We start from the raw sequence: 71527 nt of genomic DNA, 5'->3' as shown, positions 1-71527 counted from the left end.
TCCTTACAGAGTGAATCCAGACAAGCGGCGCCGTTTGAAGACGCAGGTGGAGTACATGGTGAAACATGGACTTGCTGTTGCCAGCAGTAGTGCGTGGAGTTCGCCATGCCTCCTGACTATTAAAGCCAATGGAGAGGACCGTTTCTGTACGGACTTCAGGAAGGTGAATGGGGTGACTAGGCCGGATTGTTATCCACTCCCTCGTATGGAGGATTGTGTGGACCGTGTGGGGGCTGCCCAGTTTGTGACAAAGCTGGATTTGCTGAAGGGATACTGGCAGGTACCCTTAACGGCACGAGCCCAGGAAATTTCCGCTTTTGTCACACCCGATGATTTCCTTCAATACACCGTGATGGCTTTTGGGATGCGCAACGCCCCAGCGACGTTTCAACGGCTAATGAATGTTGTTTTGTCAGGTTTATCATTCTGTGAGGCTTATTTGGATGACTTGGTGATTTGTTCTTTTACATGGACTGAGCACGTTGATCACTTAAGGACTGTGTTTGCGCGTCTGAGTGAGGCTAATTTGACAGTTAATCTCTCTAAATGCCAATTCAGCCAAGCGACAGTGACCTATCTTGGAAAAAGGGTGGGGGGAGGTCAAGTGCGCCCCGTTGAGGCTAAAGTAGAGACCATTTTGTCTGTTCCAGTACCCACCACTCGTACTGAGCTACGCCGCTATCTAGCGATGGTTGGTTACTACAGGGGGTTTTGTAAAAACTTTTCCTCTGTGGCTGCTCCTTTAACAGACCTACTTAGCCCTAAAGTAGCTTTTATATGGTCTGATCAGTGTCAATCTGCTTTTGAGCAAACTAAACATTTGCTAGTTAATGCTCCCGTGTTGTCTGCCCCTCGTTTTGATGTACCATTTAAGTTGGCTGTTGACGCATGTGACTCTGGCGTCGGAGCTGTCCTTCTTCAGGATGGTACTGATGGGGTAGAACATCCGGTTTCTTATTTTTCAAAGAAACTTGACAAGTATCAGAGATGGTATTCCACCATTGAAAAGGAGGCATTAGCGTTGGTTCTGGCATTAGAACATTTTGAGGTGTATGTTGGAGGTTCTAGCGGATTTGTGGTCGTTTTTACGGACCATAATCCGTTAGTTTTTCTGGATCGCATGCGTAATAAAAACCGCCGTTTGATGAATTGGTCTCTGCGACTCCAAGCATTTAACATCTCTATCCAGCATATTCGTGGTAAAGACAACGTGGTGGCCGATGCACTCTCCCGACTTTAGTCCTGTTTTTTTTCTGAATGGGTTGAGTTTTTTTTTTACTTCAATCCCCATTCAGAGTCTTTGGGTGGGGGTGTTATGTGCTTCGGGCACATTATGATTTTTGTCTACTTTTTTTTTGTTGTTTTTTAATAGACCTTGATTAAATGAGTTTCGTAAATATATTTTGGAGTTTGGATAATTTCTTTTTGGATATTTAATTACGTTAATTTGTGGGGCTGTTGGTCCGCCTATAAATAGGCTGGCTTTCAGCATGTAGAGAGCCTCCCCTCCATTCCCGCCTGGGCTCCGCCTTTCCGCACGCTAGACCAGCCGCTGTGGGCCGCAGCTGAGGCTTCCAGCCTGCCATGTGGTACCTTTTGTTTGTTTTTTCCGTTGTGTGTTTGGCCTGGTGGGACCGGTTGTCCTGTTTTCGATTTTTCTTTTGCATTAGGTTCTTTTGTTTCTAGTCCGGTACTAGTAGGGGCTTCGACGGCCCTGTATAGGGTTGGCCCCCTGCTGTACCGTTTTGTTCTGTTTGACCGGCTCACCAGGTCCAACTTTCTGTTACTACTTTTGGGGTTTTGTTTCTTTATTTTTTGGGACACGGGATTTGAGGGCTCGAACTTCATTTTCTCCTCAGGAAATCAGAAGATGCTGACCCGAGAAAATCAAAGTTAAGAGAATTTATAAATAAAAACATTTTGGTTGAACCCTCATCTGTTGTCTCGTGTCCTCAGATATGTTGTGCCCTTGGTGGACGTAACAGCACGCATGGCTCACTTAATTACTTTGAAAATAAATGTCAAAAGGATGACTTGGTTGCAGATGAAGTGAAAAGAGCTGAAGAAACAGCTTTATGCTCGAGTCGTCCATGTTTTGAAACTGATATCTACAAAGTTTAGATTATTTGATGCACAAGAGTGCAATATCCTGATGTGCTTCAGAGAAGGCAACAGTTTATGAGAGATAATGTTAAATGATATTTTAGTTAATTGCCAAAAATGTATCAGCAGTTTACCTTAATGATATCATTAAGGTGGTTTTATGTAAAACACTGTTTACATAAAATAAACAGTAGTTATTTTATGTCATTAAACCAACATGTTTTCATACAGGTGGTGGTTTTTATTCACCACCTCCTGTGTCTTATTTGCAAAATGTGCATAAAATACTGAAACATTAGACAGAAAAAGATTAGTGTTTTCCAACAAAATACTGTTTGTCTGAGATGAGCCTTAAATGAAAGAAAGAACTTCAACGTGCCCTTCAGCTGTAACTCCACAACATCAGTGCACTGAGGCTTCAGACGGAGAGTGTTGAAGCCTAAAATGTCGTACTCTCTCCATTCCGTTTGCACTGATAACCAGCTGCGGTTGACTGAAAGACAATGCCTAGAGGACTGTGCAAACAGCTGCTCCTGTGACACAGAGAATGACAAACACAACATGCCAGATTCTGCATTAGCGAAGATGCAGATGCCACGCCAAAATGGCACAGTCATCGTGCACACTTCGGCAAAGTGATTATTGTCCAATGTCTCATATGACTTGAAAACAGAATGAAAAGGTCATGAAATCGCGCCTGGGGGGCACAGTTACGTACAAGCACAGAACAATACTGAAGAATGTAGAGATGATCATGTTGAGAAACGTGAATTCTCTATTCTCTGCATTTTCGCAACCTTAAAACAAATATAACAGATATTTCTGTACATGTTATAAAGTGACGTAGCCGTGCAGATGTGGGCTGAAAGGCCAACTGGCAATGAAGAAGCCATTCCTCTAAAAGCAACATAAAGAAACAGGTTGCAGTTTGTAAAAGCACTCAAGTGATTTGCCATAATAATGTGTCACATTTCGAATTGCAGAGTTCGAATTGAAGCAGTAATGTTGAGCATAAATCTTACTTATAAAGTCACCTAAGAATAGCAAAATTAAAGGTCTAAATTTGCCTTTATGAAGCAGTTCCATAAAGAACTTGTGGACATAGGTGAAAAAGAACAAGGAGACCTACAAAGCTGACTCACCTGCAAAAGGTCTGTCAAAAATGGGTCAAATGAGGAGCATACCAACAATATTGACCACATCCAGTTAAGCTGATCATGCCATTCTACCAAATACTAAGTAAATATATAAACTGCAGAACTTAAAGAAAGAAAAACGGTTAAACACATCATATCTTAACTGACCTAAGTCAGCAAAAATGTAGTCATATTTAACTTCAAACATTTATGTAACTTTTAGTGTCTTTATATGTAGCTGTACTATAAGCCAGAGCTCCTACAGACTTATTCCCAAACAAAGTTTATTTTGCTACCCTCTGATTTCAGAACTGAAGAGGACACCAACTCCACATTTCCACAGAGCGGATAAGCCATACCTGTTCTGGGACACAGCTGACTTGATCTGCCCTGAAAAGGATGAAGCTCAGATGAAGGCTAAGACTCGCAAGCTTTGATCATAATAGTGCAGGTCAGACCTGCGAGCAAATCAAACTTGGAGTCTCACAGCAGGAGGGGATATGAGCTAAGCAATATAGCTCTAAACCAAGTGGGTTGTGTTTGAAGAACACACGGTTGCTTGTTAGAAGAATTTGGGATTGCATGTTGATTCCCTTTGATTTAATGGTGATTCCTTAGAAGTGTAAGATGAAAGATTAGTATACAGAAACTGTGTTGTAATTGCTGTCACATGCACAAATTGAGCTCACGGATTGATCCGTTGCAGGAAAAAGACATCATTCTGCAACAGTGATGCAATAGTTAGGTTTCTCTGGGACCGAGTCCAAACCTGGTCAATGTGGCTACCGGCCAAACCATCCTCTGCAAGAACAGATACATTTCTTCTTTCCTAAGTCTGGAAGAGCAAATTTATTCTGCTGTTGCAGCACTAGTTTAGGAGTTCTCTCAGATTGCTTTTTTTTTTTTTTTTCTTTAATATTTGACCAGGACTGTTTCTTGTGTGGTGTCCAACAACTATTACATTTAAAAGCTTACAAGGAAAGGGGCCCATGAAGACTTCCCAAGAGTTTTTATGAAGTATAGAATTGCCAGAAAGCATTTTTTTAAATTATTTTTCTCACCATCTTGAGAACAATGACGAAGTTTGAAACAGTGGCACATGTGTATAATAAAATGTACATCTCTGAATTATAATTGTTATGCCCCAAAGTTTTATTACATGTACAAAACTATGTAGTAGCAACATATGTTACGAAAAAATACAAGCAGGCACATTTAAATCCTAAACAGTTGATACTTAAGACAGCTTAAATCAGCCATCAGTCTGACAACAAAAGAGTGAATCTTTTCAGATTTGCTGTAATACTGGTTGCTTCAGGAGTGCTTGAGTGAAAATAATTTAAAACGTAGTCCATAATTTAAACAAATGTAAACTCATAAGAACAAGAGGGGAAAGAGTGAAAATAAATATACAATAATTAAGGAAAAACCCACGTTGAACAATTTAGGCCCTTTGTATGCCACCTGTAATTACCCGATTATGGTTTCAGATATTTTCCCAAGTTATCTGCTGTAAGCACAGCGTATATTTATGTGCATTTGTTTAACCCATTATCATTTCATCCTGACATCCTTAGAGTGGCATATCCTGCTATCTCGCATTTCAGGTGCTGCCGTAGAAATTGCATTTCCCTTTTGCTATGTTAAGGAACCATTATACAAACAGTGGCTGGATGATAAAGAGAACATAAAATGACTCAACAGCTACAATCTTTCTGTTTTTATTATATCGAAATGTTTACTGTTAGAAACCTGTTTTTAAAGCAATTATCAAAATGCATTAATGTTATAATCTGCAGGTCAGATGGGGTTTATTACATAAGTCTCTCATGATAACCTGCATCAGATCAAATACAATACACAGACGGATATCTTCTTCACAGGAAGGTGGGTTGGTACACTCTTACCTAGCAGCTAGAACGATTCTTTGTACTTTATTGTTATATGTTACCTGGAGGTCTGAGAAGATGATGCTGCTGATTCTATTTTAGGCCTCTGCACATAAACAGTGGTGGCTGGGAGGAGTGAGGAGACAAATAGCTGGCTGAACATAAAACAGCTTGGTTTCACACTTGGTCAGCATCCATCAACTCAGTTTAACAAGCCTTTGCCACCTAATAAGGACAGATGACGTTGTGCTTCCTCTGCACGTTACTATTAGAATTCCCTGATATGACTTCAAAGGGAAAGAAAATACAGCCAGCGGTGCAAAGCTGTGTCGGCAGGCAGAGAAAGTGAATAAACGTGGGGATAGGATAGGTTGCCTGCCTGCAATGACAGAGCAGTCCGAGAATAGAAAATGGCAGCACAAGGTGATGAAGGACGGAACAGTGGAAGGAGAGGCAGCAGAAAAGAGAGCATGAAAACGAAATGCATAGACAGTAGTAGAGAACAGGACTGAGTCATCATTATGGTAATAGAGAGACACAGCGAACGCAGCAGCTGAACTACGCTGACTCACTCAGATGCGCTTTCAGTCGCACATGAAATGTCGTAGTGTACTCCAGGGAGAACTCCAGCAGTCCAAGGTTAGGGATTTAACTTTGAGGCTGACCCTCCATTTTCACGCCAAAATAGATCTTGTCAACAACGTTGGGGCAAGAATTGAGTGAAGACCTGTGATTTATTTGAAATGCCGTGGGTGTTTTTGTCACTGTTTCTGCTGCAGGAGTACAGCTTAGTCTCATGCAATAAATCAACAATTTAAATGTAAATTGCTCTCCAGTTGACATTTATTTATTGCGCTCAAAAATGTTAGTCAGGTCTCAAAATTTTGAAGATAAAGTGGAAGTCCAGTTTGAACTCTTTGAGAGGTAAGTCCAAGTCAAGTTTTACGTTTTTCAGAGCAAGTCCAGGTCAACTCTAAAGTCCTTTACAGCTAACCCCAAATAAAATTCTTTGTGGGGTAAGTCCAAGTCAAGTCTAAGGTCTTTAAGGGGCAAACTGAACAAAGTCTAGTCTTTTAAAGGCAACTCCAAGTCAAAGTCTTTGACGGGACACTCCCAAGCCTCAAGTCAATATCTCTAGATGCAAAAGCATCTAAAAACTTCATTTGTAAACTGCAACTAAGTGAACATCACTGCTACTGTCTGTGTATTATATCACACTGCATATGCTAATCTGTAAAGCTTAATGAGTATGAGACACTGTGTCACTGATGCACTGATGAAAAGTTGAATTATTTCATCAGAGTTTTATTTATTCCACACCATCATCCATCTGATTTATTCCTGAATCAGACAAACACATGCAAACTGAGATCAGGCTTGTCATGGAGTCTGTTGCAATTCTGCATTTCTTTCAAAATACACCTTAAACATAAGTTAAACTTGGAAGCAGGGGTGTAGCTTAGATGTGCTCATCTGTGCTGCATTTCTACAATATTTCCACATGCTCAGATGATGAACCATCAGCACTCTTCTAATGAGCGGCTAATGAGTGTGAAACCGAGTGTGGAGTGCCAGATGCAGTGGCCCTTTAACCTAATAACTCTTAATTGTGGTGCATACTGTGAATTACTGCATCACATAAACTGAGGATAAGTATCAATAAGAAGCCTTAAGGACTTTTCCATCCTCTGCTTTCAATTAGCATACCTGATTTCACAACTGTGGAATAATGTGAGACCAAGACCCTGGAGTGAATATTCATGACATTTATTAGGTAGAATAGAAATTCATCCTTGTACTTATTATGCCCACCTGGCATTGAACAAGTGTAGTCACATCCCCAGTCTTATGTCTCAGGGTAATTCTCCAAGTTAGGGCCATGTTTTATAATTTACTAATCAAACAGGCTAGCAGCCTCAGGAAAAGCTGGGTGTCATTGAAGGCATTATGTTTCAGTTTTGACATTTCATTGTTGCCATCATCAAACATGTACATGTTACAGAAAACTGTATTTTCTATAATTTTACAAAAATTATTATCAGAAGTTGCATTTTTCATAGACAAAATGTAACATGAAAGATGCCTATTTCACCAAGTGAAGTCAATGTACTTGAGCACTAAAGTAAGTAAGTAATGTGGAACGGATGCTGACAAAAACTGTCAAACATTTCACTAAGTATGGAATTAGTCTGATGTGTAAAGTCAAAAAGCTCCAGCATAAAGGTCGCTATACTTAGGATAATTCATACACCATCCCTCAGTTCAAACAACTGAAACTAATTACCAACAGTTTGGATGAATAAATATGACCATTGTAGTGTTGTCTCATGTAGCTGCAATGTTATAAATTGACATATCACTTTCAAAGCTAATAGTTAAAACCTACACAGTAGTTAATTTAAAAGATTGACTAAACGTGACCAATCAGAAGATTTTGTATGCCTGGAACATTCGAGTTCATCAACTTGCTCTGTCATGTTTTTGCACGTAGACGTTGTCAGTTCTGAGATTGTTTTTCACTGCTTGAGAAAATGGAGAGATGGTTTGAGAAAGTGTGAAAGGGGTTTACGTGTAAATCTCACTGCCATTCTGTTAGAAATGTCAGCTCTGTTTCTAACACTCAGATGGACACAAGATGTGTGAATTCCTGAATCTTGCCTAAAGAGTGACTGAGCAATGAGTCATCGTGAAATAACAAAGTTTGAAAATGCCGATAAATAAGCCTGACAATTCAATAAAGAAGTTAAGCTTCTTTTAAAATTCACAGAATGTTTATGGATTTGCTAAATATATAGTTTGCAGAGTTTAGTGGTTTTTAAAATTTTATATTGGTTCATCTCTATCAAATTTGGATAGGACATTCATAAATATTCCCCTTGCTATTTACTTTGACAGTCACAGGCTTACCCACCAGTCTTCAGGGAAGACGATTCTGATGGTCTTTTTGTTATTTTATGATGAAATTGTTGCTAGTGGTTGTCACTTCCAGGAAGACACTGCTGCATGAGAGAGTACTAGTGTGTGCTTGACCAGCCAAGGTGCAACAGTGTGTTGCCAAAAACTTCATATACTTACTCCAAGGAATATTTTGACACAAAATCATCTTGAAGGTGCATAAGGCTTTTATCACAACCAAGGGATGCAAAATCCCCCAAGGCTGGAAGAAGTCCAATATTCAAATGTCCTTTGATTGCTATGCAACATAGAATAGTATTCCCTTGAAGCATTTTCATGCACACTGGCCTCAGGTTGGGAGCCACTTTTCCAGGGCTTCAAAGTTGTAGTTCACTGTTGTGTGTGACTTTAAGCGAAACACAGGATATCTCAACCACCATCTGCTGGTATTGTAAAAAAAGAAAAAAAAAATGAAACGGACGTAAAACCAACCACAGTAAATCTCCTACTTTTGGGAGCCTGTCTCTGCTCTGACATAACACACATCAAGTGTGTGTTATGAATAAAAGAATAATTTATCTTACATTGCAGGCTAGAGCAATAAAAGAAGCCTAAGACTTGACATCTCTATTTTCAATAACAGAGAGAGCCATCTGTAAGGTGGCTGAATGTCATTCTTCCTCTACAAAAGTGGCTTGGCTCAGTAGTTTTAAAGAAAACTCTGCAGCAAAAATTGTCAAGATAGCTGACAGGTGTTCACTTTATTCTCCAACATTTCTTTCATTGTTTTGTCAAGTTCGGATGATGTGGATAGTCCTGGACAAAATGGGTGAGTACACTGAAAGTGGAACAGAAGGACAGAGATGAACAATTTTCACATTTAAGTACACCAAGAGCCCTTGGAATAAATATTAATCAGAATAATCCATTCAGAAAATGTTAAGCAGAACAGATAGGGAAATATTTAAACCTGGCAAAGTGAGTGAAAATCAGAAGAAGAAGCAACCCCTCATACAAGTGAACACAGATGTTTACATACACTGTAAAACAATACTAGTTATTAGTTAACTTAACAGTCATGTTTTAGATTGTGGGATTGAGCCAAAGTACCCAAAGAGAACCCACGCATGCACATGGAGAACAAACTGTAGGAAAACGTGGAAGCAAGACTCAGAACACCATTTCTACTGAGAAGTAGAAATGAGTCAGCATCCTGTTTTGAGGACGTTTTGCTGCTGGACAGGTTGGTGCACTTCACAGAAAAGTGGCATCATGAGAGAAGAAAATTATGTGTAGTTTCGTAAAAACATTTGAAAATTAGGGCTTATTAAAAATGGGTTATTCACATTAACAACATTCCAGAAAAATATTGATGGAAGTTCATGGGAGAGTTTCAATCTGCTTCAGTAGGACCAGAATGATGTACACAGATGATGACACAGATGTACTGAAAAAGCCTTTCAGGTATCATTCTCATGACAAGTTCACCTGTCCCTGACATGTCATCAAGTTAGGAAAATACTATTCAGACTCGACCAGAGACATTGTAAATTTGATTACTTAATTGCAATGCTTTCATGTGGCAGGATAGGCAAAGAATGGTTTCTCTCTTCTGCCGTCAGGAAATTATCAAGCATGGCTTAGTCATCACCCGTTCTCATTTACACAGACTGCCACAGTAATGGCCCCATTTGGCTTTTACTGCCCTCTCCTAAATGTGCCCAAATCTTTAAATTGATTTGGAATCTTTTTGGTTTGTCGCTGCCTTTCATTATCAGGCTCGGCGGTTCACACAGCTGAGAGATGCGGGCGCATTATCTAAGCAAGCACCCGCTCTTTCATTCCCCACCACCACCATCACCCCTCTGATAATCTACTTATCAGTCACTGATAGTGTGAGCTGGAATTGGCTCAGCTAATGGAAGCTACTCAAATAATGGTCTTTTCTGAACAATAACACTCAACAGTAGGTCGTTCTGACTGGAATAGGTGCAGTGCATGGATTAGCTTAATGGGTTAAATAAAAATGTACAAAAAAGGTTCATCATTCCTAGAAGTTCTTTCACATTGGGGGTTATTTCTATTTTTTGTTTTGTTCTGTGAATTTGTCAAAGTTGATGTGATGAATGCAAAATATTCGGAATATTAGATTCCGGATATTTCAGATTCGGTTCGGTTGAGTACAAGACACTATTCACCTGGAAGGATGACAATTTCAAGTATGTATTTTTTTTTTTTATTCACATAAAATATTTATTTGATAGCTGGTAACTTAATGAGACCACATTTTTCAAATGTAAATCTAGTTTTTTCCAGTATTTAAAATGTTTCAGCATTGTTTGAAAACGTCTTCCTGAAACATTTCTATTTATTTTGCACAGCAATCTCTAGTTGGACTATATTGCTACTGAAAAAGCTACTGCATAAATGTTCACCTCCTCTGCTTCTTAGGGCAGCTCAACAGGAAAAAAACAAAAAACAAAAAAAAAAAACAGTACAATGCACAATGAAGCAATCAATGAAATCCAACATATTTAATATCTTTGTTTTCCGATCCATCAAGGAGATGTGCTTGTGTTTTAGTTATGAATGAATGAGATACAGCATGACCGATTACTCTACTTGTCATAATCAGTTTCTTATTTTATGTCATGTAAATGTAATTTAAATAATATAAATTAAGAATTTTAAATAACATTACAGACCTGCTTACCTCATCACATGATCTACTCTTTAGATTTGCATTTTTATTCAGTGAAAGAAAAAAATGAGTTGGAAAAAAAAGCCTTATTTGTTATAAATGTCTACTGTCAAAAAACACAGCGTGATACCAACTCATTTCCTTTAAATTCTAAACAAACATTTAATTAACTCACTCTACAGAGAATATGTACCACACAACTAATCCATCACTGTGCTTAATCATTATTTACCAAATATTCACAGTTAAACGAAACAGGACATTATTTAGCTGTTTTTGGCTAAATGCACATAATTAATATTGTCTGTCTTAATTACATCAACATTAATATCAACTTTAATTTAAAAATATAATTAATTTCTAATAAATATTCCTCAATTTGTGAATAATTCAGTGTCAAAATAAAGTTTGATCAGTTTCACCCTTTACTGTCATCTTACTGTTGAGACTTGGAAACAAAAGGGTTTGAATTACTATTTGATCAAGAGATTAAAACGGATTAGATGGACACTAACGTGTGCTTGAGCATTTAAAAAATCATTAGCTCTGGATGTGTTTTTCCTGTAGTACATAGTGGTTAAAAATCAACAATAAAACTGGCATAAACATTGTCAAAAGTATAAAATTCAACTTTGTTTAAGGTGCCTACAATTTTATAGGTTTTAATATTTACAATGTTAAAATGTTTTTTTTTTCTTTATTACAACATTTTTATTATGCATGAGTGTAATTGTAATGTCCATATCTGATGGTTTTCTATCTAGTCCTAGTTTAAACATTCTGTTTAAAGGGGATTCAAATTATTTGGTCATTTGTGCTTTGCAGTGTGAACAGAGTGTTTTACTTTGGCATCAATGCCACTTAGTGGAACACACCTTAATATTTTTAATAACCACTGGCTCGTATTTATACAGTTTCAAGATTAGTACTGTCATTGATTACAACTGTATGTTTGTCTTGTTGATAAGCAGAAATGGAGACTATCTGCTATGATCTTTCATCTCAGGTTCAGTTGCCCAAGGGTTAACATTATCAGGGTTTTTACTCATTCATGCATGGGGAGGATTTTGACCTGGTGTACTGGCTGTGCCTTACTGTAGCATCTTCGTTGTACCTAAGATGTGATAAGAGGTTCCATTTTTGGATAATGTAACACGTTTTTCTTTTTTCTTTTGTTAGCTGAGATGCTGGGGTTGAAATGTATCCACAGGTACTACACTCTCTGCCCTCAGCTTTCACATGATATATTGACTAAAAGAAAGACCATAAGAATGTGAAATATGAAAAAATTTGACCCTAAGACATCAAAAAGTTGTCATTACACATGTGATATATTAACAAGACTTAAACCCTGCAGCACCAGGTGAAAGACCTGAGTGGAGTTATCTGCCCCACCTTCTTCAAACCTAACAAAACTGGTGTCAAATGTTTGTGCTGGTTTGAGCAGTAAAAAGTTCTTATTTGTGATTCTATTATGTTAAAGATATTAATTAAAAAAAAGCTTTGAGAGCTCATCATCAATACATTCAATGCAAAAGTAGCGCAAATCTGGATTCATACTACATGAAGATGGTGAGTGAATTATCTACTCCAAAGGAAAGCGGCAAAACCTACCTTTTAATTATAAAAATAGATAGATAGAGATATAAAAGCCACAAATAAAGCTGCCATGATGCTTCAGTTACAATGCAAATCCATATCCAATATTATTTTACTGTTCTTTTACAGTAGAACCACAATCACTAAAGTTTTCAAGGCAAAAGAAACAGTTCCTGATTTGTTAGTTTCTAATAGGAGATTCAGCTCAGAAAATAAAATATATTTTTGTAAGTGAAGGAGAAAGGCTTTCACCTGGATGCAAGGTTAACATAAAAATGCTAAAACTACGTGGTTTTGTGTATGAATAGACTCCATGTTCACAGAAGTCATGCGGCCTAGACTGTTTAATACAAAGTAAGTCAAGGAGTGCCTACTGCTTTTGGAAAACTGTTAACACCTTTTAGATCTTTGACTGAATATGAAAGACATTTCCAACTTGCCAAGAGCTGAAGAACATGCAAGGGGGTCAAGAGTCTATCTGACCCCGAGTCTTAACAGAGGAAGTTTAGATCCAAAGTAAAATTGGAAATGCTCTTAATACCATCAGGTGCATGACCTCTGTCATCCCCGCAGCTTTCCTGCCTTTAACTCATCAAGGGTTTGAGCTGTAAGTAATTACTCCTGCTGATCCTGGCTCTTTGCTGGCATTCAGCTGCAGGATGGGAACTGGAGCAACATTTTCTCTGCAAACTGAGCTCACCTGAAAGGCTCTGAAAGGAACATCACGAGATGCTTTAGTTTCTCTTCTACGCCTGAACTTATTGGGTAAATTTATTTGTGAAGTGGGTTTTGTAATGGTCACCTTGACACAGCCATAATAAGTGGCACATGGACATGGTGTTAATAATGATTCACTTCATATCTGATGTTTTTTGAGATAGCAAAACGATGGCAGCTGTAATTTTGTCACAAATATCCTCCTAAAAACAAGTAAAGTTTTTTTTTTATTATTTTGTTTTATTTTATATTGTGTCACACTGTTGATCGGAAAACAGCCTAAAAACCAAGTTAGAGTAAAATGCTTGCAGGTTGACTGAAGTTGGAGACCCCTGCTCTAGCCCTTGAGTTGACATATGGTATTGAGTTTGAACAAATGACAATTTTTCCTCATAACCCTGTCCTGTGTCTCACCAGTTTTAATACCCTTTGAATTTAATCTAACCAAGTGCTCTGCCCCTGAGAGAAATGTTCACTATAGCAGACCTTCATCAGACAATGCGGTAACAACTTTTAAAGAAACTGTTCCAACGTAATTTCCTGACAGAAGAAACACACCAGAGGCCTTTCCAAAATCCATGTTCCTGTTCAGAGTGTTACGTTATGTCCTCAATGAATGTTGCATTAGACTGTGAAGCCAATTGAAAAAGAAGGTAATTATTCATAAGATGCTTGCTTTAAGTCAGGGCTGCTTATACTTTAAAGCACAGTCCTAGGAAATTAGAGAACAAATGGTCCTATAGAGCTAGAGAAGTCCTACATAATCTGGAAAAATAGTCTACTATTGTGCAAAAAGACCCATTGCCAAGTGAGGTTAGCTTATTTTTCTCCATTAATATGAGTATAGGTATAATCCAAGGTTTCTATTTACTACAGTTACCAAACTTTTTTAGGGAGCCACTTACGCCATCCATACCCTCATTTCTTGGCAATAACTTCATAGAATATTTAAGAAATAAAATCAATCAATCTGCATAGCACATTTCAGCAACATGACAGTTCAAAGTGCTTTACATCATAAAAACACAAAAATAACAAGTCATAAAAAGTTGACGACTGAGAAACTAGTGACATGAATACAATTAAAAATAAAGATTAAATATTTTTCTTAAGCCTTGTGTGAGCTACACTAACTCTTAAGTTCCTCAAATCTATTTCTTCAAATAACTCTTGGAATATTAATACTGTTCTGTAATGAAGAAATATTTTTACCACTTTGTTCTGGGTTTATTATGGGTTTTCTTTATCAGACTTTTAACATCAAACTTACAGAGAGACATGTTCTTAATAACAACCCATTTAAGACCCAGTTTTGCAAAAGCATCTCATGTTTCCTATGTTTCTCCCTTTGCTCTTCATTTTCCCTCTCAAACCCATTTCCCCCATTGTTTTTTGTTGTTGTTTGCTGACACCTCCTTGGTTAATCGAGTCACCTGGTGTAGCTTTTTCAGGGTTATTGAGCAGGACAAATAGAAAGAGAAAGACTGGCATTTCAAATAAAAAGAAGGCAAATAAAACCAGATACAAGAAACACAAACATGACGACACAGTTTTACCCTGACATGGAACATGATCTAACTACGATCAGTTTGTAATGTATCTAATTGACTTGGGATCCGCTGCAAGATTGAATTAGGAAAGTGCCTTGAGACAACATGTGTTGTGAACTAGCTTTGTATAAATAAACTGAATTGAATTATGAAGCTAAATATTAAATAAAGCTGACCATGTGACCATGACCTGCATGTGCCCACATGTTTGCTCATCACTAACTAATTGGTCCTGGTCTATGCCACACAAATTGCCAATCTATCTTTTTCTCTATAAAAATGGGTGAATCAAATGGCTGAATTCCCTCATCAGTTTGTGATTCAGCTCTGCCAATGCCTGAGCACAAACTGTTCATTAGATTGAGTTAGAGAAAGGATTTGTCTAAAAGTTATAGGATAGTCGCTCTCCAGGACTGGGGAACCATGTTTGCTTCATTCCTGGAAGCTCTCAAAATATTCTTCACCACACTTTCTTTCTGAGTTGAATATATTTGAAGCAAAAAAACAAAAACAAAAAAAAAAAAACACAGTATGCTTGAATAATTCATTTTTGGCTGTTTAAATATATATATATATATATTTGTTAATTATGTTTAGTTTTTAAATGACTGTTAAATATCTCCTGATTAATATAACCCAACTACCATCGCAGGTTGAAACCATAGTTCTAGAGGAAATAAATGTATCCATATTTTATTTTATTTATTTTTTGAATGAACAACAGACAACTGCAACATAAATACTTATTTCTTAGAAAATAGAAACTAATTAAAAACCACAAAGATTAAAGTAAACTGTAGGTGTTGGAACATATTTATCTAAACTTCTACAGCTGTCAAATGAAGTGAAGAGATTTCTCACAGCTAGGCCTGGGATCTTATCCAAGCTTTTTTAAAGAAAAACTGCATTTACATCCCTGAACTCTTAAACACAGCACTCGACTATTAAATAACACTCACATGCCGTTTTCCTGTAAAATGAAAAGAGCAAAACCCCTCTGTGTTGCTCAGATGTAGCTTATCTTTCAAACCCGATTGTCATAATCCCGTTGACTGAAGTTGTCCTCACTGAAAGGCTTAAGGATAAACTAGAAGACGAACACATCACAGCGCTCTTCCTCCACCTAAGCTCTCATCAGGCTGCATCACAAGGAGGAAGAGTTAGAGGTCTGTTTTACTGTTGTGAGAGTGCCACCTGCTGATCTGAGACGTGTTTGGCATCCGTCTCATGTCTCCGCTTTAATAGCCCCCATAAGTCAAAGTGAAAAAGATCACAAACTGTTACGGGTAAGCAGCAGCTTCAGCTGGTTTTACCACCGTTTGTCATTGTAATGCCCCAGGTATGCTGACTGCTTCCAAGAGCCTGTTTGTCATCCTAGAGGCGGGGAATTATGATATCAAAGGACAGCTAAATGTAGAGACTATGAACTGACTTGGACTTTATTGCAAGGCAGAAAATGTAGGGATAAATGTCGGACCAGCAGCAGATGTGATTAAACTCTCCAAAGAACACATGGATGTGAAATTATTTGCTTTTTTTAAAATGCTGCCAAGTGATGCAAATAATCTAGAGAATAGCAAAAGCATAGAATCTAGCACTCTTCAAATAGGAAATCAAAGTCCTTTACAGTGAATCATATAAAAATACATTTCAAACTGATGCAATATGAACATGCTTTAAAGAGTCAGTTTAAAACAAAAGATGAAGACCAGTAACACCAGAATCACCTAAGGAGGTTTTAAGAATTATATCTTTAGCTTGGACTACATCTGTCCATGAATAACAGAGGCATTTTAATTTGGTTTTAACTTGTATACAGTAATTTAAATTGATAAGTACTTATTCTCTTATTGGAATAAAACACAAAACAGCAGAATTTAATGACAGCTTTATAATTTATGCTATTATCTTGTCTTATTTCTCATGCAAAGGCACTGCTTTCTTTTGTTTCAGTGACAAGAGAAGAGTTGGTTGCTAGATAATGAACTTTAATGTGTAAAAAGAGAAACTAAATTAACCATTCTTATCAGGCCTTGAGACATTTCTTTGTCTCATTTTTGCATTTTATTCACTTTGTCATACTCCAGTAAAGTCACAAAATCTGTCATTTCCAAATATAATAGGGGACATAACGAATTTATTTTTCTTACGTGATCACAATAGGCTTCAGTTTTGCATTTTAAATAGGAGCAAACCTAGTCAGTGAAGTAGAATGAAAATGAAAAGTGAAAAAGACTTAAAAAGAGCAGCTTTCAATTTTATTTGAAAGAAAAGCTTTGTTTGTTGCCTTGAACTATTTTCCTTTACAGAAGGAAAATAAGCAAAGCTGATGAGGCAGATCCATTCATTTATTAAACTGACATTCAGTCTGTATTGTTCCTCCAGGGCTTGTAGCAATGTTTACTTTGGTTTATGATCAAATGGCTTGTCAGCATAATAGAATAGCTCATCAATAATGTTCCTATATTTGCATCTTTCTTTCCTGCTCTCTTCATACTGTCCCTCCTGTCATTTATAATAGGAGTCTACCTATTTTAGTTTGGTTTGGAGAATGTATATTTTTAAGTTCAGAGCAACACATCACCTCACACTTACCAGACATAACATAATGACCGCTGCACTGACTAATGATGTGAATAATGATTATTATTACTTTGTTACATTGCCTGTTAGTGTGTAGGAGATAAATAGTAAGTATACCTTGTGTTATCAGAGTTGATGAGTTTGAAGCAGGAACATGAGCCAGGGAATGGCTGAACGAGAGTTTGACAAGGGAGAAAGTATGATTGCTAAATGCCTGGGTCAAGGCGTCTCTGAAACTCCAGCTCTTGCAGAGGCTGTATGCTATAGAGTGGTTAGAGTCTATCAAAAGTTTAGGTTAGTTGGTTTGAGACAGATGAATTGCTGTGGCAACCCCGGGAGGGAAAAGCCAAAAGAGAAGAAGAACCGTCTATCAAAAGTACACCAACAGAAGAATGATGGTGAACCATGACAGGGTAATGTGTGGCCAAGGCTCAGATGCAACACAGGCTGGCCCATTTGGTTGGAAAATATAAGCCATTTGGAAAGGTTTATTACATCTGGCATAAATCGTACGCAAGAACCTATCTTGATGAATTAAAAAAATTTTGAAAAAAATACTCAACATTCCCCCACAGTGATGTCAATTATCATAAAAAGGTTTGTGGCAAACCTTCCTGACAAGGGTGGTGTTTTATGAAATTTTAAATCAGGGTCGAAGGAGATCGGCGGCAATAACGAAACCAAAACGCTGTTTCTGCTAGAATTAAATGTGCTCGATTTATTTCCCCACAGATTACAGCAAAATAACATGCATCAAACACTGTTACTGCTAGAACAAATATGCTCGATTTATTCCCCACAGAATACAGTACAAAACACTCTATGACTAAACACGTGATGCTCGATTCATTCAAGTTACCAGCGCTTACCTCGTGAAACTTGGCCGGAGAGCCTTCGGCCTAGAGACAAAGCAGCATCAACGTAGCTGGGCGTTCGAACGCGACCCACAGCAGACTCTGACCAAAACCGCGGGCTTTTTCGTATTTTATCTCTTAAACAAAGGGATGTCTGCGTGCAAAGGGGGAGTGGCCATCTCCATCCTTGCAGGCGAGCCATCCAATCAGAGGTAGCCGCTCTCCGACCATGAGCCAATCATGGGCCGAGAGCGTGAACCAGCAGACCAATCAGAGCCCAACCCAAGTCAACCAGAGCCAAGCACGCCCTGTTCACGTGATCCGTATGAGCACAATAATCTGAGCAGAATAAGTTTTATATCAAATTATAAAGCAAAGAACAAGTTAAAAGATAATAAAAAGAATAATGATTATCAAAGAACATAAAAGATAATAAAAAGATAAAAATACAAAATACCATATCAGGTGGCACAATCAGTAATTTCATTTAGGGACAATTACTTTCCAAACAGGACCCCTAATTAAAAAAATAATATTCTGGAGATATGCATTTTGTTTTATTTAATCAGGTTTTTATTTTTTCACTTCAGCATTTGCTGATTATCCTAAACATTTATGTGTGACAAAAGGACAAAAACTCAAACTACAAAGGACAGATGTCTTAAATGTTGAGAACAAGTTGACATGCGACATCCATTCACTTTGTGTTTTGATGTTGTGAAATATCTTAAACTTGTAAAGGATTTCATGCAATGAAAAGAGTCCTTTTTAGGCTTTTTGGCAAAATGTAAGATGGCCTAATGCCTAAAATGTTAAACTTCATCCACCGCAGGAGTTTTGTGTTTCTCTCCAGGACTTAACAAAATAAGCTTAATTAAAAAAGCAGTTTGTGTGATTTAGATGGATTTCTAATAGCCTTAAGATTTCTTTTTTTTTTTTTTTGCAAGATATTTTGGCATCAAAAAGGGAAGGCAGTTTCGTGCATAAACTGATTTTGGTGTCAGTGGGTGTGAAAGTGTGAAAGCACGATGCTGTGTGGGCTGCAGATATGATGCTTGGCCTCCTCTCATGCACCTAGTGGCTGCTGACTGACTTAAAGTAAGGCGATAATCTGAGAGATTTATCACACGTTGGATTGGAAATGATACGTTGAGAGACCTATGAGAGGCTTGGACAGCAGCCGTAAATTTTGGTTCTTGCATGAAACCACAAACATATTTGTGGAGCTCAATTTCAGGTCTTAAAATTAGCTGTAAAACATGACAGAGTAGACCATGAATTGGGGGTGGAAGGCTATTTTCAACTCAAGTTCTTCAGTCTAATTTGAGAGCTGGCTTGGACTCTGGACTGCACCGTTAGTATTGAAGTACTACTTTAACAAAACATATTGAGTGAATTACAGATTACATAAGATGTTCTTGCGTTCAATGTATTTACATAAGCTTTTCCAATCACTTCAATGGCCATGTGTGGATAAAACCACACACCTAGACATACAGGCTGCTTCTACAAACATTTGTCCACCGTGGTACCAAGAAAAGGTTGCTACAAATGTGCATCTAGTCCAGTTTTGAAATTACTATGGAAAGTTAGCTTACCTGTGTTTACTCAATAGAGTCCAGTACAGAACGGATGCAAAGCAACCACGTCATCAACCCAGCATGCATTGCAGAGGTGAAAAAATGGCGACCACCAGGGGTGAAAAATATAACTAAAGATATACGATCTTTAAAGTAATTGAGTTTTGACATGTCACAAACAGCAATTTTTTTTGTTCTTAGGAAAATTACAACATATTTAGGCCAACAAGTTCAACTAATCATGGATCCCTATAAAATGGTAGTCTGTTAGAAAGGACCAGGCTTCTTGTAAATTTTCTAATTTTATATTTTGGGTTACCAGTTTTGATCCAGTTAGTTAAAACTGTCTAATTGAGGTCCTAACAGCTTAATTTCTTAAGCTGCCTGATGCAGCGGCATTTGGAGTGATTCAATAATCCAGCAGTTTTAAGGAGTGATTGAGCACTCAATCACTCCTTGATTGAGTGTTTTTTTTTAGGCTCAATCACTTAATAGCTTTAGACAAATGTCTAAAGTGGTCTTTCCGATTATGTTAAGCATGCCAACTGTATCTGGTGTCTCCTGTATGTTCAGACATAACATAAACTGGTGAAATTGAAAAAAAAAAAAGAAAAAGAAATGCATGAAATATACCTAAATGACATTTCACATATGTATCTTTTAATTAACACGTACATTTGTCGGGAAGAGTTGTCTGATTTTTATTTCATTTATATGCAGATGGATGCGTTTTCAATTATTTTTGAGTTCCACATGTTAAAAAGATTTTTAATTGCTAAATCCTGTTTCATTATTATGAACTCTAATTTGTATGTATCACTTGAGTTTTGTATTTATATTTTAAAATATATTTTGTAAATCAGTGATTCTTGAGAATAGGGACAAAACAGGTCCTATGGATAAAGCATGAAATTTGAATAAAATATACACAAAATATATTTTTTTCAAATATCTAACTAAACTAACCTGGGTCATGTGAGCACAACAATGTATATTTTTCTTTTTTTTGCTGAATATTTTTTTATTTTAAACATTGTAGTCGGTGGATGATGCCTGTAAAAGCCCTTGTCCAGGAGTAGAACTCAATACATTCTTATAGTTTAAAACAATTAAAGAAATACTAAAATTATATATTATGACAATTAAGTATAAGTAGTCATATAAATAATTATAAAAGTATCGATAAATTGAATTAAAAATAATTTTTAGATATTTTCCAACTCCGTTGAAATTTGTCCTTAGTTTTTGTCAACACCGTCAGAAATGAAAAGAATGTAAAAAAATCAGGCATTATTGGGGGGCACCAGACCTTCTGAGGACCCCATGACGTTGTCTTTTCTCTTCCTTTGCTAGGAGGGCTAGTTAGCTCCGGTTAGCTTAAGTTATTCTTTAGTTTTTTCTTTTGTTTTATTCCTAAGTTGCTTGTCACAACCATGATGTGTCAACTCCATAACTGACAATTTACAAAACTTTGATGAAATTTTGCGAAATAAAAGCTTAATTTTGGTATAATGTAAAGATTTCATGGACCTGACGAGCTACAATATGGCCTCCTTCAGAATAACATCATATAAATTGAGGTAGTTTGGCATTTCGTCAACTCCGTCAGATGTCAACTCCGTCAGAGTTTTTCTGACTCTTTCAGTGAAATTGTTGTCAAATCTCACTTAATTGTGCAACTAATTCATTTTAATGTATCTTACATGAATTGCATTACTTCACATGTACCAAGTTTTTCATTTTACTCACTAGTTTGTCACCACCTTCAGTTCTGTGTCAACTCCGTCATGCACTGTCAACTCCATCAGATGGACTTTTTCTTGTTTTTTGTTTTAAATAATATTTATTTTATTTCTTGAGAAGCATTTGTCTGTAAATTGAGTAAAAATATCACTAATGGGGTATTTTAAAAATCATTTTAGATTTATTTTTGTCAGATGGTGATGACAAAGTTTTGGGTCAGGTCAATTAAAAATGTAATTTTTTTTTTAAAAATTCGCAACTGGGAGCCTGTACCTTAGCATCTTCATATTTTCTAAACATTATTTGTCATATTTGCATACATAAGGTTGAGAAATAATTTAAAAAAAATATGGAAAAATTAAAACCCATTTTGTCCCTATTCTCAAGAATCACTGAAATAACATGTCAGCTGAACTCTGTGTGATCATTTATCTTTACCACAGGCCAAAGCGTAAGAACCTTTTGTAAATAAACACCTGGCTAGTAAATTGCTGGGTAATTAATGTTACATCTGCTGCCATTTTTCATGCTGTTATACTGGCCTTTGGATGGTAATTACTTTGGCCTACGTAAGGATTCACTGCACATCACAGTCACTGGAAAGATTTGAGAAATTATCTAATTAATGTGGCTATACTGCATATTTGATTATAAAATAAACGCATAATAATTAATAGACAGTGCTTTGTGGGTAGAGAAGCCCTTCAAGGAAAGTTTGAAATCCAACTTTTGATTTGTGATATGTAGCATTCAGTTTTCACTTTCATGTTTCTCAGAAGACATTTAGAAAGCTTTCTTGGAATTTAAGCTCACAACACTACTACAGTTATGCAAGCTTTAGGGAGTTTCAGGAACATGTTTGCATTTGAACCTTCTTTTAAATTTATGTGTAAATATAAATATTCATTAGCTTTCATAAAAGTAAAAAAACAAAACAAATCTAATCTAAAAAAAATTAATGTGGTTTCATAAATGAGCTTATGACACTTTTCAGTTAAAAAAAATATAATGGTGTCTTTACTGTGCTACCTATCTCGTGATGTTGCATGATGCTTCCATCTCTAAAGATACAATCCTAGAACGCCTCCAGTTCCATTTAGGCCAGAGTTTTAATGAAAATACTCGAAAACCAAAGTATCTGCAAAATTAAGGCCAGTCTTTAGGCGAAGTAAACAGAGAGGTTATAAAAATGTGTAGAAAAATGAGCCGTCTTTCACAAAATGTCTGTTTCCAACCATTTGTCGATTTGTCCTTCCTATTATAAGTTTTATATCCACTTTTACAACTGGTTGTTTAAAATATGTAGTATTTACAAGGAGGAAGTCATTCACCATAACTTTGATTTGATTTGATAAAGGGTCATAATCACACCATATTTTATATGGATCCGAAATCCTATCAGAACCATAACCATAACTAATTAAACATAATATCTACAAGGTCCAGCAGAAGTGAACTAGTAAGTTGTGTTCAGAAAAATGGGCATGAATAGGCGTGGATTGGACAATGTGTGGACATAAAAGAGAAGAAGCAAAGATGTAAAATAAATGGTGGCAGAGAAAAATAAAAAAACTAGCATATCAAAATAAAACCAGTTTACAAAAACATTGTATTATTAATAAATTCTTGCTTCATTATTTAAAATGCATCAGTCTTATCCTTATAAGACAAATACATTATGCTATTTGTTTAAATAAAGTTGATAGTTCTATTTTGGGATTTACTTGTTATAAGGGGTTGGCTGTTGACTACAGTATGGAAGAGACTTAATGCTGGACTTTCTTCCTACATTCAATTGCATAATATTTTAACTTCGCAATAAAGTGTTAAAAAAAATAACACAGAATTTAAAAACTCCAAAGCTTTTTTTTGTTTTGTTTTGTTTTGTTGCACAATTTAAAATGAAGTTGTGAAAAACACTGTAGCAGGAAAAACGATTGCAACTACTTCTGTATACAATGCGTAAATCATTTTAATTTTTGTTCGTTCATGCTTTTATGTTGAAAGTCCGCATTTGTGACGCCCAGTTAGTTTGGTTAATCACCTGACTTGGTAAAACAAGTTTCGATTTAGTGGCATGTCTCTGTACTATGCAATCTAACAACACTTGTGGAAAGAACTGTTCGTCATTTTAATAACCTGAACCGTCTTCTTCAAGTCATGGCTTTAATCTTTGTAGTTGTGATGCTTTTAGCTGCTTTGCACTACAGCGGTGAGTACATCGGATGCCTTCGGCGTCTCTAGTTAATTAGGCTCATATTGTATGGGTGCCTGGAAAACTTGCTGACAAAACACAAATCCCACCCTGTTAACCAGCTCCTATAAATACATGCAGTTCATTAAGTCGTGCTCCGTTGTGATATGAAGTCTTATTCCACTAAATATTGCCTTGTGGGTAGAAGTATGGAGAGACAAAAATGCCGCAATATAAATAAATGCATTGCTATTTTCTTCATACCTAAAACTTCGAATGCATTTAATGAGTCAGAAAGTAGATGTGTTCAGAATTTTTTTAAAAAATATATTAACAATTTGATAATCTGTACTGTTGTTCTTTTAATTATCTTGTGTTATTTAATTATTGCTTAGTGCACCATAACTACGAATTACCATATGAAATAGTGAAACAATTATGCTCTTTTTACTGATAGAATATTTTAACTGTTTGTTTTAATCAATTATCTATGTGTTTACCTTTTCTAAAATTGATTTAATCTATTTTTAATTATTTACTTTTTTATTATTATGGCACATTTTGTCTTCGATAAGATGGAACCTTGCGCTTTGCGTCTTATTATGGAGACCACATGGTGCTGCAGAAGGCCCCGCAGAAAGCTGTCCTGTGGGGGTACGGCAGTGAGAGGGAGCAGGTCGCGGTCTACCTGACGAGTTCTACTGTTCTACAGAAAGTCTTATCAGACCCTGTGACAAACGGTAAATCCAGCACATTTGTTTCTTGTTTTGTGTGTGTCAACAGGAAAAGCTTATTTTTTTTTATATCTGTGGGGTACAGGCTACAAACTGAGGTCATTCCTCAATTACGCCAATTATCATCAGACGTGAGGGAGGGATTTTCACCGTTTCCCTAATCAGAGTTAAATGAAGCGATCAAATGATTTTGCGAACAACACAGCCAGCAGCCAACTTGAAATTATGATTATTAATTAGGTGGAATTACCAATGTTTTCATGAATGCTTCTTCACTGAAGTGCTACTTTTAAAAACCCACCATGGCATATCGGAACTAATCAAGCTTAATTATGTTAGACACATTTATTGTATGTGATGGTATTACTTACACTTTCAATTAAGACAATCACCTGGAACTGAAAACCAAAGCTTGTGGTTAGGAAACAGTCTATGAAACATAATTTTCTGCTCTATAACTGAGTCTGTCTTGTGTTATAACTGCAGGCATTTGTGGATCCATAGGTTTGGAGCTTAGGTCCAATTTTTTGAAAACAGATATAGGAATAAATAAAAATGAATTAACTCCATTTATCAAATATAGGTAGTGTATGTGATGGTCATTTTGTTTCGAGATCATTATATTTATCATGATTTGATGAAGATGTCAATAAAGGCTGGTACCTACAAATTACTGTGCCTTTTCTGCATTCTTACTACTTCATAGATGGTTGGACCTTGTTTTAATTTCTCCAAAAACAAAGTTATGTTTACAAATTACTTAATGAAACAGATGCCGACTTTTTCTTTCACAATTCATTGTGGAAGTTGGTCTTAACATGAAGTCCACAAAGTGAGTTTTATTACATATCTTTATTTCAAACACACTTATCCATAACATGGAAGTAAAACCTAAAAAAATAACCTCAAGAAAAATAAAAAGCAATGTAGATTAATCAGAAAAGCATTTCATGTAAGCATATCTTCTGGCTTCAGTAATTAGCTTACAATTACAATTATAAGGTGTGGAATGAACTGTGCTGTGTTTTTGTTGCTCGGCTTTTGGTTTTTTTCCCTTTCCAATTGTTTCACATAGTGTGTGCATAGGGTGTTTTCAGCCAGAGACAGTTTCAGATGGGTGAGGTGAAACCACTCCTCACCTTTCCAATGTCACAAATGTTGTCTTTGTTTCCTAACCAGTAGCGTCTGAGACAATTTGCTCACTATTTTCTTCTGTGTTGTCAAGAAGTGGATATACAGGAAGCTAGTTGTCTTGCAATAGGAAGGTTATAGTTTTGATTCCAACTTCCTCCTGTCACATGTTAACAGATTACCCAGAGTTCCCTATGAATCTGGATATCGGTGTGCACGTCTGTTAGTGTGATTGGGTGAATTCACATTAGTGTGAAACGCTTTAGGTAAGTGAGTTTGATTAGAAAACTGCTTTATGAATATAGTCAATTTACCAGATATTTGACTTATTCTTGTATTTTGCCAAGAATCCATTTTCTGTTTACTGCAATAAACGTGACATGGTGTATTCGCAGAAGGCAGACCATTGTCCAGATATAGAAGTTTTGTTTTGGAAAAGGTTTGGTTTTAAAGGCTCTTTTTTTTGTCAGTGAGTTTTAAAATTATTTGCCTTCATAAACAAAAACAGTAAGGCTGTTATGTGTTTTTTTTTTTTTTTTGTGCTGCTCACACAAATGGCCAGGATTCTCCTGCAAAAGAGAATTTTAATCTCAATAAAATTATTGTGGTGAAATAAAGAGTAACAATGATGAAGATTTTTGATGACATTTCTCCTTTAAGCACACGTCTAAATGCATTTTCTAAAGCAGGGGTTTTCAAATGCAGGCCTCGAGGGATGGTGTCCTACAATTTTTAGCTGCGTCTGAGCTTCAACACACCTTAGTCAAGTAATGAGGTCATTAGCAGGACTCTGGAGAACCTGACTGCATAATGAGGAGATAATAAAACCATTTGATTTAGCTTGCATGTGCACAGCTCAGAACACAAATACCACACATCATTGCAATTCCATAGATGTTTTCTTATCACCACATTTATCACTTGTTCTAAATAAAATGAAGATAACTGTACCTTGTGATCCTCAACAGTTCTGCAAGTCATTACTGTAAAAGGACAGAGCAGGTTAACAGCATAGCTCAATCACCCATCATTCAGATTGTGAAATCGCCAATTTTACGAGCTTGTTTTCTGGCTTTGCCAAGCCTGTAGATTCCAAGTCAAAAATGTGTCATCAGTGCAGTGTCGGGGTTTTAACTTTTTTCACAAGCTACATCGTGTGACAAACTAATTTTACCCACCATTGCAAATAATTCAGAATAAAACCCACAGAAAATATTTTGGTTTGATTGCATGTATTGATGATTTCTTTTTCCTCCAACAGGCATTTGGCAAGTCACCCTTGAGCCCGTTGACGCTGGTGGTCCCTACAGCATATACGCTGCAGCTGAAGGTAGCATAAGTAGCCTGAAAGATGTGCTGTTTGGAGACATTTGGCTATGTGGAGGCCAGAGCAACATGTTATTCACAGTGTCCCAGGTAAACTATGTGCAGTAAACACCTGTCTGACTGGATCTGGGACTGAAAGAAAACATTTAACCCTCTTCTTACTAAGTCACTGGAATAGCTGCCAGGTGCTGTTTGCAGTTGGGTGGAAATGGTCAGGTGCTATATATATATATATATATATATATATATATATATATATATATATATATATATATATATATATATATCAGTGCTAGTGCATACTAAGCAGCAGTTTATGTCCACAAAGATAACATTGTGGCTTTAGCACAGTGAACTTTAACTATCCAGCACTAGTTTTCTGCTGGACCAGAGAAAGGAACTGCTTTCATCACGAGTTAAAGGCAGCCTCATTGGTTTACAGCAGCCATATTTAAATTGTCTCAAAAGAAGAGAGGATCAAGCAATAAGTGAATGAAATGCTTATAATTATGTAATTGTGTGACTCTGATTTGACCTTTGAATGGCAGCAAGGCAAACAGGATTTTCACACAGTCAATCTGTCTTGCCGCCTCCTGCATGAGTCTCAGTTGAGAGCTAGAACTTCCTTGGGGGGGAAAAAAACCTTAAAAGTTAGGATAGTTCAATAGAAGATCTGGTCTAAACTTCACAGTTTACTTATTTCATTTTCTTTTTTATTCTCAAATAGATTTTCAATTCATCTGAGGAGCTTGCGCTCTCATCTAAATATCCTCATGTAAGGCCTTTTATGACGGCTTTGAACATGAGTAAAACTGAGCTGATTGATCTCATCCAAGTGGAAATACCCTGGTCTGCTCCCAACAGCAGTAAGACTATTTCTTCCAATAAACTGTTCAATGTTTTAGTTCTGTGTACTGAGCTATATGAGGGGAATGATTGCACAACATACAGTGGCAATGTTTAATGATTTAATCTAATATCGGATGGACAGATTTACTGTGGATTTTCTCTCATCCCAACAGTATCAGAATTACATCTACACCCCACCAATATTTTATAAAATGTTTCTTAGGAGCTTTCACACCAATAACACCGTTTTTGTAACCATCAGCTATTCAGCCAAAGATCAGCGAGGGTGTATGTAGAAATTTGAGTCTGTGTGTAATTTAGACTGCTGTCAGGATTTTTTGAACATCCTTACAGGATGCATTCAACCAGGCATCCAGTTCTTGGTTTTTGTTTGTTTGTTTGTTTGTTTTATGATCATTCCATGCTACTACAGCAGCTCAAACTTGTAGTCAATAGCCACAAATTAATCCAATATTCATTGTATGTAAACTTCTCACCTGAGCTTTACAATATTTCTGACTTACAGGTGTGCTGGCAGAGTTCTCTGGGTTGTGCTGGCTCTTTGGGCGTTACATGTATGAGAAGTTGAATTACCCCATAGGACTGGTGGAATCAAGTTGGGGAGGCACACCAGTAGAAGCCTGGTCGTCCACAAGAGCGCTGAAGCAGTGTGGACTGGTGCCGAGTGAGGACATGTATGAACCTGAAGACGACATAATCCAGCAAACTGAAAAGTATGTCTCCTTATTGTTTAAAACCCTTTAAGCCCTAAGTTTCATATATCCACCTGGATATTTTTGCTTATTTTAATTGTACAAAGTTCTTTAATGTCCGGTGAGTAAATACATTTTCCCATTTCTCCATCACAACTGAAACTTTCAATATCTAACAGTTATTGCAATTTACCATCTATTAAGAGTGTTTCATGAGATTAAGCCAAAGAAAAACATGCTCCCTGCTGCAGCAGGAGTAAAATTACCATAGTAACCCAATATTGGCTGGAAAGTGCAATGTCTCCCCTTTCACAAGCTGTTGGAATTTTTCAGATAGTGCAAAGCTGGCGTGCAAAAAATGTGTCATCTGCAACACCTTTCGGGCGATAAGGGTTAACGATCTCTGCTCTCTGCTTGTTCTAATCCCTCAGTTCTATGCTGAAGAGCACCGTTTTGTGGAATGCAATGATCCATCCATTCCTCAATATGACCATCTACGGAGCCATCTGGTACCAAGGTAGCAAAGCCATGACATATGAAAGGCGTTTTGAGAAATTTATACTCCACAAAAATCCATAAAAATGTTTTCTCCTTTCCAGGTGAGGCGAATGCAGAGTACCATAAGGACAAGTACAACTGCTCATTCCCTACAATGATAAATGACTGGAGGATGGCATTTCACCAAGGCTCGGGGGGGCAGACTGCTCCTGACTTCCCATTTGGATTTGTCCAAGTATGCAGCGCATTTTGCTCTTTAAATTTAAAAAAGAGCCAAACAAGCAGAAGACACAAAGCAATATTTGTATTTCTACAGTTATTTTGCATCAGGTATATTATTTATTTGCATGTACAGCTATCCACGTACAAAGAAAGCGCCACAGATGACGGCTTTCCAGACATTCGCTGGCACCAGACTGCAGACGTGGGATTTGTCCCAAACATTAGGATGAAGAACACCTTTATGGCGGTTGCTTTCGATTTACCAGATAAAACTTCACCATATGGCACGTAAGGATGCAATTTCTAAAAATGCTGTGCACTTAGAATCTGTTCAAAATTTGAATGCACTTGCTTTGGACAGCAGTCGTCCATGTTGGCAGAAATTCATGCAGCTGTGGTCTTCAGGAGCGTAAATCAGCCAAAGTGTGGCCACAGTAGAACAAAGAAGTGTGAGCTACGTTGTCAAATAATATGACAATATTTCAAGTGAGGAGAAAAATGCAGGAGTTTTTTTTAGGACAGAAATAAATGGAGAGAGATTTGTCCAGATTTCTTCTATATTTTACTGTATTGACTATCTTTAGTCTTCTTTGCTCATATTCTGTAGCAGTGTTATGGAAAATAATTTTCTATTTCAGAATCCACCCTAGAGACAAACAAGATGTTGCCCACAGACTAACGCTGGGTGCCAGAGCTGTGGCTTATGGGGAAAAAGGCATCTCTTTTCAGGGACCTTTCCCCAAAGTAATTGTGCCGAGTAAAAGCACAGTCAACGTCACCTATGACCAGGGGATCTTCGTTACACCATCTAAAGACATATTTGAGGTGAGGATCGCAGCAGAATGCAGGTGCTACTCTATACATTAGAATATTATTAAAGTTATTTCAGTTATTCAATTCAAAAAGTGAACTTTGTATATCACGGAAGTCCTTTACATATAATGTATTTCAAGCATTTATTGAGTGGAAGAAAAAAAATTTCAAAAGCAACAAGGACAACTGCAGCAGTCTGTTCAAAAGTTGGAGGTAGATTCTGCCCTCATCCACTCTGTGTGGAGAGCAGCTGGAGTCAGAATGTCAAGTGGTGCCTTTCCTTTAGCATTTTTAAGATGCCGCTCATTGCCCTGCTCATTTCATCGGGGGACGGCATAAGAACTCAAAAAGACAAGAATGTCATCATTTGTGCCCTGAATTAGCTTGATAATACGTAGCTGCAGACTCAAAGATCCCACAACCCTAAATCCTGTCCATTTCGTGTCTGGCACTTACCCAAAGGAATCTGTCCACGTTCTACATTTGGTTCACGGCTGTGCATAAATAATGTAAATTGATTGTAAATGTAGCAGTAAGGGGTCAGAGGTCGGATGACATATGGTGACCGTCATGTTTAGACATTTGGGCATGACATCAAAGAATTCATGAACAGCAAATGGGCTGAGAAACGACTTAATGAGTTTACCATGGCTTTCTTCTGTGTTAATATAGCTGGGAGTGAGAGTTTCTTCTGCTTTTATAGCACTAGTGGGGAAAATTATGACCATTTTACTACCATATATCATTAAGGAGGATGTTACCTCAAATGCTAAAGTTAGTATTTGAGGCGTTGGTTTCTGTCCGGGACTGAATTGTAAGGCGCTTTTTTCCCCCTCTTCTTCTTCTTTGTCAACCATATAAAGTCTTTAATTTGTGAAAATTAAAAAAATGGTACTGGGTGCTCAAAACTGGCTTACCAAAAGCACACAGATGTTTAAAGTATGATTGTCGAATTTCTTGCGTTAAAACACTTCTGGACAAGAGAGAAAAGGTACTAATGTGACTCTTCCAAAGTTTTCCTTTGTATTGAAAGTAAATGTAGCATTTCATTAGAACACCAAGGTCCTAGAGTCTAGAGGAAGAGAAAAGTGGCAAATAATCCAAGTTGTTTGAGATCCAGTGTGCAGTTTCTACAGTCAGTTTAGATTTGGGGAGCCAAGTTTTCTATTGGAGTATTGTAGTTGACATTATTGGACTCAATAATGCAGACAAGCTAAAGTCAACTTTTAAAGCAACCTCAGCAGAAGCACAGGCTGATCGCCTTCACGGCACATTGTTGCAACAATTCACGCAAAATGAACTCTGACCTTGTATTATATTGTACATGGATTTACTTCTCAATAGCCTATGTTGTGAAAACACTTTAAAAAAAAAAAAAGTCTTATGTACTCTACACATACTTTGAAACCAAGCTTTGGGTTTCCATTAGCTGTAAACTAAATAAATTGAACAGAAATATACACTTTAAATTAATGCGGTGTAATAATTATATGCATTTTTTACTTTTAAAATGGTTACTGAAATAACTTACTGGAGTAGCATTTTTTTTCACCATTTTTCTTAAAGTTCTACATTAACTGACCTTGCATAATGTAAAACAATACTACTATACCTTTAGATGTTAACATTGTATTTGACTGGAATGACAAAAAAAAAAATCATGTTATAATTTTTGTTATTTTTAATTGCAGATCTGTTGCTCAGAGAAGAATGCGTCATGTGAATCCGACTCCCTTTGGTCACCAGCTCCCATTATGGTTTGGAATCAGACCACCATCCAGCTGTCTGCCTCTGCATGCCCACCATCTAAAGTTGCTGCTCTTAGATACGGATGGAGCGACTGGCCCTGTGGATTTAAAGCATGTCCTGTTTATGATTCCAGTAAGAATTTACCTGCGCCTCCTTTTATCGCCAATCGATATGCAGGCAATCAAATTTGGTAAAGCACCTAAACTAGAAGGTCAGGGGGGGAAAAATGAAGGGATTTAAATTGATTTTTTTCTCTTTTCTAATTAACAAAATCCACTATTTTTATGAACAATGAAATGACTGGTAAAGGCTTACAATTATGCCCGCAAAGGTGTCTAAGATATGTTAACTCTACTGTTTTTTATGACGACAATATTAAGTACTGTGACAACTTTAGCCAATTTTCTCAGGATAAATGGATCATTTTATGGTCATACACGCATAAGAATGTCTAAACTTTGTTTATGCTGTAATGTGTGTCACCAGGTGATGCAATAAGTCTGATTTCTTGGTGTAACAAGGATTATGTTGTGAAAACCATTGTCTTAATATTTCACCCATTCTGATTTTATATTTTTATGTCAAATTATTTTTTCAGAATCAATTCTCTGTCGTTCTCTTTTTGTATTCACTACAAATCCTCTCAAAACAAAGTACTGTTCATTTATGGGTGATATTTCTACAGAAGTTGAGATTTAAATACGGAGCCTGTAGAAACCACAGACCGGAATAGATGGGAAAGAATGAATGGGTGGATAGAAAACAAGGAGAAAATGCTAAAGGATATTGGACAAACTGCAGATGGATGCATACAAGTTGTAGATGATTTATAAGTCTGGGAACATGTTTTTCCATGTTTTTCCAAGTCATTTTTTCCCCCCAAAAAAACCTGGAAACACCAAAACTATAGTAGATCATGGATTATTATAAAAATTGATAATTTCCTGAAAATGTGTAAAAATCGGATGTGCAGGGTTCCTAGAGGGTCTCGAACATATTTCTTTGATGTATTTTCCATTAAAGTATTGGGGAGGAAACTGTACTTTGACTGCGTTTCATATTGTTTAAATTTTAAATCCCTTTGTTTTTGTCTTTTAAACCATCATTTGATCGACGTTCCCATCTATCCACCCAGCCATGTTTCAGTCAACATTGAGTGTTCATTCATTGTAATGCTTGTGTGTATATTTTGAAAAATGAGGAATTGCACTAATTTGTCTGGAATGTTAAAAATGTGTGGAGATGCTGATCTATCATTTACTTATTTTTATAATGAAGCAAACAAATGTAAAATAAATCCATACTCTTGGGACAAAACACTTAAATGGCATTTTAATTCTATTTACAACTCTTTGTGATTATACACAGCTATGTAACGTTTGCTTCTGTAATCCACGTTGATCGACAAGATTGTACACTTTACAAATGGAACAATATAAAGAATTTCTACAGACATCAACCTTTATACTAACATACAGAAACCAGATATTTGACTCATTTTTTGCGCACAACAGCTCAGCCATGTTTACCATGTAGACACCCTTGGGTATTTCATTGGAGAAATCCTGAAAGATCACACACTAGAAATGTTTGAGTTCAACAAGCCTCGGATTTTTGAAATGGTGAACTGAAGGAAAAAAAAGACGCGAGTTCAGAGAGAACTCTCAGGAGCCAAAATAAGAAGTGGAGGGCTTCATGGTGGGAGAGGTCTGGTGTTGCTGATGCGAGGAACTAGGAGATGGAGGCGATTGTCCTGAAGAAAGAAAAGACTAAACATTAACGGGTGCATTCATTCACAGTCAGCCGGTGGACCACCTGGGCAACGTGAGGGCAAAGTTCATAAGCGACTCCCTGGAATAAGGAAGCCAGAAATCACTTGTCAAAGAGTTCTGAGTTTATTACAAGCCAAACAGTGATAAACCAGCAGATAACTGGTTAGCTCTGGTTATTTGGCGTATTCTGCAAGTTTACTGACGTGTTTATTACTTCTATCTTAAATCAAAGAGTTTGATTTCCAACCTGATCAGGTGATGTGCAAACTATGCCAACCTGGTAAACTGGTTACTACAAATGGTGTGCATTCAATGCCACAAATAAGCAAATACCGAAGAGTATCTTTACTTTAAATGTAGGTTTCACCACAAAGAACTCAGTTTTATGATTCAATGACATTTCATGTTCGCCACAATAATGGGGAAGAAGTGGGTTTGATGTTTACATGTACTAAACAAAAGTTCTGCTTCCCTCATACAACATAATTATGGTCGGTCAATCATTGAGGACAACAATGAACTGGTTATATTTATGTAAGCATCTTCAGATATGCCACAGTTTTAAAATATTTACAAGATATATGTAACAATTTCCAATTGCTTTTATTGATATAAAAAATAATCATGTTGCTGCTACTTTGAATGTTACTACAGTTATGTCAATTTGTTGTTTTTTTTCATACCTGACTGAAGCAGTTCTCCAAGTTACATGAACCACCATAAAAAGGGGCAATCTGCCATACTGCATAGCATTAACATGCTACCGCACCTGTGATGTGCTCCATCTTGAGGCTCCCATCCAGGCCTTGGTGTCTCAGGTAGGCCTCGAAGCTAATCGAGACGTCATCTTCTGATAGGCTGTGAGAGAGCTGGCCATCACCATGACGACACACCTCGAAACGAATCCATCTGTAGCTGGGTGGTGAAAGCAAAATTGCACAGTTAAGAAAAAAGACCATTAAAGACCATACTGCTGAGCTGCAGCTGATTTTCTATTCTGTGGTTGTCTAAACTCTATAAACTTAGCGCAAGTTTGCAACAGTTTTGTTCTTCAATACTACTAATTCAAATCAAATAAAGAAACAAGGTGCAGTTGGACGCAACGTAGGCCATAATATTCAAATGTTTCATGCATTAACAATTTACATTCAAATCACATGTATAGCACATTGGACTAATTCTGCCTTTTATCCCCAAGTCTGATGTAGATTCCTATTGATGAATTTAATAGAGTGGTAAAACATTATCACGAGCGGAAAAAAGTGGAAAAAAAATGTGGGACAATCACAACTGCAGTGGAAATCACCATTGCGGTCTGAAACAATATTACATCACGATATTCAAACATCATGCAGCCACTTCAGTTGCTACCACGTGATCAAAATTCATAAAAGCAGCACTGTAAAAAAGGAGAGTCTTTGACAGGAAGCTTAACAGCGGTTTGTCATGAATGAAAAGATATGAGGGTATATTAAAGCAAATTTTAAAAACACAGCTTTGTTTTAAAACTTCCATTTTCTTTTAACTTCACATGCTTTGTACTTTAAAACTAAATGTTTCTATTGTGTTCTTAGAGGGAAAAATTATTACAGATTGCATGACATTTTTAAATAAGTAAAATTAATGATTAAATAAATAACAAATCACAAAAAGTGGCTTCAAAGTTGTTTTTTTTTGTAATATGTGGAACTACTGCCAGTTGTTTAATCAAAATTAAGCTTACTGCACAAATTTTATTCACCTAGTTCAGCGTTTGTTTTGACTGGTTGTTGCATGACTCTTACTTTACTTTTCACTTTGTGTTAAATTCAAATTTGAAAAATATTCCATAAACAATGTGGCTGAAACAGATCCGAAAACTAAGTGTGTAAGAAGGATTATAGCTTATATGCAACAGGCTAAAAGAACTCACTTGCTACATTTGCGAGCTCCAGGACAGCTCTGGATGAGATTCTGAATAGTTGGATGAGAGAAGCCGAAGAAGTCCGCTCCTGATGGAATTATGGGCGCCACAGCCTGGGAACTAAGAAAGGAAAATGTTAAAGATAATCAGTATTAAGTGTTTTAAGAACAGTCACAAAAAAACTAATTAGGCTCAACAATTTTTGTTTGGCACCTATATCAACCATGTGTTTAGACTGAGACATGATTTTGTTTTTCCATTTTAAGTACCTCAGGAATAATTAGTAGGGCTTTTTGTGGTTAAACATTCTACCTGTTGGACGCGATAGCCTTCAGCAGATTTGAATGGCATGTTAGAGCAGAGGAGGCTACAATGGCATTCTGAGGATCTTCTTCAGGTACAATCTCAAACTAGAGATGGAAGGTAGAAAAAAAAAAAAAAAAGATTAACCCACCATGCAATAAATCTGTTTATGTGTGTTGACCTCAGAAGACTTTATGTCAAATCTGTGATTTTAACATCTGTGTGTTTTCACCTGTGGGCCTGTCCCCCCGTCCTTAATTTGGCAGGTGTAGAGGCACTGCTGCTCAGGGTGTTTCATGCTGGCATAGACACGCGTGCTGCAGAAGCCCACTGGGTATATGGCACACTCATCATAAAACAACGACCTGTCTGTGATTATCTGAAGAGCAGCCAAGAAGATCGGATTCAATAAACAGAGGTTGGTGTTAGCTACAAATATATATTAACTTAATGCTATAGCTATATTATTAAAGAGTCTTCTCAGATGCTAACCTCTCCTAGGCTGTAGACCGTTAAACCTCCGAGTACGATGGGAAACACGGGACGGCCCGACGAGTCCAGCGGAATGGGCTGCACCAGTCTGCGTGACCCGTCTGCCAGCTTCCTCTTCTTGGACATCTTCTTTGGAACTGGAGACACATTTTGTGACATTTACCTATATCCGAACAAGTCACGCGTATATGCTCGCTTTCACGCTTACATTCTTCCTTTCCGTTTTCCTTTCCCCGGTCTTTCCTTTCTTTCTTGGGTTTTTTAAGGAGACCCTCCTCTCCTATTGACACCAGTGACATCGGGTTATGTACCAAAGACGAGCCTGAAGCCCCTGCAGCAGTAGCTGAAGTCAGTGGCGCAGGTGGAACAGAAGGAACGGAGCTGGAACTGGGTGTTGGCAGTAGCTCCCCCTCTGACAGAGTCTGGTACTGCAACAAGGACTTTAATAAGAACCTAGACGACAAGAAAAGTAACCCAATTTACTAACACAGCTTTGGAGATCTGCTTGAAAAAATTAAGTACAAAATCTATATTTATATGTACTTACTTGCGCTCCTCTTTTGCTCTTAGAAACTTCTCTTCTGTGTGAGCAATTTCATCACAGAGTGCAGCATTTTCCTGAGGAATGGAGAGCAGTACAGTCAGGCTGCACGCCAAAATACTCACATTTCTCATCACCTATACATGCATCTCTGCAGTCAGTGAAAAGAAAGTACATAATAAAAAAAAACATCATCATGTTCAGGTTCTTCAGGCATGAAAGGCGGCTTACCTTTCAGATCTTTATATCAACAGGTGAGTTATTAGTGCAGAAAATGGCTGCATCAAATAAGTGATGCTAAGTTTAGATGCGAAGTCAGGGTTAAACTTTTTAACAACTTTTTCGATATGGCTTTGTATTTATTTTACATGCATTACCAGTGTGCTGTGCACTGCTGTACACTTGACGTTAGATTAAAATTATGTTGGAATATGATAAGAATCAGATCAATTTTAATAATAGAGAAGAGTAATCTTTCACTTGTCACTCAGTGTTTGAGCACTAAAATGACACCATAAAGAAAACCCAGAACTGAACAAAAATGTGCTTTTTTTTTCTCATCACTATTTGTACAAAGTTAGTATATAGCATTTAGCTAAATCCATATTTGTTCTAAGGATGTAGCTCATTGTATTCATGAGAAACAAAACCTTGACAAACATGAGTGCAAAGTTTCCTTACAAATATCATGGTGCGAGCAGCTTTGCGCAGCCTCTGGTACTTCAGTCTGTACTTCTCGTTCTGGTTTTTTCGCTGGCCTCTCTTTATCTTCGGTTTCTGCTCAGAGGAACTTGAGGGAGAGGGAAAAGCAGGCATGGAGGCCCCGGAGCCAGAGCTGGAGGCTCCGCTCTGAGGCACCGGCGCCGGCGAGCTGAGGAAAGCCTGGGCTGTGAGGGCCTGCTGCCGCTCCTCATCGGTCTGCAAGGAGGCAGAGAGAGAGACAGGAAGGTGTTCAGAGTACGTGAAGCTGTGTTGCTTTCAGCTTAGTGGAATGTGGACAGTTAACAGAGGATCTCGCATGAAATGCTATAATGACAAACAAATAACAAAATATGCTCGGACTGTTGAAGCTTTAGATGGAACATTCAAATGTCTCCAAAGGCACAAGTGCCACAATTCGATACATCAAGAAGTCGTTGAATAAATATTTGCATATCTAATAATTTCTATAAAAATGTAAACACATACGTGAAAGAAACACACTTCTCAATAACTATTCAAATGAAATATTTTATTTACCAAAGGTGAAAATAATTCTGCAAATGTGCATTCCTTATATTTCATAATCATCTAATATAATCTGTTCATTTTATGTAATTTTATTTTAGTCTATCATGCCTAAAATCATCATGCCTGATGATTGACCTGAGTCAATCATCAGGTGGGACTCAGACTGCTCAACCTCAGGGTCTGCAGTCTGAGTTGTTTTTCAGGTTAACCAATCAGATGTTTGGGTTCTTTTGAAGTTGTACAGAGGCAGTTTAAATAATTTCACTATGAATTACAGCCTATGATTTGCAAAAAAAAAAAAAAAAAAATCGAATATTTTAATATAATGAATTAATATCTTATCTATGAAATGTAATTGGATTACACTGTAGTTAATACATATTTAAATATTACTGATGCTTTAATTATTTATTTAATGTACAGTCACATTCCATAAATTAGGGTATTATTGGAAAGCATCTCAAGTAAAACACATTATAAAGATTAATTCCACAAAGACTGATGTTTTAAAGATTGTATTCATGTGAATTATGACGGCTTCTTGCTTACCACTCATAAAAAGGTGACATTTAGGATTACAATATTATGTCAGACCAATAAAAATTATTTTTAATGCAGAAATGTTAGTCTAATGACACAGAAATCTGAGTCAACCTACAGGCAGTTTAATATCTGCCTGTAGGTTGTTATTTTGAAAAGCTACTTTTAATCTGACAAACAAGACACATTGGAACCCATATTTACTAAATATGACTAATTTCTTTGTATTTAATTCAAATTATTACTTTAATAAATATTTAACAAACTATTTTTTGGATTGTGGTATGTAAATATTTGTCCAAAAACAAATCTACCAACAAGCTCTGCATACGTCTAACATAGATCTTCTGTATCTACGGTGGCCTCAGTAGTAAACAGTACATCAGAAAATGTCTATGTACATTTTTGTAAATTAAATATTGCTTTTAGGGTTGGTGCAAAACAAACGTCAGTTTCCCAGAAAACTCACCAGTAATGCAAAGACTCCATTTCTGTTTTCAATCCTCTTGAATCTCCTGCTGCCTTTTTGTGTCTGAAACATAGTGTGAGACTGAGGCCGAATGCATTGGGGGAGGAAAATCTATTTAGCCTAAATCTGTCGGTCAGGTTTAGGTAAACTGTATCCTTGTTAGCTAAAGCAGTTTTAAGGATTATGCATGTTGGCTCTAAGCAACCCTTCGACATAATCACAGTTCAAAAATGTTCAAATATGATCAAATATGGTCAACAAAGCAGGATGGGAAAACATGGAGAAATTAAAAGACATTCACACAAACGCAAGGGAGAACTTCAATAGTGTAGGAAAATAAACAGTCCTTACTTCACGATACATGACGGCTTCCAGGCTCGATTTTGCACTGTTGAGAACATAACAATGAAATCACAGGCAGGTTTAGAAATCACTAATAAGAGTGTGACAGAACATCATACAAAATTTACAGTTTTGTTCAAATTAATGCATGCTAACGTCACCGAATATCAAAAGAGGAACTTTTAGTGTTAAAATGCACACGAAAACTTTTCGCATCAAATGAGAACGATTACTGTACTTGGATTGAACAAGTCCCCGGTCAATGATTCTCTGCTTAATCTCCTTTATGTGCATGGGACGGCCAGCTTCCTCCAGTACGATCTTGCACCAGAAAAAGCAAAATTACCGCCACAGAAACCCAAATAAACGGGTAAAGCAGCAGATGCTGGCAGAATTAGGTGTAATAAATTTGCGAGTAATACCTGAGCGGCATCAAGCCATGTGAGATTTGGTTTCTCAGTAATTTCACTGGGTGGTTCACTGCAAACGGATAAACAAACACATAAAACATAACGACGATGACTGAATCAAAATAAGATGACGCACTGAGAAATAGGTAACTGGTGACCAGAATACATTATGTCTACTTATCCTAATTCATTCTGAGCATGTAACTGAGACACAGCTATAAACAAAAACAAATCATAGAAAACACAATGTACAAGAATTTTAAGCCTCTGGAAGGTCCAAACTTCAGCCCCTCTTCAGATTTCCAGAGACAAAGTTAAAATTCAGTGTGCAGTTAAGATCTTGTTCATATAGCTGAGTACAATAAATTATGCGTATACACAACTTGTTTACCATTTATGCTAATGCACAAAAAATACGTTTAGCAACAACTGCAGTATTTTTGAACAGACCTCTCTAGATTCTCTGCTGTTCCAGACAGGCTTGCTATACTGTCCAGAGCAGGAAAAAGAGAGTAGTTTGTCTGCCCATCAGGCTCCATTTCAGATTCAAACGAGTTGAGTGACTCCATTGACCACAGGGCAAATACTCTGCTGGGGAAAATAGAAATATTAGAACAGCCAGTACAGAAACTAAGACTTCGTGTATATGTATGGTCTAGCGTGTGGTAACAACATTAAATACAGGAATCATAATTTGTTTGATTTCCAGCAAACGAATACCTGCAGCAATGCAGCAAAACCTAAGGTGCTCCTTTCTGTTAGGTCCTGTGACAAGCGGAACCTTTGTGTTGTTTACTCTCAGAGTGAGACTGAGACTGAGCGCTAATGCTAATTAGCCGACATGTTAGTGATTCTCTATGTCTTTTTAGCAATTAAGCAACAAGCTTTATTTTTATGAACACACATTTGATTCAGTTTCCATCTAAAAGAAAAAAAAAACTAGACAATGTTGTTATTCCGAGCATTTCATTCGTGAGCACTTTTACAGGATATCCGGGTTTAACCCAAAATGAATTAACAAATTAAAAGTTCCGTCACTGCAAAAATAGAAAGTTTTTCGCACATGAAAATAGTAGTGGTAGTATTACATATAAGCGATTTGCTGGCACTAATAATATGATTAAAATTGAATACATGTAAAGTACCATGAAAATGACCAACTTAAGTCTAATTTTATTTTTGCTGTTAAACTTTCGAAATTGGTTCATAAAGGTGTTATATGTATGTTTTTGTGCATTATTTATTTATTTATTTATTTATTTATTTTGTGTGTGTGTGTGTATTCTGCAATTCTTAACCTAAAACCTCAAGAGGTCAGTTCTGTCAGACTGTATAAAACTAAACTTGTGTTGTTTCAATATTTTTTAAAGCTACCTAAAGTTTCCAGTCCATAAATAAAGATGATTATTTTTATAGTTGTACCATTTTCTATTTTGTGCCAGATCCAGGTGACCAAATATAGTAATTTTCAGAGTTTTGAGTTATACAGAAGCCCACTGGCAATATTCTTCAGATGTAATTCTGGAGAAACAAAATAAATTCTGACAGTGTTGTAAGGATCTGGAAAAGAGTTTGTGTCTGGAAGTTTTGGCACAGTGCAACAATTTTCACCTCAAGTCAAGATGGCAACAGATGTCTCAGGATTTGTCTCAAGATTTGTTTCCATCCTCTCACCCTTTTTATGTACTCAAGCCTGTATAGTCATGGAATGCCAATTTATCATTTCTGGGTTTAAGAGCAGTCACTCAGATACGTGCTATTATTTTTTCTTGGACTTCCTCTTAAGTTGCCAAACAAGCTTTATGACACCAACTCTGAAGATTGCCCTATCCAAACAAAGAAATTAAACATTTCCCAACACAGTTTGTAGACAGGTCAACATTAACCAAATGGTTTAAATAGTTGACTGTGTTACGCAAGCCTGCATTTGTACAAATCCATTTTACAATTTATTTGTAATACAGGAATGTGTAGTGAGAACTTTTAATCCAAAATTGTGAAATCTGGCTTCCCTGAAAGAAGTAAACATTTCAAGTGCTCCAGACAGAAAACAGCAGCTTATCCTACTGCATCAAGTATTGTCAAAATGGACGATATTCAGTTTATTTCACCCACCTAAGCACTAACTTGACCCTCCAAGTGTTTTTTTGCTGCCATGTTATGAAATGCAGATACACTGAATTTTATTTTATTTCAAATATTTTCAGCTGTACTGATTTATATTCCTGTTTGCAAGTGATTCATTTCTACAAGTATAAGGGAATCATTTGTACTGCCCTTGTAAGAGTATGGAAGCATGGCATATAGGACTGATAAAAATAAACAGCATGTATAAAATTACATGGATTCAGAAAGCAGTGTTGGAAAAACATTTGCAGGCAGCTGGGAACTAAAAAAACATGTTTTCTTCATTTCTGGAGAGCGAAGAAGAAATGTCTTCATGTGTCTTATAAAAAAAATAAGCGAGACATATGAACAAAAAATTTTATTGAGTTCAGTGACATAATCTGTATCTTGTTCATAAAAAAAAACACATGTTCTGTTTTATCAAAATGTCAAAGAAAAATTATTCTGGTATTTGATTATTACGTCTAAGTGCATTTGCATGGGAACCCTCACAATGAGCTAAATTGGAAGAATATATAACTCTCAAAACATCCCATAAAAAGAACAACACATGCTAAACATATTTTTCATATTGCACAATAAATCCTTAACACAGTACAGCCTTTATACAGTGGTCATCATAGACTGCTGTTAAGTCATGCAACAGTGTAATCTGTGTTTAACAACTACATGTGTAGTTAGGTTTATTTTTTAGCTACATAAAGTGTGGGTTTCCAGTAAGTCAGCATCCCAGCCAAGAATTTCCTGCAATTATGTTCACCACCCGCTTCTGTCTGAAGTCATATTGGTAGGATTTAGACCCACTGAGGAGGAACATGCTGCCTGCAGGAGCAAAACAAACCAAGAACTCTAGTTTAAAACTATGAAAAACAAAAAAATATTTAAATGCAGTCTTTATGTCCTTGTTGAAAAAGAACTAGTATGCATTTTCTTTAAGATTAGATTTAAGATGACCCACCACCATCACCACTACTATCATGAGAGGTGAAGGCGAAACACATGAATTCTTGGGTTCACAGAGTTTCTCTCAATTTACCATGCAACTTGAACGCAGCGTCAACCTTTCTTGGGATTCCACGCCAGTCTGTTTGGATGATTCTGGGGAAGCCGGGATCCATCTGACTCTTTTGCTCATCATACCTGAAGTGAAAGAACAATGCATTAGAAAGTTTATTGCTCAAAATGTCTGGCTGCACTGCAAGGCAAGCAGCAAAAGTGCAGAATTTATGTAAAACATTTTTTTTATTGGTTCCCTGAGGTCATATTCTGTTTATGTGCAGAGTGTGTCGGAGAGAGATATAGATAGAAATATGAATGCAATAACCTGGCTGCATAAGTGTACAGTCCTTCACTGGAGCACCTTTTCAAAACCTTTGAAAAAGTTTTTCAATTATGTTAGACTGTGAAGATAGGGCTTTCATTGGGTAAATCTACAGTATTTCTTTCATGTATATTTCTAGGCTCTTGCCTGGCAATCTGTGAGTGTTTCCTTCTGTCAGAGAAGTCTTTCTTTGGTTAACTTGTTGAAGTTTATAGAATACATTTCTCTTCAGTTTTCTAGCAAATATTTGGAGGTGTACAATCATATGTCGTTGCTATTTGGAGCTGTTCCACTTTGAAAAAAAAGGAAAAAAAAAAATTTTTATTCATTGAATAAAAAATAAAAAGTTTTTTTTTTTTTTTATCAAAATTTCCCGTACCTCCATCAATGTTGCTGCAGGCCTTTTTTCCAATATCTCTGATCAGTTTCTGTCTTGTCTTGCCATCAAATTAGATGAAAAGTCTAATATTGCTGTCATACTGCCTGTCTTTATACATTGCTGTTGCGTAAAGATGATGCTGCAGAATTTCTATGTTTTTCTCTATTTCTCTATATTTATTTTGTGTGATGAGATGCATTGACCCTTTCTGACCTCTCTGTAAAATGTTTTAGGTTAAGTAGATCCGATGTAGTTGATGGTAGGAATAAATTCAAGAAGGGTTAGGTTTAGATTATTTCACCTTTTCTTTTGTTTGTTTGTACTTCAAGTTGAAATGCAGGGGATCCATAACACAACAAATGTGAAAGGTGTTTAATTTCTTACATTACACTAAACTGGCATTCTAACAGAGAGTTTAAATTGGACACATCCACTGTATTATAATTATAAAATCTCTATTTTTGACAATGAACAAGTGTTAAATTATTTTTATCTGTTGAACATTGTTTTTTTCTATAATACAACTGAGAACAGCTGTCTTACAGACGTCACAAGTGGCAGACTTTCCCAACTAAGCACATATTGTAGCATTTAATTATTGGGAAATATGTTTTCAAATTGTGTCTGATAAGAAGAATATTCCAAATGTAAAACATTTGATTAATTAACCTGTAATAAAACTGTCCGATGAAGAACATGGTTTTCCCATATTCTGGAACATGAACGGCAGCATCAACCCGCCTTACGCTGGACGGGAAACCAAACTCTGAGATGTTGCCAGCTGTGCCTCGTGTCTTTAACTGTTGCACCACCCAGTACTTATGACCTGAAAAAAAACAAACAAAAAAACAACACAGCTGTGTGTATGCACTTCGAAGACACAATGAAAAACACCAACATACCACAGACGCTGCCAAAATCGGCGAGCCTCTTGCATGAACTGCAACACTTAAGTTGCAAAAGGCTGTAATTTGGGCGTAACGCTGCCTTCTCCAGCTGGAAATCCAGCCATGTCATGATGACACGGACTGAGCAAAGCATTGCAGAGGGCCTTTTACTTTACCAGTGAATAGGTATGCCATGCCTTTGGCTGGGATGTCATAAGCTGCATCGACAGGAGAACCTATGTCGGGTAAATATGTGCTGATGTGGCCTTCCCTCAGCCAATTCCAGTAAGTCAGCTTTGTTGTTCTCATCCATAAGAATCTGGATTTATCAACAAAAAAAAAAATAGAGCTACACTTAAAACTTAATCAGCACACTTTTCTGTGGTGTGATGCACAGGGTACCTGTTCTGAAAGAAAACAATCTCATTTTGGATCACAGCAGCCGCATCAAATAAGAACATGGGATCACATTTCTTTGGAACTCTAGGTCGATTTTCAGCTTCTATCTCGGGTTTGCCTGAGTAACAGAGTTAGAAACATTGTGTTTCATTTGCCCAATTTATTATTTTTATTCAGAAAATATTTCATTGAGAATAAAATGTGTTTCTCACCATAAAGCATTTGGATCCCCAGTACATCGTCAGTGGAAAGAGTGTATTGTTTGCTGCTCTGATGTCTGTAACTGGGGAACATGACAGCAGAAGGGTCTCTGGAGTGAGTCAAACCAAGCGAGTGACCAAGTTCATGAGCTGCAACAGCAAACAGGCTGAAACCTGAAATCATAAAAAAAAAAAAAAAATCTGCATTAGCTCAGTTGGAATATCTTCAAATGATGCACTGATCATGCACTCATTTGAGGGTTTAAAAAGATGTATTGCACTGCCAAATTGTTGAGCGCCCATTTATCTGTATTGCAGGTTTGTCTCAAATTGGTTTGTTGACCACAACAAAGAGATTATAGTCACCTGATCTCTATCCAATAGGACACTTTTGGGATGAGGTGGATGAGAAAATTTGCATCATGGATGTGCAGCCAGCAAATCTACAATAGCTGTGTGATGTTGTCATCTCAACATTGACCAAATTCTACCAGTAAACAAGAGAGATAATTTTTAAAGGCAAAAGATGGTTCAACATGGTTCTAACAAAGGGTAGCTAATAGACAGGTCACTAGGTTACTTTATAATATGCTTTGGTCATGCTATTAATCTTTTTGTGATCAGAAGTACAGCATTAAGCCTAATTAAATGGATTTTGTTTTCCGAATACCACAGACCTTGCCCCCCTGTCGTCCATGTTTCATCTTCATCAAAGTGTACATCTCCACCCATCCCCTCTCCAGGCTGAAAGGCATGGGCCAGCACTCCTCCAGGTCCATCGAAGGGTGAGAAGTCTCCATGAGCTACAACAGCATGCAGAAATACTTCTGAATGAATGTCCTATGATTTATATATTTTTTACACTTGTTTAAAGCCAAGCAACTCCTCACATGAGTTTTCAGATTTACCTCTGTGTGCAAAGGAGAGGACAATATCAGCTTTGCCATGGTTGACCTTAACGAAATTCAGAGGAGCTGCGTCACTCCACATCTTCAGGGCTAAACGAAAGGACTTTTCCACATCCTCTCTACTCAGGTCTGGGGTATACTTTGCTATCCTACACAAGGCATCAGACATAATTCCTGTGTGCAATAGAAATGAACAACTTTACAATATTTTTATTTGCTGAAGTAAAACAGTCTCACTTGTAGGAGATGGTACGGTTCTTCCATTTGGGGTGATAAGGATAAAAGCTATAGTTGTCCACATCAGGAACACCACACCTCGGTTTCTTCATGACATCCATGGTGTTGGAGTCCAGGAGTCCTGTTTCTCTCAGGCCAAAGACGTTCTGCATTTGCCTAACCTTCTGCTCCATGGCTGACGCAGACCTGATCTTACGTGTTGAACCTGTGTGGCCTCCGAGTCTGAGACTATAGAACCTCCTTAGGTAACTCTGTTGAAATGCACAGGAAAACTCTTTGCACCCATTGAACTTTTTCACATTTTGTCATGTTGCAACCTCACACTTTAAGATGTTATGCAATAGACATGAAGAAATGCATGATTTTGAAACAAAAGCAAAACAACATATATATATATATATATATATATATATATATATATATATATATATATATATATATATATATATATATATATATATATATATATATACTATAAATTTGTCTGCAACTGCAGGTTTCTACTTGATTTTATTTTAATAATACATTACCTTATGGTGGAAAGTGGTCTATTTTCAATTTTTGATGGTTATTTTGTGGTACAATCTTGTATTTTGAAAATGTACATTGTTTGTTGTCATTAGACATTTGGAGAATAAGACTACAAACAAGACATGCACTAACAAAAACCAAAGCTGTGAAAACTGAAGTCTGATTGAGATGAATTACAATTTATTACAGTTAAATTTACCACAAAATTCCTCGTTGCTTGATAATTACTATATCCACATGTGCACACATTTTTCAATAAAATTCTTTACATTGTACAATAGAATGTACAGTTAAAACTGATTAGCTTAGTTTTTTTTTTGTTGTTGTTGTTCTAACATGTTAATGAAGCACATGTTTTCTGAGAGGCAGTACAGGCAAAAACTAACAAAAGAAAAACCCTGCTCACATCATAGTTTAAGTATAATTTTCAATACTTGACCAACTAGGGCTTTATAATTTTTATTGGACAATGTCTTTTTTTGTGAAAAGAAAAGTAATGCATTATTACCTTGTATAAATAAATTTTAATAACAGAATAGTGGAAATCTGTTTTATATGGCTGGAGTATTAATTTACAGTTAAAGGGCATGACAAAAATTACAAATATTCTCTATAAAACGATTTTTCATAGCAATATATGAAACCAGACTGCAGTACAGCTATTTGCCAACAAACCTTAGCAAGCTGAACATCATCAGGAGTCAGATGTTGATCTTCCTCAATGGGTCGAGTCCACGAGATTTCCACCAACATCAAAGTGCTCAAAACGAGTGTCCAGGTGCAGACCAACTCCATATTTCAATGTTCATTTCACCATCCTGAACATCTGTTTTTATATGAGAACATTCATGAGGTAGTTGGGAAATCACGTGGTCTAAAGCTGTTTAATCATGATTGCTACAGCGAGACCTACCTGGAGGTTTGTGGTTGTAACCTAAATGCCCGCCTATGTCTGGAATTTATTGAAAACTGTGTTTTTTAGAGTATAGAAATGAGTGCTGAAAGCTCTTTTCTTTCTACTAAGTCATGCCTAAACCTGCAACCATATGTGAGGAACACATAACTTGGTTTCTGCTTGTCTGTTTGTCAGTCTACACCCCATACAGATAGTAAAAATGAGAATTTATGACACCAACCACAGAGCAACCCAAGAACATTCGATACACATTCAAATGACAAATGTATATTAAGGTGTTCAATTCTTTATTTAAAAAAAAAGACATATATAGACATTTCACCCTAAAAAAAAAAAAGTTTGCAGGTCATTTTCCTTCTGTATATGTTTCACTGAGTTTTCTTTCAACAGCCAAGCCAAGCATTAGCTGTTTCCACTCCGACAATAGATTTGTGGGTGTAGTCAAATTTGTAGACTTGTGGTCCCAAAAAGAAGTAGATGAAATCTAAAACGAACGTAAAAACAGACAAAAACACATCTTTAGAACACAACATACAGACAGTTATGTTCAACCTGTTTCAAATTGTTGCTGTCTAGACTCATGCAAGCCTTTTCTTGAAGGTGTTTACAACCATGGATGTCTTTTGGACTTAAATATCAACCTTTCTTACATCTAAAATTGCACTATATCACATAAAGGAATTAAAATGTCAAATTATACGGTGTAAATCATACACTCCATATGCAAGCTGTAAAAACCCAAACTCATGCTGCAGAAGTTAAATGCAAATCCACATTCCAAATTAACAAGCCCCCAAGGCTACAGACTCTTCTAAATCAGTACAAACTGTATTTGGTATCATATTTCTAAGTGGATGGATGAGTTGGGCAATGTACTCACTTCTTTTATAGAAAGCTGCATTTATTGTGGTGTTGACTCCCGGGAAGTCATCGCTGATGGATCTTGGGTAACCAAAATCCATCACCTTTCGGTTCTCGTTGTAACTGAAAAAGACACCGGACAAATTTAAAATCACACTTATGTGATTTTCACTCTGAAAAAGATCAAAATGTGTATTTTGTACACGAGCAGGTAAAGCAACCTTCTCATGTATTGTAAACAAATGAGTGTTGATTGATTGAAATTGTATGTCTAGTATAGTAAAGCTGTGCTTTATGACTCTGTTTCTTTATGCTAATGGCTGCCTGGGCAAAAGTATTATAATTATGTCAAATACTTCAACTTGTGGGACATCTTTGACATAAAAGTATGTGTGAATATGTTGACAAAAAAGCTAGAAAATTCCTTTTGCAGCAGGAACATATTATTTTTTAAGTATTTTCTTACCTCCAGTAAATATCATTCATAAAGAAAAGGGTACGTCGTGTTTTAACAATATGCACAGTCGCATCAACATCTTGAACCCAAGCTGGAAATCCAAAGAAGGAAAGTGATCTTGGCTTTTCCCTCACAACAGACCCTCTTACTGTCCAGAATGTGGATTCTGTTAACAGAAAGGGTTTTGAATATGTTATAGTTTTTTGACTGAAACCGAAGAAATCAAAATGTTTTTTTCTTCCAGTGCAGCAACTGAAAAACAAAAACCCAATTAAGTCTGTTTAAACAATGAAGCCAGTATCACAGAGCAGAGTGACAGAAGTGTTGTTCATAACAACGACACGCTGCTCACTCTGCTCACACCGGCTCTCTAAATCAGCTCTGTGACCACCAGGGTGCCTCAGTCCTTATGTAAATCACACTAAGAGAAGGACGGGCTTTCAGGTGTCATTTCTGCTGTAAGGTGCTCTAATATAACCTACATCATTTAAAAGTCATACTTACAAATTATGTCAAAAACAGACATAATTTGTAAGTATGATCAAACATGATCATTGTGAACTTTATATTGTTTACAGGAGTTACAACTGTATAAATCAACTGCATTTATACAGTTGATTAAAAACCCATTTATTTTTCCTACAAAATATTAGCATTTTTATTTGCTATTGGTCCTGAAAAAGACAAAGAGTTGATACAAAGATAGGACCAGCATTTGACTAGAGTCAGAGTCTTCCACATTAGAAATAGAATATAAATGTGCTCAGAACCTAGATCCGTTTTGAAATAAGTGGTAGTTTCAGTGAAATATTCTCAGCATGATACATGTTATATAGAAAGCAATGACACATAGCTACCATGAATAAGGTAAGCGGTTGATCTGCGAGGTATCCAGAAGGCAGCGTCGATTCTGGTTTCAATCATTGGCATGAAGTTGGATATGGGACCTTCCTTTATGTCAGACTGCGCATTATGTTTAATCCAAAGATATCTAATGGAGTGAACACCACAAGGTTAAAAACAGACATTGTTAGTAAATATACCTTTCAAATATTGTCTGATGAATTCATATGCACTTATTCATTTTGTAAATATACACATACTTGTCTCTGAAAAAGAAGGTGGCATTCCCAAGAGTTGCTATAGCGTCAAAGGTCATGTCTGGTGCACATTTGTCCTGCATGAGCCTCGGCATCAGCGGTCTGAGGGGCAAGTTTCTATTAACCTTGAGAGGAGCTGAAACAGCAAAACAACTTAGTGAGGTATTTAAGAATAAACAATGCATTTACAAGTTAGATATTCAGTAGTACATTAAAATACGACAAAAGCAGCTTACTGTAAAGTGCTTTGATATTGGCTACATCTTCTCTGGACAGCAGGTTTGCTGGACGGAAGGCTTTGTAAGTTGGATACATCAGCGATTCTGGGTTTCTAGAGTGTCTAAGTCCCAAAGCATGGCCAAATTCATGAGCTGCTACCACAAGCAGGTTATACCCTGAAACAGAACAGAGGCATTGAGACCAATACTGCCATGTTTGCTTCTGTTCTGCTCAGCCTCGTCTTGTATGACTGAGTTTAGTACCTGCAGCTCCTGCTGACCAGCGTTCGTCGTCATCAAAGTGCGTGTCTCCTCCAGTACCCATGCCTGGGCCAAAGGCGTGAGCCAGCGTGCCTCTGGGGCCATCAAAAGGATAAAAATCCCCATGCGCTTCAGAACATAATCCAGGCCAAACATGAAACAGGAACCACAGAGAAAACCATTTTCCAAATTACGTCCTGCCGTTCACCTCATCTGAATGAGTTCAGCAGTGTTCATATGATGACGCTGCCTCAGTTATCTGTTAAATTACTACTGTGGGTTCCTAAGTTGATACCCACTATGTTTGTATTACATTCTGTTGATATTCTGTCATCTACTGCCACTGTCAACATGAGGCCAATGATGGACTTACCATAGGTTACAAACTCCACCATGATGTCAGCATTGTGGCTGTTTGTCCTGACGAACGTCAGGCCGCTGGCTCTGGCCCAAACACTGAAAGCTGACTCTATCAGAGAGTCCACAACGCTGTGCCGCAAATCTCTGGTGTATCTGCCTATACTATGAAGGGAAAAACAAATCACAAGGGTTGCTGTTTATTTATGCCATGTCTGTATGTCAGAATAAAATCACTAATAGCACTTTTGTTTTTCCATCAAGCCCTATAAAGTACACGAAATAAGCCAGGATTTTAAAGAGTTACTTTTACAGCCATAAAAAAATACATATCACGTCTCAATAGAGCAGGGGTATTCAATTCCAGTGTCTTGCAGCTGTTAATGTGTCCCTGATCAGAGGTAAATGCTGTGACCAGCGACCAGACTTATCTCCTCAGTCTGCAGTCAGGTTCTCCAGAAAACCAAACTGACTATATGGCTTAGGTGTGTTGAAGCAGAGAGACATCTAAGAGCTCTAGGACACCAGTCGTAGAGGTCTAGAGCTGAATATTCCTGACCCGTCACATACCTAGTTTTTGTGCCAGTAAGGTAAGAAGAAATGACACCACAGGAATATAATGCTCTCACACCAGCTTTCAAAGCATTTCACACTGTAACATATTGTATATAATTTGACAAAGTAATCCTGGTGGGAAAAGCTGCACTAATGTCATAATAAGAACATTGCATAATCTCATACTGTGCCAGATAATTCCCTCACCTGGGTATGAGGGAAGCTTGTAACTGAAAGTAAAACTCATGCTGTCTGATTATTGCAGTTTATAATTATTTGACTGTTTGGAGGCACCCTGAAAATTTTTTTATTTCATTCTGAGTTGGTCAGCCGATCCTTACCTACGGCAAGAAATTTTAAAAAGACATAACATAATGACCCAGCAGAACAAAATTGACACACGTCCATTAGAGAAGTGACAGGACTTGAATATCCCTTCATTTCCTGTATTACATGTTCTTCAATATGTATAGCTTAAACCATACAGACTAAGATAGAAAGAAGTACAACAGAAGTTTAAGTTTTGAAGTACACGTTGATTTTGATTTACAATGAACATATAGTTAGGTATTTGGAAATATATGTTTATGAAAAACATGAACAACACATTGTTCATTGTTCGTTGTTTTAAGGTGGCACGTAAAACAACGGTTAGCAACAACCAACAGCATCACTGCAAACAAGCCAGCAGGAAGCTGTAGTCAAACTGACCACCTACCTATCACCATCAGCTCAATAACTAATTGAAAACTACTACTAAATTATGTGGATCTACTTAGAAATTTCAGAATAACAAAAATCAGTTTTACAGATTATGATAACTTTAAAAATTATAGTATATAGTTAATTTTAATAAAGAAATAACAGGTTCATCTTATTCACTTCAGTTTAAGATGTAACACTGGGCCATGTCTATACTTATTTGATTAGGCAAACATAATTAAACAAGTAATTAAAATATGGAAGATAGTTAGCTTTACAGCTTTCTTCTTAATTAAATGTTTATTTTGTGTGTAAATTACTGGGTCTCCAGTTATTTACTGGAAGAGAGAACACTCTCTCTGTTCTGATCCAACGGTTTTGCTGGATCAGAACACAGACATTGTTACATAAGGGCATGGTCATGTTAACGCTCCAACAGACCCACAAGAGATGTCAAAGTCATGAATCCAAAGCTAAAAATGTGCTAGCTGCTGTGAATTGTGACAACTGCTTCTGCCTATTTCTGCCAAAAATTTTATTGCCTGTTAGCCTTAAAGTATGCCTCAGGATTTGGTTTGGCTTGGCTATTTGGAGCAGACAGACTGATTTATTTTTTGACATGGAAAAAAAAAAAGAAGTAAAATCAGTGTGAGCCACACGCAGTACCGGTATGTGAGGACATTCTTATTCCAGCGTGTGCCCTGGATATGACTGTACTCCTCCACATCTGGAACACCGCACCGGGGGCTCTGCATCACCTGCAGGGTTTCAGGGTCTAAAACGCCAGTTGAATTGAGTCCAAAGAAAAACTGCATTTCTTTCACTTTGGAGATAAAGGAGGGCTCGCTCCTCTTCATGCGCACCAAATGATCATTTTCCAGGTTGTAGTACTGATGAAGGTAGTCCTGTGGACAGATTGAAGAGACACATTTTATAAAACAGTAGAGACAGAAAAAGAAATCAACTGGTTCCACCATAATAGAAGCAAAATCTTATTGTCCAGGATAGATGGGGGTTTAGGAAGTACAGTAAAACTATACAATTCATCTTTTAGCATGAGTTAAAACATAATATTTTAAGAAATAGCTTAATTTACAGCCCCTAAATGGTTAGATTCAAATCTGCTTGAATTGAATAACAACCATGCCAGCAGAAAAAACATGATCATATATTAAAAAATTTTCTTGCAGCTTTGGGTAAAGGAACACATGTTTCTGTTCTTGTGAAGTATATACTGACCAATTACTTTAAGCCCAATGCTGAGATTCTTCATTGGTGGGAAAACAAACTTTCATTCAAAATTTGAGACCTAATTTGTAGAGGAAAATAAGTCAAAATCTCATCATCATTATTTATAGTCTTTCATTTTTGTACTATTCAACTATCAGACATTAGAGATTCTCTTCTCTAATGTCAGAGAAGAGATGTCATTCCACATTTCATTCAAATGTGGAATGAAATGGTGGGCTATGTGAATGACTTCCTTTCATAGAGATTTGCTTGATTTTAAAGTTTTAACAAAAGATGAGTACAAAAAAGTCAAATTGAATTGAATTCAAATTAATAAAAATGTTATTAATACCAAAGGGAAATTAAAATCATGCTGTAGTTTGCACTTTCTATTTTCTTCTGTTTTGTAAGCTGGAGCTCCAGTCTGAGAATAACTCAACACCCAAGTTGATTATGTTCTGGTTGCATGTGGTAAATTCAGAACAATTCACACCTCTTGTAGAGTTAAAATCACTTTCATGTAGCTAAAAAGTTTGGTTTTGATAGGAAATAAGACAGGAATCTCTCAAAATAATAATGAAGCATTGAAAAATAGCCCATCAAAAAATATTTATATTTAAATATTTATATATTTTTCAATAATCAGTGGCAAAGTATTTAATCGGTATTATATCCAACCCTTCTTAAAATTGCCACTATATTTGACCATGTGTTTTTGGTTTTGGTGAGCTCCAAATATTTGAGGTTGGAAGCTCTTCTTGTCATTGCCGTAATCCTTAGCTCTTTCAACATCAGAATCAAGCTGGAAGTCTGGAGGGGACCATCAAAAGTGTCAGCATCACTTCTACTTAGAAAAAATAATAACATGAAAAGATCTTAAATCTAAAACTGCAAAGGAATAATTCTGGGCACAGGTTTACAGACTTTGGAATATGTTGATAGGTAGTTTTATCTGGAACTTTCACAGTGATTTGGCAGTCATATTGGTTATCGAACTCCTGCTGGTTTCCTGCATTTTGAATTTCTAACTCTAAAACGCTTTCTTATTGTATCTCCATTGTAAAAATCCTGCCTTCTGAATAGAGTGCACCATGTACATTAGTAGATATTTTGCCAACCAAAGTCGACTGTTTGCCCATAAAGTTCTTCATTTATAAATGACAAACTTTTTTAAAGCAGAAATAGAGTTTTAAAATAAATATGTACATTTCAATCTAAAGATCTCTCTTTTTTTGCTATTGCAGGCTATAAGTTGTTATTTTCATCACTCTCATTCATAGGCTTAATAATCATCATAAGACAGTATAACCAATATCTGGAGTTTTGAAAAAGTATGCCAATTCTAGATTAAATCCATAACCCAAACCTGATATATTAAGAAAAGTGGAGGACCGGAACAGTCTTTAAATGACATGCAATTGGGCAGAAAAAGAAGCCTCATGTATTTTTGTTTTTTTAGACTGGTTTTTAACTGAGCAGCATTTCAATTTCAACTGAAGAAAAGAAAATATGATTACAAACAAATTTGCTGAGCAATGCACAAATACAGCTCTACACCGGCTTCTGAAATATAATAAAAACTTTTTCAGTAAAAGCCAACGTAATTTCAATCAAACACTGTTTTGTTTTTTTTTTGTTTTTTTTTTTTTCAAAGAAAAAAATCTGTTCTAAAAGCAATCTGACTATACGTACTCCCCTCTCACACAGGTCTAAAACACAGTTGAAGCAATGATGCACTTACTGTGGCGAGCTTCAAGTCGAACTCTGTTTCTGGTGAAGGAGAGCTCTCTTCTTCCGGGACAGCTGTAGGAGCTGTGAACCCTGAATCAGTCAAGAGCAAGACCAGGAGGCAGCAGGAAAGCAGCATGTCAGACATTTCAGACTTTCTAACAGGACGTGTAGTGACCCACGAAGGAGATAGAAGTTCTGGCTAATGAGAACGCCTTTTTAAATACTTATTGTGACTCATGGTGCTTGCAAATCCAAGGAAAGCCTCATTTAGTCCTATGGAATTAGGGAGGGGTTTGCAGAAAGCAAGTGCAAGGGACAGCAAAAAACCAGTCATTTGAACATTTTTCTTATCATGTGACAAACTTGTGGTGATTGTTATTTACGTAGATGCAACTTGTGCTGCAAATTATGCGAGTTCTATGTGTTGGTAAATTTACAGGACACTGAAATAATATGCATGAGGGCCATTGAAGAATACAAGTTATGGATTCACACATCATCTTTATTTGGGGATGAAATTGCATATTAAAAGAACAAAATGTTACAGGACAAAAATTTTGCCATCAACAACATTTATAGACAAATAGGATTTTTATCTCAAATTTGTAATTTCTTTAGCAGAAACTGTGGAGGAAACTCAAGCAAACTCTGCACACTGATGCGACACTGTGACCTGTTCATCCCACGCATTCTGAAAGCTCTCCCAAAATAACACCATAAAAGCCTTTTCTTATCCAAGTTAATTGCATGTAAGAACATTTCAATGAGAAATGAAAAGGCAGTTGAAATTGCAGGGTGGATTTAGGGCCTTCGCAGACACAAAATGGCCACCAGCCAGGTCGCCCAGACTGGCAAGGGTGGTGCTGCAGCGAATTTGGGATATAATTACAGTTGATTGGTCATTGTTAAGCTTTATGGGTCTGAGAGCATTCCTCTGCAGAAAAACCTGAGCTAACATTTCCAAGACTTCATAAATTCGAGTTGCTACGGTTTGGTGGCCTGAGCGCAGACAAGGTTACGAAGTGGATTTAAACAGTGTTGTTGGCGGAGAGAACAGCACTGAACTGCCAGGTTACAAGAGGGGAGAGACCCTTCAGAACATTTGGGTAATTACACTCTCAGAGTCAGGCAATGGCAACAAACGCAGAGCGAAAGGTAGTTTTTTCTGTTCACATATATCAGTATGCAAGGGAATTCCATCTATCTTGTTTTGTATCGGAGAAATAATGGTAGGTGAATGCTGTAAAATCACAATGCTTAACGTTATGCATGTTGTGCATGCTGACCGAAGCAAAGTGAACATGAAGAGTAAAACTGTTGCATGGTCGATTTTAAAATTTGTAAAAATTGTAAAAATTTAGTAAATATTTGATCTGCAGTGACGTGCCTTACCTTGCTGTTGATCTACAATGGTGCAAATATGGATGTGTTAAGCGTGTGTAGATATCGTCAACATATCTACACACATCTCCTTTTGTGAGTCCTTTTGTCACATCTGCTACATTTCTTGCCTGTTTCTTCATCTCCTTTCACAGATTTTCTGTTGTAAGTAGAAGGACGATCTGGGACCATAATGGTCTTGTTCTTTTGTCTCCACTCATACTTAAGAACTCAACTGTGACTCAAATTTTTGGTGTTGTGGTTGAGTTTTTTGTCCAAGTTTTTAAAGGACGTGGTTTATTGGTTTGTTGACACTGGTGGAATGGTAAAGTTGACTCGTGGCCTTTCCACAAAACCTCATATTTGGGCCTCAGTGGTTGATGGAGGTGGAAATTCTGCATTGTTTGGGTTATACTTTTGGAAATGACTGGAGCATTTCCTCACTCTGTAAGTGAAGCACAGTTCAGTACACGTGCCTTCTAGAGCAGGGGAACTTCCATGATTATGGTCCATTTTGTCATAATGAATTTGAGATGATGTTCTCTGTGACTTTGGTTCCAGTGATAAGATCCTAGCATGGATTTTTCAATTTTCACATTATCATCACCAAAAACAGGTTTTTGGAGCTCTTGGCAGAAGAAAACTGATAGCCATTTTACATTTTTTGTTGATGGTCTTGCATCCGATCATAGCATTGTTCAGATCTACAGTCTTGTCCATGATGTCTATCGACATATTTTGATCTTGTTCATGTACATGAGAGACGTGAAGAGAGGCAATAATTCAGTAGACAGGTGTCAGAAGTATCTGTTATTAATTAATCTAACAATGGGGGACAATTTTTTTCCAAGAGAATTAAGTCTTCATTTTACTCAACAATATGCCAAGAATATTTTGATTATGTGCAAAGTGTCTTTTCTGGATTTCTAGTATAAACATTAAACATTTTTTTTAATTATTATTATTTTGTTCATGAGCAATATTATTAAAATGGAAGCCTGTGAAATAATTATGCCATAAAACTACTCTTACCTGAAATCTTGGCTCCTTTTTCATCATAATTTGGCAATAAACTTACAAACACCAACTCCAGTATGAATCATTCTTACACATTTGTAAAAGGCGATCCACCAACATCAAGGGACATGTGAGCTCCCAGCTCATGTTGCTGCAACTGTAGAATCAAAGGAGTGTCTTACAACTTCCAGCCGTCAGAGGATTTCCAAGGAATGAAGTCTGTCACCATCATTATACCTCCACTGTCCATGCTTTTATATTTACCATATTTATCAGATTAGCTGTTGCACTTGCATGTGAACTCAACTGAACAGCTGCAGTGTGGCTTTCACAACGTGTCACTCATTCCATAATCCTCTATTAAATATCACAGTCCATAGTAGTTGTGGGTTCATTACTACCTGCAGAGGACCTAGGGCATAACAATGGTTATTACCCCCATTTAGGATTTGGACCTTTTAATTGATCTCAGTGCACAGTAATCTGAAAGAGTCTCAGCTAAAAAAAGAAAAAAAAACTTTTCATAAAAAAAATTTCGTAAAAAAAAAACTGAAGAAAATACTAAGGATTTTTCTAAAATGAACAAAAGCTTAACTGGTCATCTGAATTAGTGAATAGGAATTTGAAAATGTACTTAAATATATTTAGTCTGCAGCAGAAGGTTTGAACAGTCTCTGTCTGTTAAAGTTCTGTGACATTTTGAGGGCAACATTAACTCAGTGTTCACCAGTGAAAATTGAGTGAGAAGTAAACACAGAAAGTCACCAAGAAATGTTGCTCTCATAAAACGTTGCTTTCCGGGAATCAACTGGCAGGAGCTTGAGTTCCCAGTTGACAATTATCTCTGGCAGACTGCTGATGCAATAAAAAAGTAGCTCTTGTACCGTTGGACCATCAATCACTGTCTGAGCCACGATGTCAACCACAACAATCTGATTTGAAGTCCTGTAAACGTATAACTGAACAAACATATATAATACAAAAAAACTGAACTATACTTTAAAAAGCCTTGGAAACTCTTTCTAATAACAATATAGTGCATATTTATACAAAGTATGTGAGTAAGTATGAGCACAAATATCTGTTTATATACCATACCACCTCCTCATTTTCAGTTCTTTAGTAACTGAAGCATCCATTTCCTGTTTCCTCCCCATGAATCTAACAGATGAATTACTTTATTAATAAGTAAGAGTAAGAAATCATAGCTTTGTCCAAATTGTCAATCTATTATCCTGAGTCCACATCCAGATCTTCCCACTACCTAGAAATCATCACAGACACAGATATCTATGGCTCCCTCTAGTGGTGATGTAAGACACTGTAATACAAATCTTTGTATACCTGTTAAAATAAAGGTTGACTAAGATGAAGATTACACCGAGTGTCTATAAATTTATCAGAAAATCTTTAAGATTTTCACAACGTTTCAACGTTTCAGGTAATCTTTTTTACTGTATCGTAACTAACATTCCTTTTTAATATATAATGACAGCAATGACAAAAACAGGTCATGGATCATAAGGTCTAGCAATTTTTTTATGCAGAGAGTATTATGTCAAATCCTTGGTCCTCTAAATTGATCTGAATTGTGCAAACACTGGGTCATGAAGAGGAGATTGCAGTCATTTACAGTCAAAGTTTAAGCATCCAAAGCTTTTGCGCCGAGTCTCTGCTGCCCTCTAGTGTTGGGAAAGACTTTTTTTTCTGTTTTTCAAATTTACCTGATAGCATGACATCATCTCAGCAGTTCTTGGGATTTCAACCTAAAACTTTACACAATATATCTTAATTCTAAGCCTACAGTATTGTATTTTTATTATTTTTTTATTGTTTAATTGTACCCATATAAACTAACTGATCCATTTTTTAAAGACTGAGTCTGACAGCTGATACAGCATTAATTTAAAATAGGCTAAATTAAAAATGTCTACTTAAACGTGTGTGTCTACAAAGAAACAGGTCTATTTCATAGAGATGTGTTCCAGATATCATCTCATTAGTGCTGAGCAAACTGAATTCACCTTTAAAAAGGTATTCTACCACTGCATTGTTGCCTTTGAATCCAGTGTAACAAAACATTCCACACACCAATATCGTCAAACGATTATGTTGCAGTCCAGTAGTGGTCTTTCTGTGCACTGCTGGAATTAACATCAGTGAAAACCAAGTGGCTTTGGGTTTGAACAAAACGGCTGATTTGTCTTGTGAAGAGTCCAAGAAGGTCTAAAAGTCAGCAACCGCTATGTAAAATCATACTGACGCACCATGTCAGTTAGATTAAGGATCATTTAAAGCTTGTTCAGTTAAACTTACTGTTAATCACCAAATTTTAGGGGATTAATAAAAGCAAAAATCGATAAAGTGTATTTGAGAGGAAACACTGGATACAAATAGTAAGTTGACTGGCTCCTCTTCAGTTGCAACATTAAAATCCTTGAAATGGGTAGTGACTTAAAGGCATCCTGCTGTTTAGCACATGTCTTTTAGTCATTGCTTTCTGAAAGAAAACAAGTGTATCCCATGTCTTAGAGCGTGTGTTCTTCTCTCATCAAACTGCAAATGTGTTTATTTTGTGTACTTGAATGTTATATGTAAAACTTTCTGTAATTTATGATTATTGTATGGCAATTTCCAAGGGTTTTGAACTGAGGCACTGTTTGTGTGGGGTTGTTACAGCTAAAATAACAGTAAAAATCCCCCCAGAGTCTAACTTCCCCTTGCATGAATCAGACTCACTCTGTCAACCACCACCTAAACACTGATGCTGCTCCAAAAATATTTGTCTGCACAGGATGTTGCAACGCGTAGTCACACTGTTAGACATGCATCATATTTCCGATAAAGTCCAGGTCAGCGGAACCATTTCAGATCCCGAAGTTGGTTGTCTGTCTGTATGCTTTCAAACACAATTAGGAAAGAAAAAAAAAAACGTTGGACATAGCGTTCGTTCTGAGTGTCAGCTTAGTTCAGAAAGTGTGAGCAGTACAAAGCTACAGTCGAATAAATCAAGGATTATCATGTGGCCGATTTCGATTTATAGCTCGATCTTTATGCATTTCAGGCTGTTTTGTAATAAATAGCTGTTTGTGACAAACAAAATGTATTACATTCATACATTCTAAGCAAAATACTTTGTTTTCTGGTGTATTTTTGATGTGGTTATTGTTGTTTTTTTTGAGTTATTATTAGAATACTTAATTTAATATTTGAAAATAGTAGTAATGTGACAGTTTTAGAAGATAAAGAATCCTCTTGTTGTGATGCAGTGAGTGGATAATGATATACCTCTGTTGTTTTCCCCAGACAGTGATGGAATAGTAGCTTTAGACGGCAGCAAGTCTTTACATGTCAGAACATCAGGTGGTGATATTCTTGCTTTGCTTTGTTAGACTGAAATACAGAATACAACAGGACCAATGGACTCTGTCGAAATCAAACATTTTCATTTCAGTTATAATGTAATGAATATAATTTAATTTTGAGTGATTAATATTTTTCAAACAAATACTGTGTTGGAGGGAGTTTCTGAATCACAACTCTAAAAAAAAAAAAAAAAAAAAAATCTTGTTCCTGTAAACAACTTGTAAAAATAGTTCCCAATTTCTTAAGAACATATCCCACATTTTAAAAGTGGGAGTTCACATAATGTTGATTTCCCACTGAACAAGTTTTGGTGCTAAACAGCTTATTCGGCAGTACGTCCATCTGGTTTTAATAGTAATGTCAGAACAAAGTCTTGGAATGGCTCTAATTCTGCAGCTGAAACATGAACTCCCTTGGCTTTAGTTATAAAACCCATGGCCGTTTTATGTAAACAAAAAAGCTAGGAGTAACTTATGCTCAATGTCAATCTGCTTTCTCTCAAATTTATTTAAGCGTGACAAGAACTGAATCTATCTCAGGTCTGTTGTGATAAATTTAGTTTTAAAAATGACAATTATAACTCCTGCTCTCTGTATTGTTTCTAAATCCAGCTCACAGGTCATAAAATACCTGTCTGCATTGTAAATACTGTACACAAATACTGAATACTGTTAAATCTCAAATTTAATTAATTTTTTTGTTTAAGATTAGATTTAAGATGACCCACCACCATCACCACTCGTGAGAGGTGAAGGCGAAAAAGACATTTATAATTAATCATACTTATATTGATTTAAACACTAATACACATGGAAACATTTATATTAAGAGGATGCTGAACTACGGCAGGAAACGCTTGACTTAAACAGATGAGGCAGGAGGGCTAACGTTTAAGCTATTGACATAAATCTTTTTGTTGTGTTTCTTACTCATGCGTCACAGATTTCACTCTAAAATAAGAAAATAGACTCAAGACTATCATAAGACGCACAGCAACGTGAAGGCAATTTCCCTTTTTTGCTAAAAGAAAAAAGAGGAAATTATCCTTATCCAAACATTTCTTCTACAAGTCATATCTACTGATGAGACATTTTTACTGAAGAAAACATCTGCTCTCAAATCACCTAAGTCAATGCAATGGGTTCATCAAAGAGTTTCTATGTTGAATAAAAAGTTTACTCAATACAGTCACTGTAGTTTTGCAGATACATACGCATTCCTGTACAACCAAAAAAGGAAGTGGCTAGGTACTTTTGCATGAATCACGGGGGGTTGGGGTGGGCAGCTGAGCAAAACACTTTAAATACCCCTCACAGCTTCATGATGCCAGTGGCTTGTTTGGACAACTCAGTGTCAACAACAATGTTTCCTTTGCTGCTGCTGCTGCCGGTGTTGGCTCGATACTCCTTTGCTCTGCCTCTTCCTACTGGGACAAAAGAAAACGTTGTTACAGAAAATGTCAGGATAGACGACCTCTTAATAGCCGAGGTAAGATTCTTGTAAACCTTTTTTTACTTCGTATGCTTAATTCAGTGTTTTCTTGTAGTTTGCCATAAAATATGTTTGTTTTTTTACACAGAAATACCTTCGTCACTACTATGGTCTTCCAACTGGTCTCCAAAGTAAAGAGTCGTCATCGAGTGATTTTAAGAACAAGGTTGAGCAGATGCAAAAATTTTTCAAGCTTCAGGTAACCAGAAGTGTGCAATTGTAAATTTAGGTTTTTGTGTGGTTCTTTACTTTTCTCATCAGCATTTTAAGAGTAAATTGTATAAACAACACTTTACATATGGAAGAAGTTCTCATCCTTTTAAGGTCTTTAGAAACAGCAAAGTTTTGACACATCTTCCCAATTTTTTTGTTTTTCCACTTGCAAAGGTAACTGGAAATCTTGATGACAACACTCTGGAGGTCATGAAGTTGCCCAGATGTGGTGTACCAGATGTTGGGGAGTACAACCACTTCCCTCGACACCTCAAATGGGAAAAGAACAATGTCACATTCAGGTAACTATTAAATCCTTGAGAAGAGAATTTGATATTTTGAGTATGTTTTAAGAAAAACGTTCTGACTGTCTCATGCTCCCCAATGTTTCAGGATTGTGAATTATACTCCCGATTTGAAGAAATCTGACGTAGACAGAGCAATCCGAAACGCACTAAATGTTTGGGCAGATGTCACCCCTTTGAACTTCAAGAAGCTGCATGATGGCAACGCAGACATTATGATCAGCTTTGGAACAAGAGGTGATGAAGCATTGTGACTTTTATAAAGTAGACATGTCAAATGGTTCATGTTAGGTTCAGCATGCTGAATACTTGTTTGCCTCTTGTACTGAAGAACATGGTGACTACAATCCATTTGACGGACCTGATGGGCTGCTGGCTCATGCCTACCCTCCAGGCCCAGGCATTGGAGGAGACACTCATTTTGATGAGGATGAACACTGGACCAAAGATTCATCAGGTGACTATGATACAGAAATATAACTAATAGCAAACCGAATTCTGTCACAAAAGAACAATGGTTTTAATTCTATGTATTTTCTCTCCAGCGTACAATCTGTTTATTGTAGCAGCCCACGAGTTGGGTCACGCACTTGGTATGTCCCATTCATCGGACGCAGGTGCCCTGATGTACCCGGTCTACTCGTTCACCACTGGTTTCCCACTGGCCGAAGATGACATTGAAGGCATTCAAGCTCTCTATGGTGGGAAAATGGAAACTTCAGTTAGAAATGGTAATGTACAATAATTGCATGAGGAAAGTCTGTTCATGCTATTGTAAATGTAAATTTCAGGTCCCAACCCCAATCCCAGAAAAAGGAAGCCAAAACCCGATGCACCTAACAAATGCGATCCTGAGTTGAGTTTTGATGCTGTGACAGAACTACGAGGAGAAACCTTCATTTTCAAAGACAGGTAAAGTGAAGGCATGTCCCATTCATTGGATGCAGGTGCCCTGATGGATGGGCTAACATCGTCCCAATGGCTCACATTGAAACCAAACTCCTCATTACAAGTAAAGTGTTTCCCAGTAGTGAAACTGGAAAATATAACAATGACAAGAAGTCAGAGTTTTTTTAACTGTCACATGAAACGCTTCATCTCGACCCAGCCGAGTTTCATCTAATCCTGCGCTTCATTTGATGAACAGTCAGTGGCAGCTTAGACATAACCTTGTCATTGTTGATTTATCACAGTTTTTGTTGCAATGTAGGCTAATGTGTCCGGACAAAAATCCAGTTTTCATCTGAACCAGTTTCAGTTATTCCCCTGTCCCAATTTCCCCGCCTGTAACATTTTTGTGAATGCTTGGCCAGTTTGTCTTCAGCGCTGCTTCTTTTTGCAGCTTCTACTGGCGTCTCCATCCACAGATGGCAGAACCTGAGCAGACGCTGATCAAGTCCACATGGCCCACCCTGCCAAAAAAAGTGGATGCAGCGTATGAGTACCCAGAGAAGGATTTAGTCTTCATATTTAGTGGTGAGTTAAATATAAATGTTTGATTATGTAACAAATACCACACACAAGGTAACACCAATACCCTGTTGTTTGTTCAACCAGGGATCCGTATGTGGGCCTTGAATGGATATGCAGTTGTGGATGGCTACCCAAAGTACATCCACAAACTTGGTCTTCCCAAATCAGTTAGAAAGATAGATGCAGCTGTGCATATAAAAAGCACAGGGAAAACTCTGCTCTTTGTCGATGAAGAATACTGGAGGTAAGATGGCGATCATGTTACACAGAATGTGATACTAAAATGGCAAACGTCAATTTCTTGTGCTTCACAGCTCGGTCTCTTGGACTCTTTATTGATTCTCTGTATTTCTGTGCATTTTGCGTCACCAACAGTTACGATGAAGCAACAGGCACCATGGATGCTGGTTTTCCGAAATCTGTTGAGGAAGACTTTCCAGGAATGCATGATGAGTTTGATGCTGTCACTTTCCATCAGGGTAATATGCAAAACTCAGTATTCAGTACAGTTAATGATCCAATGTGTAATATTTATTGGTAGCAATAAAATACGGGACTCGAATCTGTTCATTTAGAACAAAGGATCCCAATTTATTTTTGACCTTCCTTCCACTAAATACTTGTGACAATGATTTTAAATCTCAGAACACGGATCACAAATACTGTTTCACAGAACACTTAAAAAATTACTTACTGATGATGCAGCAACTATAAACCTTTAATATAGAATCCTATAATAATCCTATAATAAGAATAAGTGTTTTTACTCACCCCTCTTTATTTAACAGATTAAATAAGGAGTCTATACTCCTTCCAGTATAGACTAAATACACTAAAACGAACACCAAAAATGGCTTGTTATGTATTTCGGGAAATTAGCAGAAACTCTAATCTGCTGCATCTTTCAAAGTACAGAATGTAGAGCATGTTGCAAAATACTTCACATGGCTCCTTTAAATAAACTCCTGTGAATATTTGATGTTTTCTATATTCTGTCATTTACTCACATGTATTCATCTTTGTTCTCTTGCAGGCTACTTGTATTTCTTCCACGGAAATATGCAGTATGAGTACAGCCTCAGATTCAGGAAGGTGATCCGCATCATGAGGACCAACTCCTTCCTCAACTGCTAGAACTGTTATGTATGGACACAGCTGACTGTATGTGAACAGATGATAAATTGCCTAGACAAATTGGGATGAGACAAAACACACTAGGGTGTGGAAATGAACAGATTTAGGGTATAAAAAAATAAATGTTGTCAAAAGATAGGTGTATGTGCTGGACACAGAATTCTATGTGATTCTTAGGAATTTCATCAACTTATAATTTACTTATTTATTTTGCATGTGTTGCTTATTTATACTGGATGTTTTCTAACAGATATTCACCATAGTGTCTGTAGGAATTTATTGACTGAATTCAACTTACATGGATTCACAAGTTCCAAATAAAGTCTCATTTTCTTTGTTGCATTCCTCATTGGTGTGGCTGACTGACTTCTCTAGTATCTAAGTTATGACATGTGGGAATATTTTGTGTGTTTGTGACTGATGCACTTACTGCCTGCCCTGACACTTTTCAAACTTTCATTGGTTGAAACATTCAAATCCGTGTGTCATTGTTTGACTTAATACCTAAGCGGGTGTTTGTCTGTCACAAAAAATCTTAATAAAATACATTGAAATTTGAGGCAGTAATCTGAGAAAAAATGAAAAACTTAAAAAAGGTATCAACATTTTTATAGAGCACACCGAAAAAATTTTTTTACAAAGACTTTTGATTATACAACAGATGCACTACCAATAAATTAGGCTTGGATAAATGTTGCACACATTTAGTTTGACTAGCTCAGTCCTCACAAAGCAGAAAAAGCAGAAGAGTCCTTTACAAACGAAGCTGAAGTTGGTTTCCATTTCTAGCTTTCAATAACTAAAGGGCGATTCCACTTAATATTTCACTACATTCCGTATATTTAATCGACTCTAGTTTAAAAACTACTACAACTAGAGACTTGAAACTTGGACTGGATTATTCTCCGCTGCAAGCTGAATGAATACCATGTTTGGGATTTGTGAAACCCTTTTATGATTTGTGAAACTTCAATAAAGTTTGATTATCACCATTTTTTGCATCTCTTTCATACTAGAACTGCTCTAATTAAAAAAACAACACCTAGACACTTGAAACTTGAACTAAATTATTCTGCTCTAACAGCAGAATATTTACAACCATGATTCTGATTTGTGAAACTTCAATAAAAGTTCATTTTCACAATTTTTTGGCATCTGGATCGCCTTAGATCTGCTCTAATTAAAAAACTACAACTCCTAGACACTTCAAACCTGGACTATGTGATTCTGCTCCAATAGTAGAATATTTTAATCCAGGTTTGTGATTTGTGAAACCTTTATGTGATTTGTGAAACTTCACTAAAGATCAGATTACTATTCATACATGTTCCATGCGGTTTTTTTCGAATTCAATTATAATTCAAAACCACTTTAATGAACCACTTTAACCACTTTAACCAATGGGAAATTAAATGCTGTTGTAACTCATTAATTCTTCAACGAGTTATTGTTGATCATGCTGGCTGTTGGAAGGAAAGAACCTTTGCAGGGGTCTGTTAAGTGAAGTGAAGTTTCACAAATCAGAAAAGAGCTTCACAAATCCCAAACATGGTTCTAAATATTCTGTTGTTAGAGCACAATAATCTAGTCCAAGTTTTAAGAGTCTATGAGGAACTGGACCAGTTCTAGTGTGATCCAGATGCAAAAAATGGTGAAAATCTACCTTTATTGAAGTTTCACAAATCAGAAAACGGTTTCAAAAGTCACAGTCATGGTTTCAAATATTCTTCTATTAGAGCAGAAAAATCCAGTGCAGGTTTGAAGTGTCTGGGAGTTTTCGTTTTTTTTATTAGAGCAGATCTATGGTGATCCAGATGCCAAAAAATTGTGAAAATTGAACTTCACTGAGTTTTCACAAATCAGATAAAAGTTTCACAACTCCCAAACATGGTTCTAAATATTCAGTTCTTAGTTGAGAATAATCCAGTTGAAGTTTGGAGAGTCTAGCTGTCATAGTTTTGGAAATAGAGCAGTTCTCGTGTGACCAAGATAAAAAAAAAGTGGTGAAATCACCCTTTTTTAAAGTTTCACAAATCAGAAAAAAGTTTCACAAATACTGAACATGGTTTTAAATATCCAGCTTGAAGAGGAGAATAATCTGGTACAGGTTTGAAGAGTCTAGGAGTTGTATTTTTTTAATTAGAGCAGTTCTAGTGTGATCCAGATGCCAAAAAATGGTGAAAATCGAACTTTATTGAGTTTTCAAAAATCAGAAAAAGGTTTCACAAATCCCAAACATGGTTATAAATATTCTGCTATTAGAGCCGAATAATCTGGTACAGGTTTGAAGTGTCTAGGACAGTTGTTCTTAACCTGGGTTCGATCGAACCCCAGGGGTTCGATGAGTCGGTCTCAGGGGTTCGGCGGAGCCTCTGCCGCGGAGGTAAAGACACACATGTGTAAAGTCGTGATGACGCCCCGCTTTGCCGTCACTTGCTGCAGAGGATCACGTTACATTGCTTAACCAATCAGATCAGAGCTGCGGAGGAGCACTGATTGAAGGAGTTCCACTCTCAGCATGGATTTGAACTTGTGTCTTTAATTACTTCAGCAAAACTCCCCGTTTTTCCTAAATTCTGTAGCTTTCGGTGTACTTCTAAATCTGCTCCTCAGTCGCATCTTTTCGGGCCTGCTACTGCCTCTAGTGGCGTGGGGGTGGTAACACAACAAATATAATTACATTACTAAATCAGAATACCGCAAAGTCTTTATTATTTATTATAAATTTTTCATTCTCTTAAGAATGTAGAGCTAATTAAATGATCTAAACAAGACCTTAAAGTGGTTCCAGTTTCTCTCGATGGCCAACCTGTTGAAACTGTGACAAATTTTAAATACCTTGGGTCATTCCTGGACAGTCAGCTCAACTTTGCTGAAAACACTGACTATATTTTGAAGAACTGTTCTCAGAGACTCTACCTTTTAAGAAGACTTAGTGATCATGGGGTGACCCAACTAGACCCATATGTCTTGAATTTTGGGGGGGGAATCATATTTTATTTATTACTACAGAAGGGTTCAGTGAATGTGCATATGAAACTGGTGGGTTCGGTACCTCAAAAAAGGTTAAGAACCACTGGTCTAGGAGTTGTATTTTTTAAATCAGAGCAGTTCTAGTTTGAAAGAGATGCCAAAAAATGGTGAAAATCGAACTTTATTGAGTTTTCTCAAATCAGATAAAGGTTTCACAAATCCCAAACATGGTTATAAATATTCTGCTATTAGAGCAGAATAATCTAGTCCAGGTTTGAAGTGTCTAGGTATAGTAGATTTTAAACTACAGTCGATTAATGATGCGGAAGGTAGTGAAAAATTAAGTGGAATCGCCCTTTAGCTATTGCAAGCTAGAAATGGAAACCAACTTCAGCGAGCGACGTAAACGTCATACGCTGTGACGTCAGCTCCAAAGCTCTATTGCAATAAAAGGATCCTAGCAGTGTCTGAACTGGTAACTTATTTACATATTGTAAATAAATCATATGTGGGGATTTATTGACCACAGCTTTATTTTTATAATACTATCATGAAAGATAAGAGTACCGTCTTTGTGCTGACAAGAAAACAACTTGCTGAATACTATTAATCAATCATTAATCATTTTTGTCTAGATTAATGTCAAGTTGTCAAAACAAAGACATTTTCAATAATGTCAACTTTGTATTAAAAGTGTCATGATTTACCGAATGACGCTTTATGACAACATTCATAAATATTTATGAAGACTTATTCATGTTCATGACATGTGTTTATGACGGTGTCATGTCAGTCTTATTCACCCGCCTTCAAATAAAGTGTTATCGGCTGGGTTTATGTAGCATTTGATTTTTAACAAAATATTTATACCTGTATTTCATAAAAATAATCGTTGACTTTCGGCATTTATTTTGAATTATGTTGGTCCGATTTACAGCTGATTTTCATGTTCAAAAGCATTTTTTAATGTTCCATCTTATAGTATATTAACTGAACAAAATTGTTTGTTTGACTTCAAAGATTAGAGTCAAGACTGCTTTACATTTAATTTATATGTTGAAAATTTGTATAGTAAAATGGAATAAATTAGTTGTGATGTACAGAAGATAATATATATAATAGTAAAGGTTAGTTATAAAAACTAGATGACATGTCAATTTATGGTCTTAAATTGCAAAATAAAGTCTGCAAATTGATTGTAGAATGGTTTCATTTTTACATCACTTTGCATGAGCTACTTTCAAACTAAGTGTTTTGTGTTCTACAACTACATTTCCTGTGGACTTAGAATTAAATTTTGTTGAAAAATTATGTTAAGAATATATTAAATACATTAACTTTAATATATTTTACACTATCATTAACATATGGTGTAGAATACAGACTTCAATGGTTTGGAGGACAAAAGTATTTGGAAAAGTCCAAGGTTTTTTAAAAAAAGTTTGTGAATAAATCACAAAAGACAGAGTAAAAAGAGAGAGAATTTCAGTTTTGGGTTAACAAAATATTGATAAATTTGACATAAAAACTGTTAAATTATAGAAAATATTTTGATGGAAATTCTGAAAAAAAAGTATATAAAAATACAGTAAATGTCCTGGTAATTCTCTGCCAGGATATTTTCAGTGGTTTTACAGAATTTCAGTCAGAAGTTTCCCGTAATTTAACAGTATTTTATTTTAATTTCTTCCATTAAAAAAACAAGGAAATGTCCTGGTAATTTTCTGCCAATACATTTTCTCGTTTTTTACGGAATTTCAACAGAATTATTCCATAATTTAACAGTTTTTTTCCCCTTAATTTAAAATATACAAACTGTTAAATTATGGCCCACCACCACCACCGCTTCAGGCGACATTTCCCATATTCTCAAACTCAAAGCTTGATATGTATGGGGCAACGTGACAGTTCACCTGACTGACTACATAAACTAAAAGCTGGATCATAGACATTTTTAATAAGCATATTTGTGAGCCTGCCTCTTTTTATTAAATTGAAATTAATTTTAGATTTTTGTGTAACTTTTTTCAGGTTAACTTAGAAAGCGAGTTGTTATTACAGGTTAGTTTTCTAAACTACAAAAAGTAACTGTTAGGGAAGCTCAAAAATGAAAAATTGAACTGATATTGATATCCGATAGTAACACTGCTGTTATGCCAGATTTACCAGTACTTTATTGTGTCAATTTTTTTATATGATTACTCGATTAATCGTAAGAATAATCGATAGATTATGCTATTACTAAAATATTTGTTTACAATAGCCCTAAATATATAAATAAAATAGCATTTATAGGGGGATCGGGATCGCCCCCACCCTCTTCGACCCCTCACATCTACCTCTACATTGAGGGGGCCTAGTGTACCATGAGAGGTACACAACCCCCCCCTCAATGTCTCTCCTTCGCCCCCCTCCTTCTACAGCCAGACCTCCTCCCCCTTTTTGCAATACGCCGTCTATCTGCCCCCCAGCACTCAAAGGTACGCTAGATCGCCCCCGACCCTCTTTGACCCCTCACATCTACCTCTACATTGAGGGGGGCTAGTGTACCTCTCATGGTTCACTAGCCCCCCTCAATGTCTCTCCTTTGCCCCCCTCCTTCTAGAGCCAGACCTCCTCCCCTTTCTTGCAATACGCCGTACGTCCGCCCACCCACCACTCAATGGTACGCTAGATCGCCCCCCACCCTCTTTGACCCCTCACATCTACCTCTACATTGACGGGGGCCTAGTGTACCTCTAATGGTACACTAGCCCCCCCTCAATGTCTCTCCTTCGTTCCCTCCTTCTTTGCTTCCTCCACCCCCCACCTCTCTAAGGATACGTCAGTCCCGCACCTTCTCTCTTTCTTCTTCGAACCTCTTCTAGCCTTCCAGTCCGCCACCGTTCCCTCGGCCTCCCATTCTGACTCTTCGGTACATCCTACCCACCTTGCTCTGACTGTAACAATGAATGACTAAAGGTTTCCGGTATTCTCAGATTGAAAACTTGTACGCACTCTTAAAGCCATAATCATCCGCTCTGGTAGGTTGCGAAGTTCTGCTGAGGAAACGCATCCAGTTTTGACACTTCTGACACGGTGTCACTGTTGGTGAGAAAAAATCCTGAAAACACCATTAGACATGAGGACTCAGAGGTCTGTCGTGAGTCGGAGACAGGTCCTGCTCAGACATCTGTCCAGACTCGAGGCAGGTCCTGACTCTCAGACAGGTCCTAAC

At 36.8% G+C, this 71527-nt stretch overlaps 5 protein-coding genes across 6 annotated transcripts; 2 read left to right on the top strand and 3 right to left on the bottom strand.

Moving 5' to 3' along the window:
• Positions 1-23386: 23386 nt before the first annotated feature.
• Positions 23387-32898, top strand: siae (sialic acid acetylesterase). The gene is made up of 10 exons (XM_014971297.2): positions 23387-23562; positions 24120-24284; positions 26671-26825; positions 27463-27601; positions 28111-28318; positions 28729-28814; positions 28897-29030; positions 29151-29305; positions 29656-29842; positions 31522-32898. The coding sequence occupies exons 1-10, from the start codon at positions 23511-23513 to the stop codon at positions 31771-31773; spliced, it is 1533 nt and encodes a 510-aa protein (XP_014826783.2). The 5' UTR covers positions 23387-23510; the 3' UTR covers positions 31774-32898.
• Positions 32886-40806, bottom strand: tbrg1 (transforming growth factor beta regulator 1). Of its 2 annotated transcripts, none has more exons than XM_014971295.2 (15): positions 40302-40806; positions 40032-40172; positions 39594-39651; positions 39410-39492; positions 39181-39217; positions 38830-38892; positions 37272-37508; positions 36597-36667; positions 36258-36502; positions 36050-36186; positions 35790-35936; positions 35567-35664; positions 35264-35374; positions 34121-34266; positions 32886-33332 (listed from the first exon to the last, which is right to left on the bottom strand). In XM_014971295.2, exons 2-15 carry the CDS (start codon positions 40148-40150, stop codon positions 33244-33246), a joined length of 1641 nt encoding a protein of 546 aa, XP_014826781.2. In that variant the 5' UTR covers positions 40151-40172; positions 40302-40806; the 3' UTR covers positions 32886-33243. The 2 variants fall into 2 exon arrangements, with proteins under 2 accessions (XP_014826781.2, XP_014826780.2); XM_014971294.2 differs by having other exon boundaries at positions 40032-40169.
• Positions 40807-42064: 1258 nt separating this feature from the next.
• Positions 42065-47629, bottom strand: mmp20a (matrix metallopeptidase 20a (enamelysin)). The gene is made up of 10 exons (XM_014971293.2): positions 47246-47629; positions 46040-46290; positions 45803-45951; positions 45572-45697; positions 44907-45068; positions 44698-44812; positions 44472-44614; positions 44078-44234; positions 42745-42848; positions 42065-42530 (listed from the first exon to the last, which is right to left on the bottom strand). Exons 1-10 carry the CDS (start codon positions 47363-47365, stop codon positions 42430-42432), a joined length of 1428 nt encoding a protein of 475 aa, XP_014826779.2. The 5' UTR covers positions 47366-47629; the 3' UTR covers positions 42065-42429.
• Positions 47630-47756: 127 nt separating this feature from the next.
• On the bottom strand, positions 47757-55265 carry mmp20b (matrix metallopeptidase 20b (enamelysin)). Its single transcript, XM_014971292.2, has 10 exons — positions 54969-55265; positions 52664-52902; positions 50757-50905; positions 50387-50512; positions 50141-50299; positions 49908-50040; positions 49662-49795; positions 48814-48970; positions 48367-48470; positions 47757-47970 (listed from the first exon to the last, which is right to left on the bottom strand). Exons 1-10 carry the CDS (start codon positions 55101-55103, stop codon positions 47870-47872), a joined length of 1437 nt encoding a protein of 478 aa, XP_014826778.1. The 5' UTR covers positions 55104-55265; the 3' UTR covers positions 47757-47869.
• A 6776-nt stretch (positions 55266-62041) lies between these two features.
• On the top strand, positions 62042-65686 carry mmp13b (matrix metallopeptidase 13b). The gene is made up of 11 exons (XM_014971291.2): positions 62042-62209; positions 62301-62411; positions 62600-62727; positions 62819-62967; positions 63062-63187; positions 63276-63431; positions 63522-63642; positions 64073-64206; positions 64288-64447; positions 64579-64682; positions 65237-65686. Exons 1-11 carry the CDS (start codon positions 62042-62044, stop codon positions 65335-65337), a joined length of 1458 nt encoding a protein of 485 aa, XP_014826777.1. The 3' UTR covers positions 65338-65686.
• The last annotated feature ends 5841 nt before the right edge of the window (positions 65687-71527 follow it).

The sequence above is a fragment of the Poecilia mexicana genome, unplaced genomic scaffold (genome assembly GCF_051168715.1).
Source record: "Poecilia mexicana isolate PSO_F unplaced genomic scaffold, ASM5116871v1 scaffold_13, whole genome shotgun sequence".
Lineage (NCBI taxonomy): Eukaryota > Metazoa > Chordata > Actinopteri > Cyprinodontiformes > Poeciliidae > Poecilia > Poecilia mexicana.
Note: the sequence above shows the minus strand (reverse complement) of the source record. Positions and strands in the feature narration are given on the sequence as shown.

Bases quoted from the DNA above. Each gene is read 5' to 3' on its own strand.
- mmp20b (XM_014971292.2), bottom strand. From the start codon at position 55,103: ATGTCTGACATGCTGCTTTCCTGCTGCCTCCTGGTCTTGCTCTTGACT. The intron at 52,903-54,968 runs GTAAGTGCATCA...ATCTGTCCACAG, and splicing joins TCGACTTGAAGCTCGCCACA to GACTACCTTCATCAGTACTA. The intron at 50,041-50,140 runs GTAAGCTGCTTT...TTGCTGTTTCAG, and splicing joins CAATATCAAAGCACTTTACA to CTCCTCTCAAGGTTAATAGA.
- tbrg1 (XM_014971295.2), bottom strand. From the start codon at position 40,150: ATGGAGTCACTCAACTCGTTTGAATCTGAAATGGAGCCTGATGGGCAG. The intron at 38,893-39,180 runs GTAAGGACTGTT...ACTATGTTTCAG, and splicing joins AAGCCGTCATGTATCGTGAA to ACACAAAAAGGCAGCAGGAG. The intron at 33,333-34,120 runs GTGCGGTAGCAT...TTCTTTCTTCAG, and splicing joins CAAGATGGAGCACATCACAG to GACAATCGCCTCCATCTCCT.
- siae (XM_014971297.2), top strand. From the start codon at position 23,511: ATGGCTTTAATCTTTGTAGTTGTGATGCTTTTAGCTGCTTTGCACTAC. The intron at 23,563-24,119 runs GTGAGTACATCG...GTCTTCGATAAG, and splicing joins AGCTGCTTTGCACTACAGCG to ATGGAACCTTGCGCTTTGCG. The intron at 28,319-28,728 runs GTATGTCTCCTT...CTAATCCCTCAG, and splicing joins ATAATCCAGCAAACTGAAAA to TTCTATGCTGAAGAGCACCG.
- mmp20a (XM_014971293.2), bottom strand. From the start codon at position 47,365: ATGGAGTTGGTCTGCACCTGGACACTCGTTTTGAGCACTTTGATGTTG. The intron at 44,813-44,906 runs GTGAGAAACACA...TCTGTTACTCAG, and splicing joins GGGGATCCAAATGCTTTATG to GCAAACCCGAGATAGAAGCT. The intron at 44,235-44,471 runs GTAAAGTAAAAG...GTTTTTTTTCAG, and splicing joins CATGGCATACCTATTCACTG to GTCATAAGTACTGGGTGGTG.
- mmp13b (XM_014971291.2), top strand. From the start codon at position 62,042: ATGATGCCAGTGGCTTGTTTGGACAACTCAGTGTCAACAACAATGTTT. The intron at 62,728-62,818 runs GTAACTATTAAA...CCAATGTTTCAG, and splicing joins AAGAACAATGTCACATTCAG to GATTGTGAATTATACTCCCG. The intron at 63,188-63,275 runs GTGACTATGATA...TTTTCTCTCCAG, and splicing joins CTGGACCAAAGATTCATCAG to CGTACAATCTGTTTATTGTA.